Source organism: Heloderma suspectum, chromosome 6 (assembly GCF_057233095.1).
Source record: "Heloderma suspectum isolate Gila_16-S chromosome 6, 16-S_ref, whole genome shotgun sequence".
Taxonomy (NCBI): domain Eukaryota; kingdom Metazoa; phylum Chordata; class Lepidosauria; order Squamata; family Helodermatidae; genus Heloderma; species Heloderma suspectum.
In genome coordinates, this window is record NC_139463.1 from 97,007,405 (window position 1) to 97,079,276 (window position 71,872).

General features: G+C 47.0%; 1 protein-coding gene across 1 annotated transcript; it reads right to left on the reverse strand.

Moving 5' to 3' along the window:
- Positions 1–1,042: 1,042 nt before the first annotated feature.
- Positions 1,043–46,794, reverse strand: ATP2A1 (ATPase sarcoplasmic/endoplasmic reticulum Ca2+ transporting 1). Its single transcript, XM_084808441.1, has 22 exons — positions 46,677–46,794; positions 45,258–45,275; positions 44,180–44,262; positions 41,362–41,466; positions 40,865–41,003; positions 32,917–32,997; positions 32,564–32,649; positions 30,867–31,164; positions 29,319–29,485; positions 29,125–29,213; positions 27,176–27,278; positions 23,379–23,510; positions 22,231–22,356; positions 20,963–21,181; positions 19,211–19,546; positions 15,756–15,976; positions 15,341–15,543; positions 14,787–14,872; positions 14,516–14,649; positions 11,193–11,310; positions 9,223–9,340; positions 1,043–1,639 (listed from the first exon to the last, which is right to left on the reverse strand). The coding sequence occupies exons 1-22, from the start codon at positions 46,792–46,794 to the stop codon at positions 1,611–1,613; spliced, it is 3,009 nt and encodes a 1,002-aa protein (XP_084664567.1). The 3' UTR covers positions 1,043–1,610.
- Positions 46,795–71,872: the final 25,078 nt, after the last annotated feature.

The window sequence follows — 71,872 nt, forward strand, 5'->3', positions numbered from 1 at the left end:
GCGCCCTCCTGCCCATGTTCATTAGCAACTGGTGTACATGGGCATACTGCCTCTGATACTGGAGGTAGCATATAGCCATCAGGACTAGTAGCCATTGATAGCCTTATCCTCCATGAATCATGTATTGCTGCCTTTTCCCACCCAAACCCCTGTCTGCAGTGTCTATAATCCCCTAGATCAGAGAAGACTGTGTGAGTGGAAGAGGAGGTCATCTAATCCAGGCTCCTAATAACAGGCAATCATTTTTCGTACAGTAATAACCCCTAATCTTTCTTCCATCTCTGATATGTGTTCACATGTGCAATGGGAGAATTGGCTGAAAGTGAGACAATAACCTGTGGGACCTATGCCTATATCCTGTTCAAATCAGTGGGGCTTAAATTGGTCGCAGTTCATTGGCTGCAAGTAATCTAAATCTGACTGATTGGTGTATCTCTAGATTGTAGCCAGTCTTCTTACACAGCCCAGTCTAGCAGTCAGCCACATTAGCATTGTGACCATAACACTGTGACCATGGGATTCCATCATGAAAACTAGAGAAATGTCATTGTCTGCCAACCACAGTGACAGGAGCATCAGCTGGGGAGGACTATTACCTTCCTGCCTTCCTTGTGGGCTTCCCACCCAGTGGCATCCAGTAGCCCACTGTGGTAAGTAGGATAGTGGACAAGATGAATGTTTGGTCTGATCCAGCAGGGCTCTTCTGTGGCTATGATCGTATGAACACACAGACTTGCTGACCTTTTCCCTGACTGTGCGTTTGTGCCTATAGACAGCTGTTAACAGGCAGAAGTTCAATAGGCCCAGGTTCCCCATCATGTCATCTCTATGCCATGAAAAATGGCACTGGTTGAATTTCTGTATGTCGTTCAGCCAAAAGGCATAGAGCTGGGGGGGGGGGGTAGCAAAAGGACACACACACACACACACCCCTACACACCTCAGTTCCAGAGAAGCAATTCCTTATAAAAACAGTGTCAGCCTTCCCTCATCCCTTCCATTTTGACCAAATTAATGAAAGAAAAGCTGGAAGCATGCAATACAGTTAGGAGTTTATCCTTTAATATCAATAAATAAGCAGCTAGAAGAATCTCTTAATTTCCTCCAATTTGAGGAGTCTCACTTGTTTGTTTTCCCTAACAAAACGTTTCCTTCAGTTTATGTGTGCATTAAAAAATCCAACCCCTGGCTTGAGGTGGGGTCTAGTCGTGTGAAGAGGGGGTGGGGGGACAAACATAGTCAGTGTGGGCGCTAATGCAGGAAGCAGTATGTGTGTGGTGGGGTAGTGAGTGGCGTACGTCTCTGCAGGGGCAAGGAGATGCAGGTGGCTCAAAATGTACAGAAGCCAAGTAGCTAGTGGTGTTTTGGGGTCGGGTGGGGAAGCAGCTGGCAGGGGACACGGCATGGCAAATGCCAGTGTTGTGGCCCACACTGGTAAGTCCCTGATAAAAGAGGTACAGAGGGTTTGTAGGGGGGAAGAAAGTGGCTATTAAATAAGGGAGGGGCACAGAAGCAGAGGTAGGAGCAGCAGACGGGACAGCAAGACGAGGGTAGTGAGGAGATCTTCACTGTTGGGGATGAAGAGGTTATTTCTGTGGTGACTCAAAGGTTCACATCTTCTTCCTTTCTTCTGAACTCTCTGTAAAAAGGGGAGGGAGAAGGAGAAAACAGAGTGAGGGACAGAGAAATGGAGAGTACACAATTCCACATGGCAGTGAGTTGGGCAACCTACAGCAGGCCCTGGCCAAAATCAGCCACCATGGCTGGCATACAAGCACAGGGAATAATGGGAATAGAGGGCTCTCTTCACTTATCTTCCTTGCCAGAAATCTTAACATAAGGGGCAGAGAGGTCTTCAGCAAGCAGCTGGGCATATGTTTTGCTTAGGAGCCTAACACACCTCTGTGTAGCTGCTTCCCACACCCCCAGGAGGCAGAAATTCAGCAGCTGGCGTGTTCTTCATCACTGCTGGGAAAGCCATGCCCATTGGTCCACTTCATTTTAGAGGACTCGACAACTTTCCACAGCTTTGTGTTAATTTCTCTGAGCTAAATAACAGGAAGTCTCCTTCTTCCTTGCCCTATAATCACAATAAAACATACTGGGTAGAATCCTGATTCAGGAAAGTACTATCACAACCCTTTTATCAGCCTTATGTTTGGATATGACAGGTTTACTATGAAGTAACAGGAGTGAGTATCTGATAGCATATACAGTGAATAAAGGTGTACAGTTTTTGTGGAACTCACTTCCTAGAGAGGTTTGGCTGACTCCCTTGTTTTAAGTTTTAGAGCTTTTCTAGACAAGGCTGTTTAACGTGCTCTTTCTCCTTCTGGTTTCACTGCAGAATTAAAAATGGAGTTCTACGTGGGATTATTTTCCTTTTCTTCCTGGATTTTCCCAGCTCCCCCCACCCCTCGCAAAATTGCTTTTAAAAACCAGAAGTGAAACTGGACAATGTCTAAAGCACCTGTAAACAACCGTGGGGAATGCCAAGCAAACAATAAAAGCCTCATCTAGAAAGCTCTTAGACATGAGGCAAATCAATTTGTTTGCTTTGCTAAGCTTTTAATTTGCCCTGCACTTTTGTCCTCATGTTGTGTTGGTTGTATAATTGTTACTTGTTTGATTGATTGATTGATTTATCCAGTTTTATTATCTCTGTTTGCTGCAGTTTTCTGTTCTTATTGCTTCTATATTTGTTTAATATGTTTGAGTGTATCTTTATATTTGTTACTGTATGGTTGTGTTTTTAGGTTGGTAAAAGGGCGTTGGGGATCCTTTTGGGGGTAGAAAGGTGGAATAGAAATCCTTAAAATAAATAAACAAATAACAACAAAATTTTCCAAGACATTTTGAAGCCCTGAAAAGCACAGGAATTTGTGGAACAATGCAAATCTATATATTATGAGCTTACCTTACTACTTGAAGAAGAACATGGAACACATTGGTCATGATATAGCCAAAGTTAACCACTTTTAGAATGCAGTCTGGATTGCTGAGACTCCCATCTAGCTGCTTTGTGTGATTTAAATGGAGGAATCGTCGGAGGGCTTCAAACTTGGGAGTCCTCTGTCTATTGACAGAGGATTCCCAAGTATGAAGCCCTCCGACGATCCTGCAAGATCTGGGCAGGAGGGGGACAGAGGCGATTTCATCTCCATTCCTCCGTTTAAATCACACAAAGCAGCTAGATGGGTGTCTCAGCCCATCTAGTTGACTTACCTTTGGGAGGTGGGGGGCTTGGCTGGAGAGACCATAGGATTCTGTGTGTGCTGGCCTCTCTCCACCAACCAGGATGCCCCCTTCTCTCCCTCTCTTATGTCTCGAATGATGTCACAGTTGCGACTTTGGAAAAGAAGCTTTTTGCAACCGGGGGGGGGGGAGATGGGGATCTGCCACATCCTATGGCACCCCAGACACTGTCTAGGGTCCATAAGATTGTTGTCTTAGGGAGCAATCCTACATCCCCTCTACAGTGTCTGAGGGACATAGGATATTTTGGTTTCCTAGCTCGGAGGTCAAAAACAGGGCTCCGACCTCATAGCCAGGAAACTGCGCTCCCCGCCCCTTCCCCCTCCCCCTTGTAGCTGGCGTGAAGCGAACCCCACCAGCCACCTCTCCGTGCTTGGAAAGCAGAGTGTGGATACTGGGAAAAGGGGGTGTTCCTGGGGGCAGGGAGGGGAGGAGACCAGGGCGGAAGCCATACAACCTATCCTATGGCCACTCCAGCCTCCTTCCCTTCCCCTCCCCGAAGCCTCTGCTAGGCTGGCAAAAATGCTTAAACACGCCTCCCGCTCTGCATTGGATACTCATAAGCCTCTGAGTTTGGAGGCTTATGAGTACCCAGGGCGGATCTGACAGGATGGCGCCCTTAATGTCCACTGATGTCAAATTGCAAGACTAATTGAAATTAATGAGACATGAGCCCAATCCTTGGCATTTTTACTCAGAAGGGAGGGTTATTGTGCTCAATAGGACTTACTGCTAAGTAAGGATTACAACCCTAGAAACTTAATTTAGGTAGGACTGTACTCATTATGTATAATTTAACACATAAAATAGTATTGTTCCTCCTGCACTGGCATTACAAAAGTTATTTCCTGACATTTAGACAGACCAGGGCCTCATCTACATGTGGCTTTTACTCCAGTTCTACTCCACCCCGAAGTCGATCATGTCAGATGACATACACCGCTCTCCATAGCTAGCCTGGTGTTTCTTGCCCTAAATCCGTTTTTTCCCCAAACTCATTTTGTGTTGGATTTTCTTGTCACAGCAACTTCAGTGCTGTCCGAGAGTCCGTGTGAACTCAGCTGGCTTCAGTGCGGGCTGGTGGAAGCAGCGTTGATTGGCAGAAGGGGAAGTGGCATGGGGCAGGGGCGTGGGGAGAGCAGAGGGGTCAACATGTCTACCCGGAAGTAACTCATTGCCTTCAGTTCCACTTTGCGGAGTACAGGAGCAGCCCTGCTGCTTTGAAACTGCAGTGGTGTGAACATGGGCTCAGTCGCTGCCTCTCACTTTAAATAGTCATTGAGCTTGGGAGAGGGGGGAGCCAGCCCTGCTGTTTTGAAACTGTGCAGCTACAAAGATGCACAGCTAAGAAAGGCTGGATGCCAGGGCAGATGATTTTCATGAACATGTACTCAGAAGCACTTCATTGAGCTCCTGTTTGGGGGTGGGGAAGCCTGTTGATTGGGCAGTTAATATACATCAAAGGCAACATGCTAGTCGCTCTCCCTCCTCGCCGGCTCCACGCTCTCTGCTCTCAGCGCCTCTTGCGCTCCCGCTTATTCTGCTCTGTCTCCGGGAGGCGGCAGCTACCTGCTTGCCTGCCCGCCTCATAAATGTGTGTGTGTCTGTGGAGTTTGTCATGAACGTCTACTCGTAAGCAAGTCCTCCATTGCACTTTGTTGAACACAATAGGGAGGGGGAGCAAGCCTCCACTCATTGGCTGTCTCTCACCTATGCATTTGTTGACATTAATTTCTACTTGCGGCAGGACTCACCCACCCACCCCAACTAATTCGACTTCAGTTCTCATATACACTGCAAAAGCGGAGGAATACAGCACTCCATGTACTGTGGAAAGAGCTAATTCGATTCTGTAAAAATGCGGATTTTGCCCAAATCGCTTCACAAAGCATTTCCATTTAGATTGGCCCTAGGAAAAGATCATCTCTTTCTTGGCATCTCGTATGACACAAGCAACACCTCTGTGAATGGAGGTTAGGCACGTCACAGAAAATTGAAGGCTGACTTTCCTCAAACCCATCAGAAGTGCATTATGTACAAAGGAGAGGGCTTTTTTGGTGATGGCACTATGTCCTTTCGAAAGAGGTGTGCTTGACACCTAAATTATATTCTTCACAGCTCCAGGTTAAGACATTTTCTCAGGCATTTTAATTTGCCTTAGCCTGCTGTATGTTTTTAGTTTCTGTCGCAGTTTATCATTGATGTTATGATTTTATTATATCATAAAACATCAAAGTATGCATTTGCTGTTCACTTCCCTGACATCTCTTGGAAGAAGGGTGGTATACAAATGTTTTAAATAAATTAGGGTGCAATCCTATGATGATAATCATAAGCCCTCAAATTCAGAGGCATACGATCAGCCTATGCAGGGCAGGAGGAGTGGCAGAGGGGACCTTCGCTTCCCTGTCCTCCTGCCCTGCATTTTTTTGCTAGATGGGCTTTTTTGCCGTTCTAGCAAAGGCATTTTGGAAAGGAAGAGAACAAGGCTGGCAGAAGCTCAGGATATCTTGTAGTCTGGCCTCTCCAGTCTCCTCCCCTCCCACCAAAATGCCCCCTTTCCCCCCTCTCCAAGGTCTTGCTCCTGACCTCAGAGGGCAGACAGCACAGTGCCTTCTGTGCCAGCTGCAAGTGAGGGGGGAGATCTCTGATTCCCCCCTCCAAGATAGGAGTGCTCTCTCCAACCTTAGAGCCAGGAATCCAAACTATTCTATGGCCCCTCCGATGCTGTCTAGGGACCATTTAGGGTAGCTCCCTAAATGAACAAATTAAACCTGTGATCCTAAGTTTTTCATTACAGCTCATGGTTCTAATGAACGGTTCCCTTCACTTACTTCATCCTTAATACTTTTAAACTCCTGCTGTGTTGTCAATACAAGAGGAGGGCATGGCTATCAAGGCTGCAGAGAGGGCAACAGATGAGAAAGGAGAGTCTGTGTGCAAGCTTTGCACAAGTTGAAGCCTCTGTACCAGCCCTGGTTAGATACAAGCTGATGCCACATGCCATGATGTGAATAACATTCCTATGCAGGCCAGGTACAGGGCTTGCACAGTACTAAATGAGCTCTCTGTTCCCCTCAGTTGATCTTCTTTCTTTCCTGATTGCTCCCATGTAATGGTGATGAGACTGCTCACCCCCTCTCTATATGTCATACCCAAATTCTATTCAAAGACATACTGCCTATAGCAGTGTTCCCCAACCTGGTGCCCAGCAGATGTGTCTGGCTGCAACTGACTGCAACTCCCATCATTCCCAGCCAGTATGGGCCATGCTCACTGGAGCCCAGCTTGGGGGGGGGATGAGAACTTCTTGGGTGTCTGTGTGGTATTTCTGGGGGGAAATCAGTGGACTGGGAAGGATTAAGCACCCCCACTAATTGTCCTGCAAATATCCACCCCCTGCATTAGTATTACAAGTAAAATACAGGATTGGGAACCCATATCATGTCTAGTTTGGCCTGAGTGCAATACGGCCCTAAGCATCTTTCCCCAGAAGCAAATCCTACAGATTCAGTGGGACTTGTTTCCTGGGAAGTATGCACAGGGCTTTTAGCCTGAAAGAAACCAGCAGGAGAAAATGGAGGTCGACAAGACCTTTTGGATGCTCACTCACCTCGTTCCATGCATGACAGCAACTGCACTCACATACACACCCGAAAACACCATCCTTCCCCCACAGTTTGCCTCCCTTGCCCAACCATCCTCACCCTACCTCGGTGTAGAAACTGGCAACAGCCAGGGCAGCAGGTTCAGTGAAGGGGCAGCCCTGAGTTCCATCACCCTGCCGCTGCCCCCTGCCTCTAGCAAATGTGGGGCCAAGCAATTGCTCATACGAGACTGGCCAGGCATGACACAGGACAACCAGCAAAGGGCAATGAAGGCAGCTGGGGCACAGCTAGAGAGACGATGACAAGCAGACTGGGCTGTAAACCTCCCCATTCTATGTACACAACATCAAAGCCAAGAAAATCCTAACTTTGTTTCAAACGCAACAACGTAGGAAGAAACTCAAAATGATGCCAAGGCCAAACAGGCTTCTTTCTAGGTGCACAGAAGGTGAAAAAGCAGCACTTGAGAACTGACCAGGCAAAAGAGGATTGGGTGCTAACAAGCTCCTTCATTGCGCACAATCATGCCAGTAATTGTACAGTTTGGATGCAGAGTTCAGGTTTGAAAACAGAGTGCAACCAATTTGAATTAGAATGCTGACTTTAGAGCTGCAAGGATATTCCTCAGAGCAGTCCTCTTTCTGAGGAGGATTTTCTCTCTCTCGCCCCACCAGCTAAGCAGCTGGGCCTCAGTTTCCTGGACTGTTCCAGCTGCAGCAATGAGGCTGTTCAAGCAAAGAAGAGACCCTTTCTCCAGCTGCCCGCAGATATTGCCAATCCTCCCACATGGACAAACAGACAGTCATGATAGGGTAGCCGGGGGAACAAGCAAGGCATGCGGTCAAGGGTTGTAAGGTACCTGAGAGGCAGGATACAGGAGAATGGAAGGGGAAGGAGTTTATGCTACAGAAGGGAAAGGATAAAAGAAACAGAGTTAATAGACATTGGGAAGAAGGCAGGCAATGAAAGGAAAAGGTGATTAGTCTGGATGGATGGATGGATGGATGGATGGGATGGATGGAAAGGATAGATGGCTGGAAAGGATAGATGGATGGCAACCCATCAAGGAATGAAAAACTACTTAAGGGCACTGGGTATGGAACAAATTCCTGATTCTCTTCCCCTCCCATTCCCATTAACTCACTATACTCAGAAAGTCTGGGTGAGAACCAGAGTCCTAGACAGCTCCCATCTACCCTCCCTGCACCTACTCCAAGCCAGAGGAGCCAACTCCATGCTCAGAACTCAAAGGAGAACCCCAAGATCCAGAGTAGGGAAGTAGGAGAATTTTGTTTTTGCTTGCAAAACATGCAAATATGCCCTGTCCGAAGCTCTAAACACAAGCACGAGCACGTGTCCACATAAAATATTCAGAAATTGTCAGACACATGTTCATGTTCATCTCGTTCCCGATTCCCAGTTCAATTTGTGCAAATGGCCTCTGTATACTGAATTAGCCCCGCTTTAGTCTATGGAGGAAATTTGTGCAAATTTTAGATTTGCGCAAATTTGGGGAGATTTGCGCAAATCTCCCATTCCATCGCTGCTTGATTTGTGCAAATTTCCTGTTCACACAGAGTGAAGAGGAATTGGGCATGAGATGAGCATGTGCGACCAGGCATGGTAACCAGGTGTGGTAACAAATGTGAAAAGAAATTGGGCACAAGATGAGTGGCGAGACAATGTTTGGAGAATCCTGGCAGTCTCGAACATCACTTGTTCTCCCATCACTAATACAGGGCGTCTAGATACCTGTCCTCCCAAAGGAGCATGTCTCTGCTGTTCCCTCTGTTTCACATTCTTAGGGCCTGGCCTGAAATTTCCAAGCACCTGTTTCTGTATAGAACTCCAAGGAAATCACCTGGAGTAGTGGTGCCATCAGGGTGGGACTACAGGGCAGAGGTCCAGGGCCCCTTTCAGCAGAATGAGCAGGAGGGCGCCCTAATGCAGCAGGGTCGGCTTACCATGTTTTGAAATGAAGTAATACACGTTACCCTCTAAAGAGGAGGAGCCCATAAATCATTAAGTCCCTCTGCTCTAAAACTACTGAACTGCAACACTGCCTGAGAGAAGCCCAAGTGACAAAGCTCCTGGAATTTTCCCAACCCTGTATCTAACATGAGCTGCCCTGGATGGGTGCAGATGGAGATAACAGAGGGTAATAGGAAATAACAGGGGAAGACAAGAAAGAACTAGGAGAGAAAAGGTGAGAGGGGAGGGACACTAAATTTCTTCTCCACAGTAATGTTTTTTTCACACATTCCATCTGGGGCTTCTGACTCCAGTGAAGGGGAGAAGGCTTGGAAGGAGGCAAGGACTGGGACCAGCTCAGGGGAGGGAGGGCTTGTAGGAAGCTTACGCTCCAGATAGTTCCGGGCAACAAATTTGAGAATCTCATCCAGAAAGATGACAGGCAAAGATATCTTTATCACCACGAGCCAGTGGTGCAGATCCAAATGTGTCAGTTTGAAGATCATCTGGGAAGAGTAAAAGCAAAGGGAAGAGTCAGTGTTTCTTCCTCCAAAATGTCTGTCTCTGAATACAAGGGGAATCATAGAATAGTAGGGTTGGAAGGGTCCAACCCCCAACACATGTGCCTCTTTCTCCCTCCCCATAACAAAAACATGTACTAAAAACTAAAAATAATAGATTGGAACTGGCAATGTTAGTTGTCTATAGCTCTTAAATTAGTCATGCTTTAAGGGTGCAATCCTATGTATGTTTAGACAGGAAAGTGTCCTACAACTCCCAGTATTCTCCATGGGTGGCTGGGGCGTGCTGGAAGTTGCAGGGCTTTTTTCCGTCTAAACATGCATAGGATTGCGCCCTAAGTTCTGAAGTCCTGTTGATTTTCGTGGGAACCAAGGTTGCAATCCTATACCCATTTTCCTGGGAGTAAGCTGGCAATGTTAGTTGTCTATAGCTCTTAAATTAGTCATGCCTTAAGGGTGTAATCCTATGTATGTTTAGACAGGAAAGTGTCCTACAACTCCCAGTATTCTCCATGGGTGGCTGGGGCGTGCTGGAAGTTGCAGGGCTTTTTTTCCGTCTAAACATGCATAGGATTGCGCCCTAAGTTCTTAAGTCCTGTTGATTTTCGTGGGAACCAAGGTTGCAATCCTATACCCATTTTCCTGGGAGCAAGCCCCACTGAACTCAATGGGACCAATGTCTGAGTACCCATGTAGAGGATTACACTGTAAGTGCAAACTAACTTAGTCCAATGATGAGAGAATGCACACAGGGCTGTGTTTTATGCCACAATTTCTACATCCAGAATGTGTAACTTTGTGTAGAATTCAACTAACTGAGAATCTCAGTTTTCATAAGAAAGAAAGAAGCCTGAAGGCCGTAAAGCAACCTTTGCCAGCCCAGTGTCCTCCAGATGTGTTGGACTGCAATGGGCATGTTGGCAGGGGCCAATGAGAGTTGTCAACATCTGGGGGGCACCTGGAAGCATGTGAGCCTTCTGGAATCTCAGAAGCAGAGAAGCAGCTGAGCATGCTTTCTGGTGGCCAGGGCTTCAGCCCCTTCTAATACCTCCTTGCCTTTCCCCATGAGCAGCAATAAGCAGAGTAGATTATGCATAATAGTAAACACTGCATAATAATTATGCAAAACAAGAGAAATCATGCAAATTGGCCCAATTTGCATACCCTATCCAGGTTGTAGAATCCAGGTTTACTTGGCCGCTGCCCAAGGAAGAGCAGGATTTTTTATTTTTTTGAGTGTGGAGCTCTGAATATACACATCTCCACCAATCAAACTTTAATACCACCCAGTCACTAGGTGATCTGAAGGTTCAATCTGGGAAGCTGACTATATTCAGAGCTGTGTGTCCGCCTTAGGTTCTGCCGTTTTTGTTGTTGTTTATTCGGTCAGTTGCTTCCAACTCTTCGTGACTTCATGGACCAGCCCACGCCAGAGCTTCCTGTCAGCTGTCGCCACCCCCAGCTCCCCCAAGATCGAGTCCGTCACCTCCAGAATATCCATCCATCTTGCCCTTGGTCGGCCCCTCTTCCTTTTGCCTTCCACTTCCCCTAGCATCAGCATCTTCTCCAGAGTATCCTGTCTTCTGGCGTAACCTTCCCCAAACTGGTGCCTTCCAGATGTGTTGAACTGCAACTCCCATCATTCCCATCCAGCATGGCCATCGGCACTAGGCTGTCCTAGTGCAGCCCAAACCCAATGCTTTCCAATAGAGCCTGCTCCCACATTTATCCACCAGTGATCAAGCATTGACAATTGGGTGAAGAGTGATCACGAGGTGCACTGTGAATCAGCACGGGTGGGAACCTGGAACAGAGGCCATCTTGAAACAACACTTACAGGCATGGGGTCAACGTAGAGGATGAAAAAGTGCAGAGACATTGAGAGGCAGATGGATCCCATGAGCCAGATATTCACCCAGGGGGGCATCCGCACCAAGGACTGGTTCTCGGAAAGGCTGTGCAGGACAGAGAAGTGGGGAGTTGAGGTAAAGTTATCATTCAATACAAATAAATAGAGGCAATGCTCCTTAAACATAAGCCAGTTGGCAAGAGATTAATGAGATGGATCTCAGCTCTGCTTGGAAAGCCACAGTCTTAGTGGATAATAGACACAGCTGGGTATATGGTGTGATTCCATGGGAGTACGGGAACAACACAGAATGTGGTCATTTGGCTGCAGAATTCAGCTAACTGGCCATCTCAGCTTTCCTTTAAATCAGGGCTGGGGAACCTTTTTCGGCCTGAAGGCCAGATTGGTTCTGGGCAAGCGTGTCAGGAGTCACAACCCAAACTGGGTGGGGACACCTCACTGCTGGCATATGATCCCACAATGTGATACACACACACACATTCACACATGCATTGCCCCTCCCCTGCTGCTACTGGGCTTTAAAAAATCATCCACTGATACCAATGAAGCCTTTCTGGAAGCCTGGCTACAGCGGGGAAGGGGTGATTTTTTGTGGGGGTGTCACAGTATGGGAAGGCAGGGGTAGCCCTCCCCTCCCCAGCAGCCCTCCCCTCCCCCAATGCCTTCCGTGCTGCAATTAGGTTTTTAAAATGCCTTAACACAGCGTGGGCTGGTTGGAGATAAGGTAGGGAAGTTGACAGGCCAAATGGGGACCTCCTGCAGGCCATGTTAGGCTCACAGGTTGGAGGTTCCTAATCCCTGCTTTAAATCAAAGCCCTTATGGCTGTGAAGATACTCCTGAAAACAGGAGGACCCTGCCTGTTGATATCTCAGAATGTGATTTCCAGTGGTTGGAGGCAGTGAGAGATGCTTCATTATCTTCCTCTTGAGTAGCAAAATGTGAATTAATTATGCAAACGAGTAAATGTTTCAGAATACATTACACAACAGAAGCACATTTGCTGGTTTCTCTTGATTTCACATTTTATACAGATCGCAGAATCCACCTTTTAAAGATGGTATCAGTTGTATTGATAAAATCTGATTGATTTTTGTCTTCCAAAATGTGGTATGCTGTCCTGAGGATCACCAGCGATAAACTATAATACTATTATATTGATATTTCACAAATGATCACCTGAACTGCACATCAAATGATACAGTCTTTATATATTTGTGATAACCGATGTTCTGTAGCAAATAAAACTTAGCTTGGTTTGTATGTACTTTATGCGTTACAAGCCACTTCAGGGGCATTGCCGAGAAGCAGGGTAGAAAACTGAATAAGTAATAACTATTTTCCTGGAATTATCTTGGCACAGAGTTTAAATGTCCCTCACCCCACATAGAGTCCACAGAGCCTGAAAGATCAGAGAAAGGGTAATAGCTAGAGATAAGAATGAAGGTGGGGGTGGGGGGCTTCTCGCGGTATCACCACCTTCGGAGGCCCTTTGGTGGCGATGCAAGAGAGAGTCCTCTCAGCAGCTGCTCCCAGGCTCTGGGACTCCCTGCCAAGAGAGGCGAGGCTGGGCTTCCTCTCTGCTGTCCTTCCACCGGCCGGCAAATACGTTTTTATTCAAGCAGGCCTTTGGCATGTAAACTGGTCTGTTGGTCTAGGGGCCAATCTACATTGCGCCTGCCATTGCAACGGATTCGGTGTCCTGTCGGTTTAAACGCTCTCGCATTAAAACGTGATTATCCACAGTCATTTTCCCTATTGCAGTGCTTCATCGAATGTGCGAGCTCGGTTCACACTCGAGCGCTGTGCTGTTTTCCTGCTCTTAAAGATGGCGGCTCTCATTGGAGGATCAGAAACTCTTCCTATTTCTGCTGATTCCACGCCCACCATGTGGCAGTGGCGCGGGAGAGGCTTGTCATTTTCCACATGTTTTCCTGGCCTTGGGGAAAATTACCAGCTTGTCCCTTGCTGCCGCCGCTGTAGCAGGTGGGGGTGGAGGGAAGAAGGAGGCACCTATCCTCTTCTCCACCTCCACCTGCTGGAGGCCAGGGCGAGAGGCTGTGGGGTGTCTGCCAATGCTCTTTTCCCCGTGCCAGCCCTTGACAGCCGGTGCGAGAAAGAGGGACAGTGGCGGCGGCACCCAGCGCTTGCTTTGGGGGGGGGGGGGGGCTGCTGGCATCTTCGAAGATTCGAAGCTTCACATTGGCCCGGTCAGTAGTTGGATGGGCGACCACCCGGGAATCAGACTTCCTGCACTGAGCAGGGGGTTGTTCTATCCCTTCAAATGAGACTAAGTTTTACCCCCTTCTATCTGCTGCTTCGGCTTTTTTTTTTTTTTTTATGAAGGCGTTATCTTCGAAGAATTGTGGCTTCTCCGCATGTTGTTTTTTTTCTAATTCTGGCATGATCTTTCAAGATTCGAAGATGTGAAGCTTCACATCTTTGAATCTTCAAATCTTCAAAGATCATGCCTGAATTAGAAAAAAAAAAAAAAACATCGCGGAGAAGCCACGATTCTTTGAAGATAACGCCTTAATTTTTTTTTTTTTTAAGCTGAAGTGGCAGATAGAAGGGGGTAAAACTTAGTCTCATTTGAAGGGATAGAACAACCCCCTGCTCAATGCAGGAAGCCTGATTCCCAGGCGGTCACCCATCCAACTACTGACCGGGACCAACCCTGCTTAGCTTCCGAGATCAGACAAGCAGCGCACATCCAGCCTTTGATTTTTGCTGAGGAACATTGAGTGCTGAGGAAGCTATGCGATCAGCAGCCGGAAGACAACATGGGTCTGTTAAGAGCTGTGATTCGACAGGAGGGAAATACAAACACCGCCATATATGGACAGGCAGGGGAGGGGACTACGACCAGATATGGTAGTGAAGGCGGAAAATCAGAGCACATTAAGGGGAAATACCGGGATATCAGGGTATTGAAAGCGGTAGCACAGAAGCGGGAAATTCCGGTTCCAATTTAAGGCGGGTACTGCATGGTGTGAAAGACGGGCGTTGAAACCTCATTGGAAGTGAAAAAAAATGTAAGTGTAGATTGGGCCCTAGGTGCTGTTTTTGTTCTGCTGTTGTTGCATTTTTTAAACTGCGTTTTTAATATATTTGTTTTATTATTGTTTTTATCGAGTTTTTATTTGATTATCTTTTGTGAGACACCCTGAGCACCATTTTCTTGGTGGGTAGGTGGGGTACTAATCAAACCAAATAAACAAAACCACTGAAGGACCTCCATGGCAGTACGGTGTGTGGTCAATGCTGAAGTTGACCCTCACGGCCCCCTTACCTGTTAAGCGCATTGCACATCTCAATGGTGACCAGGACAGACAAAGCCATGGTCATTGGGACGGGAGACTCAAAGATTTCACAGTCCAATCCTTCGAAGTCCAGGTTGTGTTCTGTGCATTGCATGAAATGGGACTGGGGAACAGAAAGGGAGAGGGGGGGGACGCAGGATTAAAACAAGAGTATGGCTTTGCCAGGTGAAGAAATCCCCCACTCCCCATAGAATGCTATTGATCTTGCCCCAACAGCTCCTACAAGACGCCAACACTCACCAACTGGTGGTAGGTCACGCCAGGTCCATCATCAGCATAAATGAACCACCAAGCAGCAGCACCCACGGTGGCAGCTCCGACGTATCCTGTGGGCAGAAGAAAGGGGGAAGGTTGGTGCGAACAAAGGGGAAGGCAAGCAGTCAAGAAAAAGTGTCCCCAAGAGCAGCCTGCAGAGGAACTGGAATGGAGAGGGTTGGGTTGCATGCAGATTGCAAACAGCTGCACTCAGTTATATTCTTAGGCACAAAGACATATGGATTGTTGACTGAGGTTTATGGTACTGGATTAGTAGTACAGGAAGGAGCAGCCCAATTGGTATCATTCTGGCCCACACAGAAGAAAACACTAGGATTTGTCAGGGTTTTCGCCTGGGGCACTGGGAATGACACAGATTTCTGAGTTAAGATTATAGATGGACCATGGGAATGACAGCATGGAATCTGGATCCAAGATAAGCACATCAGGGTAGAGAATAGGGCCCAAGCGTAGGATGTGTGTATACAGGGCCAAGTTCTGGGTTAAGGCCAAGGTGCTGGGGAGAGAGATGCAGTTACCTCCAATGGCCATATAACGGAAGAAGAGCCAGCCGCTGATGAGGGGCTCTTTGGGGCTGCGAGGGGGCTTGTTCATGATGTCCAGGTCAGGGGGGTTAAAGCCCAAGGCGGTGGCTGGAAGCCCATCAGTCACCAGGTTCACCCACAGCAGCTGCACAGGGATCAAGGCTTCAGGGAGACCCAGAGCAGCTGTGAGGAAGATACTGGTGGGGAGAGAAGGCAAATGGTGAGGAGATCAAGGTCCTGTTAAGCAGTAACACGTATACCCCTGTGGCGGGGAGTGGTCTCCCAGCAACTGTCCTTCATCATCCCTTTGCCAGGCCTACTTAGCTTTGCAGCAGGGCCTGCCAAAAGAGAGTGGGGCAGCAGAGGAGCAGGAAGAGGATATCAGGCTGGGGGTGGTGGGGTTCCTTACCAGACGACCTCACCCACATTGGAGGAGATGAGGTAGCGGATAAATTGTTTCATGTTGTTGTAGATGGCCCGGCCCTCTTCAACAGCGGACACAATGGTGGAGAAGTTATCATCTGCCAGTACCATTTCTGAGGCACTCTTGGCCACAGCAGTACCAGAGCCCATGGCAATACCGATCTCAGCCTTCTTCAGGGCTGGGGCATCATTGACACCGTCACCGGTCTACCAGGAGAGAACAAAGGAGACTGATGGGGAATTAACCGAGATACAGAGCAGTGAATATAGCGGTGGGGCTGAGGGGTGGGGGAAGGGTGAAAAGTTCCAAGGCTGAAAGGCCCCTTTCAGGAGGAGCATGTTTGCACAAACAGATGTTTGCCCCATCTCAGAAAGGATATCGTAGAGCTGAAAAGGTACAAGAAAGGCCAAGCAAAGTGATCAGGGGACTGGAGCATCTTTCCTCTGAGGAAAGCCTAAAGCAGAGGTGGGTAACTTGTGGCCCTCCAGCTCTTTTGGCCTACAACTCCCATCATACCCCACCATTAACTATGCTGGCTAGGGCTGATGGGAGTTGCAGTCCAAAACATCTGGAGGGCCACATCCATCCTGGGGCTGGGAAGGGATGAGTGAGAATGGCAGCAGCACTAGCAAGATCACGAGGATTGGCAGGATTTTTTGCCACTCTTGCTGGCCGGCTCTCTAGCCATTCCCAACAACCCATGAAAAAATTGCCCTGCCACATTTGGATGTAACAAAAAGCCACCCTGACAAGCCACCCTAAGCAACCCCACTACACAAGCCATGGATTCTCATGGTGGCTTATATGCACAAAACTACCCATGATGGGAAATCTGCTCCAGGTTCAGACATCACACTAAGCCGTTCTGCAGCCACCCACGATAACAACCCACCTTGGCTTAGCATGAAGTGCAAACCCAGTCAATGTGTAACTCATGGATGGAACTCACGGCTACAAGACGGGGCAATGGCCATTAGATTAGGTGGTGTTAAAAGGGGATCAGGCCCATCTATGGAGAATAGGTCTACAAGGTGTCTAAATGATGGCTAAATGGAACCCCCATGACTAGAGGTGGCACGCCACAGAATACCAGTTGCCACAGCAGGGAATGGCTAGTGCCTCCATGCCCTGCAACCCAGGAACCTAGGAAGGCTGCCTTGTACGGACTCAGAAAATATTTGCATCCGTCTGGGAGCAGACGAGGGAACAAAAGGTGCCTGACAATCCACAAAACCCAGACAGAGCGGATTCTACACGGTCCGTCCATCCCAAATACTGAGTCAGAGCTTTGGTCCATCTAGCCCATTATTGTCGACACTGACTGGCTCTCTGGGGTTTCAGGCAGGATTCTTCCCCACCTGGAGACACCAGGGATTGAACCTGGGAGCTTCTGCATATAAAGCAGGTGCTCTACCACTGAGCAGCTTGCAGGGCACTTGGCTGGCCACTGCAAGATACAGGATTAGACCAAATCTTTTGTCTAATCTAGCAGGACTTTTCTTACATCCAAGTGAGGGAGGAACTGTAGCTGACTTCCCTCAGGACTTTACCCCACGTGGGTATAGTACACTGCTGTAGAGGAGGAAATGCACTCCTAGGTATACCATCATGACGTGTAAAGATTGAGAACATGTCTATTTCTCAGTAGTGAATTCCAGACATATAAGTTCAGTGAAATAGACACATCCATGTCCAATACACACACATGATATGATAGATAGACAGACAGACAGATTGTCAGGGCCCACCTACAGCACTGCGGTGGGCCTTGTAGGTTATAGCCAGGATTTGATTAGAAGTAGCTTGGAAGGTCTTGGGCCTATTCAGCCCCTGGAATGTCAGAGTCTGTGTGAGCTTATCTCTGTCAGTGTTCTCAGTGCAGAGCCAGGGAGAGGCACCCAACTCCCTGTCCACCTGCTGGTCTGGCCTTGGCAGGCAGGGAGGCTGGAAGCTGTCCGTGAGAACGTGACAGAGGTGGGGTGGTGTTTGCAGAAACGTCACCCAGGTTGAAGCATCATTGCTGGAGGGCTGAGCAGTAATGCCTTGTTTAGATAGGGGCCCTGCTGAAAGGCCCTTGTCTGTCAAGGGATCCAGAGGGGCTATCTTACAGTCTTTCCTTTTAAGCTAATGCAAAGGCGAATAGCCTCTGCTAGGAACATCTCATCTTCACTGCCTGAACCCTACTCTGTTTGGATCCATCATCGTCTGGGGTTTTGGAGGCACTCTGCACATGGACTCTCCCTTAATTGGAACTTTGGATTGCTAAAGACTTGCCATGAAAAGTACTGTGAGGTTTTTCATAGACTTCAACTCTGGTTTGCTGTGGATTGTGTGTCTCTGTCTGTTGACAGCTCAGCGTACTGGCAGGCTGGGTTTGATCTACGACTTTTGGACTTTCCTCTGCCTGGACGCAAGCGGTGTGGAGTTACCAATGTGAAAGCAGTGGCCCAGAACTCCCTGCATGTCTGGGTTTACCTTTCCCTTGATCTTAATAGGCCTTGACCAAGTAGCCTGGAGTTATCAACAAAAGATTCAAAGTTGGACTCTATGGGTGAGGTTTTGTTAGGCCTTTCAAGAATTTATCCCTTGATTGCCTGAGGGGTCATTCCAGGAATCATTCCTATTCCTTGGCTTTCCACACGGAGCTTTTATCCTGTGATTGAGATTGCTCCTTCGTGGAAGTTTGTGGGCTCTTTACATGATGCTGTGACCCTCCAGGGCATCTTCTGCACTAAATGCCCTTTGTTCATTTTTAAATAGATCGCAGATAATGAACTATCCAATTAACCCATTGCGTTCTTCTTGAGTTCCCTCCATGAAAAGAGGAAAAGCAGCAAGAAGAGGAGCGAAATCAATGAAAGATAATGGAAGACTCAGATATGGGGAGAAGGAGGGGGAAAGGGATGGGGGGAAAGGAAGCACGTGAAAAAGGGAGTCGTTATGATCCTGCATTTAAAATGGAAGCAGAAAACCCCATTTTAAATGCAGGATTTTAGGCTGGTGTAGAGATGCCCCTTATCTGGGGTTTGGAACCCCATGTAAGGATTGCCTGGGCTAGGTACACCAGGAATCCAGAGTCCCTTCCCTTGTGTTCAGAACCAAGGAGATGGCAATGGGGAAACCACATTGATGAAGATCTCAGTCACCGTAGTAGTGTTTAGCTTTGGACTGTTCTGGAATTACATAGACCCTATAGCTACTGACCATCAGTATATGATTTCTGAAGAGTGTTACCATTAAGCTTTTGCTGTGGGATTCCCTGCAATAAAGAAATCTCACTGATTTGGGCGTCCGGTGTCAGATTGCCTGAGCATGTGCGCTGGGGGGATTGGGAAACCTGACACAGATAGATATGCTTTTTTCATGTGTCATAGGACAGTATTGCCACCAGCCCTTCCCAACCATTCTCCTGTTTCCACCATCACCACCCATCTATTCACCATGGCTGTGATCTCATCGAAGCTCTGCAAGAACTCCACAATCTTGGACTTGTGCGTCGGCTCCACACGAGCAAAGCAGCAGGCCCTCTTGCAGGCTTCCCGCTGCTCAGATGAGGGCAAGTCGTCAAACTCACGGCCAGTGTAGGCCCTGCCGGTTACTTCCGTGTCCTCACTGAAGATGCCGATGCGACGGCAGATGGCAATGGCCGTGCCCTTGTTGTCACCCGTGATCATGATGACGCGGATGCCGGCTTCACGGCACAGCTCAATGGAGCCCGACACCTCTTTGCGGGGTGGGTCCAACATGCCTACACAGCCCACGAAGGTCAGGTCCGTCTGTGGAGGGGAAGCATGGGTCAGAACAGTTGTGCAAATCAGCCTACAAAAGGCAGTGGTGTAGTGGAGGCAGGGCTCGCAGGGACGCAGCCCCGGCACTTTTTCATGAGCAGGGACTCTGATGTCATCTGCCACCCTCCTCAGAATTCCCTCCTCCCTCTGAACTTAGCTGCAGTCCTCACTGTAGCTGTGGGGGGAATGAATTTTCCAAGCAACACTATATTGTTCCATGTTGGAATGCAAAGTCTTTGGGATGCCTTGGTCTGGAATGGGCAATTAAGACCTATTTGCTTCACCAAAGACGTGCTCCTGGTGGAGATGAAAACTCCTAGAACTGGTTTGCTGATATGGATTGACACAGCTGCCTGAAATTTTTGGACTGCCCTTGGAGACTGTCACAGTGAGCTCCTGTATTTCCAAATTTACCACTACACCACTGTGTGTGTGTGTGTGTGTGTGTGTGTGTAGTTCAATCCAGCTGGGTCTGTGGACATTTCTGTTGGAGGGGGAGATATAATGAAGGAGCTTAGGGAAGTCTAATGGATAATGTTGGGGCACTAAGGGAGTGTGCAAGGGAGCTGTGTAAATGAGAAGGGATCTGTCCATGAGGGCTGAGTTGAGAGGGTGAAGCTTCCATAGAGTATCATATTTTGAAAACCTAAAATGTTTGTGTTTGAGTGAGTGAGTGAGTGAGTGAGTGAAACCCTTGCATTTTTTCCTCAGACGTCCAGTTAAAACACCAATGCCTTACTCTCAGCTGCGCTGTTTTTGGATCCCAGTTGAAGGCTGTATATCTTACGAGGTTGTGTACTCTTAGAAGGGGCGTGGCTGTGAGGGGGCGTGGCTGTCACGAAGGGACCCTGCACTTCTGAATTTTCCACTACACTACTGACAAAAGGTACTGGCCCACACAAACTTTTAAAACACAGCCTAAGCATGACATATGAATGAAAGTCATTGGAGTCATTTCAACAGCCACAATGTTTTAAAAAACAAAAAAAACTCTTTCAGACACAGTTTGCATGTCGTAAAACAACCCTGTTTCAGTCCAAAAACGCTTCCAGGGCAGATTATAAGGATTTCTATTAAGACAAGACCCTGCCCTCAGGCTTACAATCTAAAAGACATGACACAAAAGGAAAAGGGACTGGGAGGGAGGAGAAGGAAGAAAGCAAATGCATCTCTGTTGATGTTTTGGACCAGGTTAATCCTCCCAGTGCTATGAATTTCTTCCTGGGAGGCAGCAGGTGCAGCCTCCCAGTGGCCCTTGGTTCTCCGGCAGGTAGATGAGGCCAGAGTCTACCATCCCAGGGATCTTCTGGTGCTTAAGCTAGATGCTCTTGGCTATGGCCCCCTGATTTAATCCCCCACCACATCCTCCCTGTCTCTCCCCATGGGATTTGCCCTCAGCGTTACCTCATATTCAACAAATTTGGTGCAATCTTCAAGAAACATGTCTTCTCTCTTTGGGGGGGTGTCACGGGTGGCCAGCGCCAAGCAACGGAGGGTGTCTCGTCCTGTGCCCCACTCCTTGATGACTCCCATGATATGGTCCTTGACATTGGGGGTGAGAGGAACGCGGGTGGTGCCCACACGGATATAGTTGCAACGGTCAACCACACCCTCGGGGGCACCCTGCGCATGAGGAAGAACAAGAAAAGGGTAGAGTGACTTGAGGGTAAAAGGGAGTTCTGGGTGGCAGCCGGTGCGTCTGTATCACTATTTGGACCCAGGTACTAAAAACTGAGGTTGGAAGTTCTAGAAACTGTTTTGGGGGGTAGAAATAGCAGAAGGGGTAATACAGAGGCCCTCCATTGTAATAATCTAATCCTCACTGTCTCATGTGTGACTGCAAGAGAAGCTCACATGAATGAATGTTCTTCCATAAACAACACTCCCAAATCCTGTAGATAGAAAACTAGCTGTCAGCGAAAAGGGTTCTAGCCTAAATGTCTCTCTGACATGCTTGCTTTCTACGTGCAGGGTTTGGGGGGAAGGGGTATGAAGGAACATTCATATTAACCCACACCTGCAGTTCAACATAGTACAGCCCAGACAAACGTTGACCACTTCATGTACAACTTTGTTCAGGGGTATTGCTAGGCCTGGGCCTGGGGGGACCCAGCCCCAAATCTATTTCCCAGGGCCCCAGGTCTGTTCCACAGAGCTGAATGTCCACCGGTGTCAATGGAGAGGGGTTTTTCCTCAGCTTAAATGCCATGCAGGGGGCAATTTTCAAGGGTGACTGCAGCTGGGGTGGGAAGGGTTAACTTTCCCACTCCCACCTGCTGCAACCCCTAGCTCCGCCCCACCCACCTCCTTAAAAAAAAAAAAACACCAACCAAAAAAACTTCCCAGGCATGACAATTAAGCTGAGGGGGGAAAGTTTTTCCAGTGGGTTTGGGATATTCTGGGTCAGGGTGCAAATTATGTGAAGAATTGCTTTTATTTGAGATTATTTGGGTCAGAAATTAATTGGCTGGCTTTTGTGACATTTAGATTAATCCTAGTAATTACTTCTAAATTTGCATATATAAATATAAATTAGCATATGCAGACTTTATGCAGATTTGCACTGTATGGACCCTTGAATCTTTTAAGTGCAGAGCAACACCTCTGTGTGCATTCCCTAGTTGCTGTGGAGACCAGCTGCAGCCTGGGGTGGGCGAGGTGGCATCGCTGACCTTGATGAACATCTTGTTGCCGACAGCAGCCCGGGAAGCTTTTGCTGGGGAGCAGAAGACAGACATGGACTTCCTGTCACGGGAGAACTCCAGGGTGAATTCCTTCTTCATGAGTTGTTTGATCACCTGGGAAAAGGGAAGAAGGAGAAGGGGAAAAGGGGTTTAAACCCACTCCCTATTGCCCGCCAGGAGGAGGCCCACAGAAGACCCACTGACCTATCTTACAGGATTGTTGTCACAGAATCATAGAATCATAGAATAGTAGGGTTGGAAGGGGCCTACAAGGCCATCGAGTCCAACCCCCTGCTCAGTGCAGGAATCCAAGTCAGAAAAGTTGTCAAGAAGATTTGTGAAAGAATATGAATACTCAGAAGTGCTGCATCAAGGGGTGCAGGACCTCTTTCAGACCGAGGGGCAAATTCCATTTCAGAGAAGCTCTTGGGGGCCACGTTGCAGTGGTGGGTGGGGCCAAAGGCAAACGGGGTGGGGCCAAACATACCAAAAGAGTCCCAGCATATTTTAGCTTAAAGCTCTTACTGCCAGGAACTGAGCCTTAGGAGAGGCACTTTTCTGTTTAAACATGCATAGGATTGCACCTGAAGAGACCCAAGGATATACCCAGAGTGGGGTGGGGACTCTTGTTGGTCAACATGAAACAGCAAAACCCTTAACCCAAATACCTGAATATGTTAACATATTAAATAATTGTACTACTATAAAATGAAAGGACAACAACAATGATCATGGTAAATAAATAAATGTCAAATGCCTCTATATCATCACAGTTCCTGTGTGTTTATTGTCCTGAACAGCATACGCTGGAAATAGATTTAGTTCTTACTAAGATATTGGATAGAATCCTGCATTCATGGTTTTCTTAAGGAAGAGACAATGGCTGTCTGTCTGTCTCACATATATACTGAGAATTCAGGGAGTGGAGGCCCTATAGCTTCCCCTCCATTGTGGCTATGGCTTCAATCCTATGCATGCTTAGACAAAAAAAAGTCCTACTGCTCCCAGCATAAGGCTCTCTCGGCTGGGTCTCTTCACCCATTTATCTGTATATAACTGTAGGACAGGTGCCTGGACAGAGTGGTGGAGCAATACAGGGCCCTGAAGAAAGGCAGTTCTGGGGAGCCAGTACTTACAGCATTGCAGGCATTGGCGCGCTCCACCTTGGAAAGGTTGCGTACGTCTGTGTTGAAGACATTCATCTTTTCAACCAAGCACGTAAGGGCAGTTTCAGTGGCTTCACCCACTTTCTCATATACACCTTTGGACTGGAAAAGGCGACAAGGAACAAGGGAAGAGAAGAAGTTGTGAGTTACACATGACGGATCAGGCATGCTCAACAGCTGCAGGGAGTATGATGGGAGATTCATCCTTACAAAGGGGTCAAGAATAGTTTACTTACTTATTTATTATTATTATTATTATTATTATTATTATTATTATTAACATTTATATACTACTTTATCTGCTAAAAAGCCATAAAGGAGGTGTGCAAAAATTTAAAGCAATAAAACTGTAAAACAATAACAGCAAGAACATTATGGCACAATCCTATGCCTGTTTAGACAGAAAAGAGTCCTACAATTCCCAGCATTCCCCTAGCCTGCCCATACTGGCTGGGGCATACTGGGAAATGTAGGATTGTTTTTCTGTCTAAACATACATAGGATTGTGGCCTAAAACAGTAAAAACATTAAAGCAACACATTTTAGAAGGCTAAATTGAAAAGATGCCTCTTTACACCCTTTTCAAAGGCCAAGAGAGTGGGGACCGATCATAGTTCTTGAGGGAGTGCATTCCATAGTTGGAGGCAATACAGGAGAAAGGCCTTTCACACGTGCCAACAAATGGGCCTCTGAGGGTAATGGTGCCCTCAAAAGGGTGTCTCCTGCAGATTTTAGAACTTCGGCAGGTTCATAGCGAGACAGGTGGTCCTTTAGCTAGCCAGGTCCTAAACTGTTCAGGGCTTTCAACAGTCCTGATACTGTGCTGCCTTGCTGCTACATTTTGCACCAATTGAAGCTTTCGGACACTCTTCCGGGGTAGCCCCTGTAGAGTGCTTTGCAATAGTCTAAATGTAATGTAGCCGGGGCATGGATAAATGTTGCCAGCCAGGCCGATTCGGCAAGGGTCGCAGCTGGCACACCAAGCATAACTGTCAGTGGAGGCTGGTGGCTCCGATGTCAGCTGGGTGGTGAATCCACTCCAGGTTTCAGTCAGAACTCTTAAGGAGCTATCCAAGGTGCAGAGCCACCTTGGATAGTTCCTTTAGAGTTCTGACTGGTTCTGATTGAAACCCGGAGCGGATTCGCCATCCTACTGACATCAACGCCACCAGCCTCCACTGGTAAATCTGCAAACACACTCTGTGCCACCGCCACTACCTGAAGATCCGGGGGCAGCATGGGATCAAGAAGCAGCCCAGAGCTATGGCCCTGATCCTTCACGAGGAGCGCAACCCTTTCCAGAGCAGGCTGAATCCCAATCCCCAAGTCAGGCTTTGCTTTCCACTGACCGACAACACCTCTATCTTGTCTGGGTTCCACCTCAGCTTGTTCACCTTCACCCAGCCCATTACTGAATCCAGGCAACGTTCAGGGGGTTTGACTGCTTCCTTGGTGTTAGGTCACAAAGAACAATAGAGCTGGGTGCCATCAGCATATTGGTGGCACCTTACTCCAAAGATCCAAATGACCTCTCCTAGTAGTTCCATGTAAATATTAAATAACATGGAGGACAAGATAGAACTCTGTGGGGCACCAAAGGCCATGGAGTTGAACAGTAATCCCCAACACCACCTTCTTGACACAGCCTGACAAAAAGGACCAGAGCCACTGCAAACCAGCATCCGCAAGGCCCAGCTCTGCCAGATGGTCCAGAAGAATACTATGATCAATGGCACTGAAAGCCCCTGAGAGGTCCAAGAGGATGAATAGGATCACACTCCCCCTATCCAGTTGCTGGAATAGGTGATCTACCAAGGCAACCAAAGCAGTCTCAGCCCTATATCCCAACTGAAAGCCTGATTGAAATGGGTTCAGATAATCAGTTTCATGAAGATGGAGTTGCAACCTTTTCGATCACCTTAGCCAAGAACGGGACATTTGAGACTGGCCTATAGTTAGGCTGATCTCCTGGGTCAAGGGAAGTTTTCTTAATAAAGGTTTTTATTACTGCCTCTTTTTAAACAACCCCCTTCTGCAAAGAAGCTTAATCACTTCCCTTATGCATGGCATCAATCCCACCTTGGCCAGTTTAAACAGCCAAAAACGACAAGGGTCAAGAACACAGGTGGTGACCCTCACCACTCCGATACCCTGTTCACATCCTTGAGATCCACAGGCTGAAAAGACTCCAAAACAACTGGACCAGCAGTTGCTGATGTTACATTACTCTGACCAGTCCCAATATTGTAGTCCAAGCCAAGCTAAATCTGAGCAACTTTATCCGCAAAGAACGTGGTAAGTTGTCCACTGCGAGCCATCGACTACTCCAGCTCCCCCTCTCCAGCATGCTGGCAAAGGAGGCATCATCACACAGTATGGAAAAGCATCACCAGTCTATTCTGTGCTGACACGATGGTGCTAGAAATGTGAATTATTGGCTCCTCCATTGGCAGCCGTTCTACCTGGCTGCATCTGAAGGAGGGGTGAGACACAGAAGTCCCCTCTGTCAGCTCTGAAGAAGAGCCAAACCAAAATGACCTCTCGCATTTCACCACCCCATTGGAAAGGGAGGCATTTTGAAGGAGGCAAATTTCAAGAGCCCCACCCCTACCCCCAAATGATTGGTGAAGAGCCAGGACAGAGACATCTGCCAGCGGCCATCTTTAATTCCCTGTAATGCTAATGCCCCTGCAGCCAGGCTATCTCATGGCAGAGTTTCATTCTTGGGCATTCTGGGGCGGGGGGAAGAATGGCGGGGCCCACAGTCAGCCACCTCTTTCCCCCCATATTGCCCCTCAATGGTACATTGTGATGTAGCATCGTGCCAGTGGTATTGTGGGAGATTAAAGATAGCAGCTGACAGCAGTGAGGGACTTGAGGAGTGCCTGTGTGTTTTCCGCCCCCCTGCCCTCAAAATTGGATTACATCTTCCAAAATACAATAGAAAGGGGATAATTTCATACACACCCCTTTCACTGTGGACTTCCCTACATTTAAACTGATGCAACAGCCATTCCCTCTGTTCAAGTGTTCCCAGGGAACTGTAGTTTAGTGAGGGAGGCTAAGGGTCTCTGGAATTCACTCGGGATGAAGGCTTGCCTGGTGCTGAATGGTATGTCTTTTCTGTGCCAGGTGAAGACCTTTTCATTTGCTCAGGCCTTTTAAGATCCTTTAGATCAGTGTTAAAGCTTTTAGTCAGCTGTTCTGTCTTTATGATAACTTAGTTGCTGCTAGTTTTATTATTGTAACGATTAGTAGGTTTTTAAAATTCAGTTGTGTTTTGCTGTTTGAAATTGTATAAACATCTCCGGAAGGCTGAGCAGCAGCTAATTAAAATCTCATAATACATTACTAAATAAATAAGGACACAATTACAGTTATGTTTTTGACAGAAAAAGGCCTACAACTCCCAGCATCCCCCAGCCAGCCATGGGACTTTTTCCTGTCTAAACATGCATAGGATTGTGCCCTAAGGGTGCAGTCCTATGCATGTTTAGACAGAAAAAAGCCAACAACTCTCAGCATGCCCCAGCCAGCCATGGCTAGCTGGGGGATGCTGTGAGTTGTAGGCCTTTTTTTCTGACTAAACATGCATAGTATTGTGTCTTAAATCTCTTAACAGAGAGTTCCCGCTGCCCTCACCACACTACAATTCCTAAGGTTCTTTGAGGGAAACCATGACAATAAATAATAAATAAAAGGTCTACTGACTTCAATTAAAGATAAATGATGGCAGGTAGGCTAGGAAACCAGAGAGAAGCACTCACCTCATTGAAATCCAGAGAGGAGTCATTGCAGAGGGCACAGATAGTAGCCAGTTCAACGAGCCCATCATACTGTCCAGCTCTGACGTGCTTGTCATTCCTCAGACTGCATTTGCAAAAGAGCAAGCGAGGGTGGGGTGGGGGTGGGAGAAGGTAAGTCCCATTTAGGTAGGAAAATTACAGCAGAAAAACAAATGCCGGAGAGGTGGAATTAGGGTTCCTGGTGTCACGGCAAGTCACTAACCCTTTGACCCTTTGGTTTTAGGTTTGTGGTTAAGGTGCTGGTAATGGTTGTAAGATATGGGGGGCGCACTCCATCCTCTTCCTCCTGTTGTTCAGGTTTATGTTTAAAGGGAGTGTCAGGGAGGACGCCATGCCATCTTCAAAAGGTTGCAGGAGGATTAGGACTGGAGAAAACGGAGAGCAGGAACAAAGGCTTTCTTCACATGGAGCTTTTATCCTACGATTGAGATTGCTCCTTCACAGAAGTTTGTGGGCTCTTTACATGACGCCGTGACCCTCCAGGGCGTCTCCTGCACTAAATGCCCTTTGTTCTGATTTTAAATAAATTGCAGATAATGAGCTATCGAATTACCCCATTGTGTTCCGCTTGAGTTTCCTCCGTGAAAAGAGGAAAAGCGGCATGAAGAGGAGCGAGATCAATGAAAGAGAATGGAAGACTCAGATAGGGGGAGAAGGAGGAGGAAAGGGGAGGCGGGAAAGGAAGCAGTTGAAAAAGGAAGTCCTTGTGATCCTGCATTTAAAACGGAAGCAGAAAGCCCCGCTTTAAATGCAGGATTTTAGGCTGGTGTAGAGATGCCCACAGACTAAGCACTATTCAGGCATTTGTTTCTCCATGTGATTGTTGTCATGTGGGGAGGAAGCAGGGATGAGCATGCTCACCTTCCCCCTCCATCAATCTCCATGAATTGGAGGGTGGCTATCTGCAGTGGGGAGACTGTTCTATTCATGTGGGCTCACCATGCTATAGCCAGCCCTGGAAAACTCATGGAGGGAGACAGGGACGGAGTCTGGTGCATTCATCCCTGCCTCCTTTCCACACAATGTGAACTGCATGGAGAAACAAACTCCCGAACAGGGCTGCAGGGAGAGATGTCATTCAGCTTGATGGCTTGGCCCCAGGATTAACAGAGAGACAAGACGCTTTTGCCTTGGGTACAAACTATTCAGAGGTCTGAGGATATTCAGGCAACCTGGGGATGCAAGAAGCATCGCCCACATTTCCCTCTCAAATCGACAGGGTGATGGCAACACTAGGAGTTTAATGTAAGAAAATGGGAGATGCTACATTTCTCCAGTGTGAGGTGAAGGTTAGGAATTCGAAATAAGTTTAAGGGAGTTTTAATATTAGCTAGACTTTGTTCGCTTGATTTGTATCCTGCCATTCCGCCCAAGGGCTGAGCGCTGAATGCCTCTTTCTAAGGTGCTCTCCCATCCACATCCTGGGCTGCCCGCAGACCTGCTTAGCTTCAGAAATGGAAATCGGGCATCTCCAGACTGTTCTCTGTGCCCATTATGGTGGAGGCAAGAGAAAGGAGAGTGCAGGAGTAGGCAAGTTGTGGTCCTCCTACCAGTTCTAGCCAGCATAGCCAAGGCTAAAGGATCACAGGAGTTGTAAACGTAAACTTCTGGAGGGCCACAAGTTGCCTAACCCTGCTCTGGACAAACACATTGGGCTTTAAAGGTTAAAAAAGGTGTTCACCCAGTTTGTGAATGAGTGGGAGTGAGTTGTGGGAATGAGTTGTGAATGAATGGGAGCAAGCAAGCATGATGGCTCCTGCCCACTCGCCCGCTCACAATGCACTAAACAACCAAGATAGGGAGTGTTGTTGTGTCATCTGAACTGGGTCTGTATCTCATTTCTTCCTCAGGGTGTAGGATTAGGATAACCGGATGGGGTTAGTGTTGGAGCTTATTTTGAGGTTACTCACACTTCTCCTTCAGGGGCATAGGTGGAGCCAGTGATAGAGAACTCATTCAGAGAGCAGATATCTCCCTCCACTTTGTCAACGACGAACATCTACAAGAAAAGGGGAAGGAAGAAAGACAGGAGGCAGCGTCAAGGTGACCAACATGGGCAATGGGCAACCGGAGACAAAAGTGCCGCCATCAAGCTTCAACGCACCTTGCAAACAGACATTTGGTTGGTGGTGAGGGTGCCGGTCTTGTCTGAGCAGATGACGGAAGTGCAACCCAAGGTCTCCACGGAGGGCAGGCTTCTGACAATGGCATTCTTCTTGGCCATACGGCGGGTGCCCAGGGCTAGGCAGGTGGTGATGACAGCAGGAAGGCCTGAGGAGGAGGAGGGGAAAGATTAGCTTGTGGAATGAGTGATGCATTCAGGCAGGTGCCATCAATTTACTAGCTTTGATTTCAGATCATCCTAAACCACCTTCATTCCCTTTGGCTCTTGCTACGCACAATGCCACCTCTTGTCTGGATTTCACTGGGAAATTTGCCTTTCCTAGCTTCAGGTTTATCATAATGGAAACCAGGGTTTTAACTGATAAATGTGATGGAAGGCTGTAGCTCAGTACGAGAGGAAACACTTTAAATCCGGAACATTCTAGTTGCAATCTCTGGGATCTCCAGTGAAAGCACCTCAGATAGGAGGGATGAGAAAGACCTTAGACAGTTGTTTGTGTTGACAGAGTGAGACACTGATCACTTACAGCTTTATGGCAGAATGAGCCAAAGTCTAATTCAGGGATGGGGGGAACCAGTAGCCCTTTAATTGTTTTTGGACTCCAACTCCCATCAGCCCCAGCCAGCTGATGGGCTGGTATGATGGAGTTGTAATCCAACAACATTTGGAGGGCTACAGGTTCTCCACCTGTGAACTACCAGGAGACCCTTCTTCTAAATTCTATATTTCCCACTAACTGCTGCCAGTCAGAGTAGGCAACACTGGGCTGGATGGACCATAGTCTAAGACAACAATGGCCAATCCTGGAGAGGCTGAAAGTGCTGGAGAGGCAGGCAGGAAGCAGGGTAGACCTGGATCTATGCCATAGCTAGGCCCACGGGCTTTCCGGCTCCTGTCCATGAGTGTCACAGACTTCCGTTCCTGAGTCACTTGTACCACAGGCTGGCCATCCATAATCTAACTCTGTAAGGCAGCTCCTTATATCATGTTTGCATATACAAGAAGAAATGTACATTAATTATCTGGTGGGAAATTATATCACGTTATAAGAGAGAGATTCATTCAACTTTTGTTTTACTGAAGATATGCCACAGCTATTTGGCACTGGGAATCTGCACATTGTGTAACACAGGAATAGCTTTAAGGGTGCAATCCTATCTAAGTTTAGGCAGAAAAAGGTCCTACAACTCCCAGCATCCCCCAGCCAGCCATGCTGAGAATGTTTAGAACTGCTTATTTAATGCTCTATTCTTCAATGTGCAGGTGATTTTTTAAAATAATGTTTGTAATTTTATGCTATTGTTTTCTTCTAACTCCTTTAGTTTTTGTAAAATATCTGAACAATTTTTCACAGTTAAGTACACAAGATAGTGAACAAAACATTTTTTAAAAACACCAACTGCAGACAGAAAAATGAAAACATAAATATATGATGACAGTAAAATCTATTTTTTAAAAAAGCAATTGTCTGGCACTCATTCATCCCAAGACAGGTGGATGTGGGAACCCGGAATAGCCTCGGCTGACCTTCTGGGATGGCAGCCACGGCGAGGGCGACAGCAATCTTGAAGTAGTAGATGGCGCCACGGATCCAAGAGCCGCCATGGACGGGGTCGTTGAAATGCCCGATGTTGATGAGCCAGACAGCCACGCAGATGAGGGAAATGACCTTGGACAGCTGCTCGCCAAACTCATCCAGCTTCTGCTGCAGGGGTGTCTTCTCTTGTTCAGTGGCTACCATCTCATCACGGATCTTGCCAATCTCGGTGCTCACACCTGTGGCGATAACGATGCCTATGGCCTTGCCTGCACCGATGTTGGTACCCTGCAGGCAGGTGGGGCCGGGGGGAGAAGAAGGAACCATAACAAATAAGGAGATGAAGGGGATGCTCTACTAATATGTTGGAGGAAATAACATCATGGGGGGAAATGGGAGCTATTTCAGCCAAAGGTGGCTTTCAGCAGGTCTGTGTGTCATTCCACAGTTCTGCACAAGAACATAATTTACATCCTGGGAATCTCCGCTTTCACTTTTTTTTAAAAAAGCAAGGTTTCTAGTCCTTATGGCTGCCGAGGGTCCTTCAAACAGACTTGTTTACTCTGGCCTTCCCTTGATTATGTTTTATTGGACTGTTCTGCTCTGTAGCTGCAGTTATGTTGTAGGTTTTTAGTAATGGTTTATTGCTGGTGTTCATTGTTTTATGAATGTTTGCTGCCTTATTATTGTATCTGGGTTTTTAAAAAAATTGTATGAATTTTAATGTTGTACGCTGCCTTGGAAGGGCTTCTGCTTTGAAAGGTGGCCTAGAAATATTTTTAAAATAAATAAATGCATAAATAAATATGCTAGAAGCCTATACCATTTGTATACCATGTTCGCTGTCATGACTCCCCTACCACCAAAACAGTCTTTGGAACTGAAGTTTGGCAGAGTGCTGAGAATTTTGTTAGAGATCCATCTGCCACCTCCACCCCACCCCACCTGTCACAGAATTGCAACTCCCAAGATTGGGGTGGGGCTTCAGTGCGCGCAGGCATAGGAGAAGCAGAATAACTTCATTCAAAACAAGCAGATCTATGCCATAGATTTAATCGGCATAATGATACAGCTCGCAAGAATTTGGGTTGCTTTGGGCCTGCTATGTCTCCCCAGTAATATGTAGCTGAAAAAAACAAACGCCTGACAGACCGTCACATTAGCATTTCCACCTCATGTTCCCAGCTGCTGCTTGACGGAGCATGGAAATGTTAACATAGTGATATTATTGTTCTATTATCCTTTTCTTACTTTGTTGTACCTTGTGGCTTTATATTTTGTGCGCCACCTTGGAAGGGTTTTGCCCTAAAAGACAGCTTATCAATCGTTTAAATAAATAATAAATAAATATCACATTGTGCTTCCCCCCACATTACATATTACTGGGGAGACACATGGAATCCACAGGCCTGCACTCTTCCCTCCTCCGCATATCTCCCCAGTAACCTGTTAGCTGGAATAAAGTGTGATGTAATCTCATCATATTAGCATTTCCTCTCCCCAGCTCTGCTTTGTCGGCTGCTGCTTGAGGGGGCAGGGAAACATTAGCATGGTGATGTCACATCTTTTCCCCCAGCCCTGTCAAATACACATGACTAGGGAGATGCGGTTCAGTGGTGCCCGTGAGCCTCCCTGCAATGTGGGCTTGTGTGGGCAGGCTTAGATTTTTCAGCCCTGTCGCACTCACGGAGAACAGCATGTTCTTCTTGTCCTGGTTCACAGCACGGGGATCTGGGATGGGATCAGTGTGTTTGATCACGGAGACGGACTCACCTGGAGGGGGGCAATAAAGGGGCAGTAATCATCTGGTCTATTCACGGAGGGGCTACAATGGACTGAGTGGGCACAGGCAGGGCATGCTTGTACGAATCACACCCACTGGACGTAATCACCCGCAGACATGTGCCTGTCCTTTTAGATTGTTAGCCAATGGGCAGGACCTTTGCTAATTTTACATGACATATATTATATACTGCCTAATTCATTAAGTGCTAATAATAATAATAATAATAATAATAATAATAATTCAGTTCACCGTACCTGTCAGAATGGACTGGTCCACGCGTAGAGTGGTGGATTTGATGGAAATGATGCGGATATCAGCTGGCACTTTGTCACCAACTAAGGAGAGAGAATGAGATAATGCTCATGAGTTTTACTTACAGATCAGTAATTGCTGACTTCTTTATTTATTTTTTCCAGCTGCCAATAACCACTTCCTGTCTGTTGAAGGGGAAATGCGGGGTGCACATTTTATCATAAGCAAAGAAATCCAATCTGTAAGGCTGCTGGGCCACTGGCATGAAAGAGTGCGGCAAGAAGCACATTAAGCAGTGAAAGGTACCCATGAGCCCAAATAAAATCCCCATCTCACAGAGGGAGCTGCTCCCTGCCTCGTGCCTAACAGCCTTTGCTGGGGATAATTCAGCTGCACCTCCCTTATGTATGATTGAGCTATTCAATCAGCCCGGATGCAGAGATGCAGCCGAACAACCTGCCATTGGAAGAGGATATGCCTTGCACCTCTGCATGAGTCACTGCTCTGGGAAAGTCTCTTTTCAGTCAGTAGGCATTGCTCAAAACAGTGATTCACCCAGACACACACAAGGGGTGAGCTCCTCTGCAGGCCGATAGTTCTTACTCTTACTCCCTAGAAGAAATCCAAAATCCACAGTTGGGCAATACCTTTATAGGGAGGGCACTGATCTGGGAGAGAGGAAGCAGACCATAAATGGAATGGCTCAGCCTCACTTCACATCTGTACCTGGACCACCAGTAAGGCAACCCCATCAAGGTAGTGCCAGATGTTTCCCTCCCAACATATGGACTAGCCACCCCTCCATCAGAACTGTCTGCAGCAAGAATACTGAAGGGGCCAGAGAAGGGAAGGGAGCACTGTAAACACAGCATAGACATGGAGTGACCTACCCTCCATGCCAAGTGGGGCTAGGCTAGAAAAAACCCCATCTGCGGTGGCCACAGGAGGGCGGTAGAGGATACTGTTAAATCCAGGTCACTCACTCGGGGGTGCTTCCAGATGGACAGCTCCTAGTGTTATCAGTCAAAAGGCATCATGCAGCTATTCTGTCTTCCCCTTCATAACGGATTTTTTTGTGGAAAGAAAGAAGACAGAAGAAGAAATGGGAAAACACAGGAGAGGTGCAAATGGAAGACACTGTGGCCTGCACCCCCTGTAAAATGCTGTGAATGAAGCGGGGGAATTGCACAGTAAAAGCCATCATCACCACAATGGATGAAAAGGAAAGGAAGAATAAATACAGGCTTGGTTGTTTAAAGACTAGCAACAGAGGAGGGGGTGGGATTAAGAGAGTTGAAGGTAGCTTGAATGAGGAATCATGACTCAATAGGATGGGGCTCCTGCACCTTTAAGAGTTGTATAGAAGAGGGAATTTCAGTAGTTGTAGATGGCATGACAAGCTAAGCAACCTAGGAAAAGGAAGGAAAGGTTCCTCCTGTGCAAGCACTGGGTCATTACTGACCCCTAGAGGGACGCCGCTTATGCTGGCGTTTTCATGGCAGACTATAGCAGGGTGGTTTGCCATTGCCTTCCCCAGATGCAACCTAACCTTTCCCATAATATCCTAGTTTCATATGTGCAATTTTAAAGAGCATATCTTCTGGTTGAAACACATACACTCCTTGCAAAAGGAAGCATTCCTTCCACATTACAAATAAATGCTGTATTTATCATGTATTTTTTTAGAAAGACTTGTGAAAGTTCAACCATGAACTTTGAAATTTCGAAGTCCCCAGTTGGTAAAACCAAAAATCTGTGTAATTTCTCACTCAGTTTGAGATCACTTAGGTTAAGCCGTTAAAGCAATGGACTTCTTTTTGCTGACATTTTTATGTCACTGTTGGCTTCCCCTACCCCACATTAACTGATTTGGTGTTACAGAGGTTTATAAATACGTATCATAATATATATTTATTTATTATCACATTTTTATCTTGCCATTCCTTCAAGTAGCACAGAGCAGCATATATGATCCCCCCCCCCTTTTCTTCACAATGACCCTGTGAAGTAGACTAGGCAGAGATATGGTGACTAGCCCAAGGTCATCCATTCATTCATTCCTTATATTTCTATTCAGCCCTATAGCCAGAGCTCTCTGTGTGGTTCACAAAAATTAATCCAGTGAGCTTGAGTTTGAGTGGGGCTCTGAACCCCAACCTCTGTGGTCCTAGTCTGACACTCCAACCACACTGTCTGTCATTCCTTTAGGAAACTTGTATTGGAGTGACAATGTAAATGCCAGAAGCAAATGCAATTGTTTAAAAATGAATCAATTAAAATTAGAGTCAGTTTACTGCATCTATTGTTAATCATTTTTAAAATGTGGCTACTCAAAATCAGTTTCCTCCAATATGTTTCTATTCCACTATGCTGTATGCATCCTGATTCAGAGCAATCTGGATGATGGATTATGCACAACAGAGTGTAATTTTTTCACAGGATGCTTAGATTTGTGGAAATCTTTCCCAGGGAAACAGCAATTCAGGTTTGGTTTGGGGCTTATTTTTATTCATTTATTATTAACATTTATGTACTGCCTTATTTGCTAAAAAGCCATCAAGGCAGTGAACAACAATTAAAAAAAACACACACACAACTTAATACAACTGTTCCTGTTCAGAAAAAAAGTTTAACCCTGATCTGTTTCTTCCACTTCTCTCTGCTGAGCTCCAAAGAAGAGTCCTCCCTACACCTATCACACATCACACCTAAGGACTGGGGAGAAATCCATCCAGTTCGCATTTTAATGCTAATGTGAATTTACCTAATTTTGCACTTTTGAACCACTATGCGAACTAAAACTCATCCTTCAAAATTCACACTTCTCTGAATTTTGCAGTGGAGTTCTCCCATCAAAAAATGCATACAAAAAAAGCATATATTAGAGGTAATAACATTCAAAAATGCATTCTGTTAGGAAAAGTGCTTGCAACAAATGTGTATATTAGGCAAAAATGCATACAAAATGCATATATTAGGAGAAATGTGCACAAAAATGCTTATGAACCTTCATGCAAACTTTTTTAAAAAATCTCTACATTCAGAAGAAACCAAACTTCAGACTGGAGAAATTCCCAAAGTTTGAGAGGAACCAGACTTAAGACTGGAAAAATGAGAAACTGAGAGAAAACAACATTGACAGATTCCTCCATCCCTACTCACACTCCATGGAAATTTGCCTCCTCTCTCTCTATTCCCTGCTAAATCAAGTCGCATCTACCCAAAAGGGCTCAGCTAGGCTGTGTCCCTATGCCCAACATCTCTCTTTCTCTCTCTGCACCCCCAAGCCCCCACCATGAATTCTCCCATGACCAAATTATTTTTTTTTTTATGAGGTAGCATATAGCTAAATATGAACTTGAGCATGGAGGACAGGAAGGCCTGGCGTGCTATGGTCCATGGGGTCACGAAGAGTCGGACACGACTTAATGACTGAACAACAAATATAGCTAAAACCCATTCCAAAGTACTTGATGAGCCTCCCTCAGGTTATCCAGTGCACCCAATTACACCCAGAGCATTCATAAGGAGCCTAAACAGAGAAGCATTGCTTGGGGGGTGCAAGACAAAGGGGTCTCCTCAGAGATGCCTGGTTTGGGGGATTTGCCTGGGACTGAGGTGCCCTCAGGACTGAAGAGTGCAAGCTGGGGGAGGCAGGGGCAAGATTTTTCTCCTCTGCCTTAGCTCCTAGCAACACTCTAGAGACAGCACCCCCATCCGGCTTTCCCCTTTGACTGCCCCCCGCCTTGTCCATTTCACAGAGCACGGTAACCCTAGATGTCCCCATGCACCCCAGCTCGCTTTTCCACCCGCGCATTAAGTGTCTCTCTTGCTCCCTCCTTGCCTGCCTCATCACATTCCCGAGGCATCACCAGCTGCCTGCCACTGTCCATACAAGGCGAAGCGGTGGCTGGGCACCATCCGTCACCCTGTTGCTTTCTCTCCTTCAAGGAGATGGAGAGGTCATGAGTTCCCCTGATGGGGAGGGGAATGCAAGGCCTGGCCAGACTGGGGGGAGGGGGGAGAGGGAGAGAGAGAGGTGGCAGAGACCATGTTGCTCCATCCCCAAAGGTGATGCGAAAGCCACTTGGCCAGCAGCATTAAAACACACACACACATCAGATGAGCCACTCATCGTGGGCAACAAGGTGCATAGATCCTTTATCAGAATTAATTCCTGGATAAATGCCCCACCACAGGAGTGCAAGGCCCTTGGCTTCTTTTCAATGCATATTATTTACCTGTGGCATCCCACCCTCCATCCCCACTCCCCACTGGATACTGTCATCCCTGCCAACAGGAGGCCAGAGGCAAAGATGGGCAGGACTCCTCTACATTTACGAGGGAATTTGTCCAGGGCTGGCTTGTCACACTGGGATGAGAAAAGTTGCACCTGAGGGAATTCCCTCTTCTGTGCAACTCTTAAAGACACAAGCACTTCACCTTCTTCCCTCACATCTGGTCACCCAAAGCATGTGGCTTTTAACAAGGAGGAGATAAAACCATGGGTGGTAGGTGGGTCTGGTAATGAGCTTCTAACTGCCCTAGCTAGGAATGGAGCCTCCACGTTATGAGCCTGTTTATCTCTCTGAGTATCGGATGCTGGAGACCAACAAAAGGGGATGGCTGTCACCTGAATGCCCTGCTTATGAGCTTCCCTGCCTGGGGCATCTGGCCGGCCGCTGTCAGAGCCTGGCTAAGGGCGCAATCCTATGCATGTTTAATAAGTTCTACAACTCCCAGAATTCCCCAGGCAGCGCTGGGAGGTGTAGGACTTTCTTCTGTCTAAACATGCATAGGATTGTGCCCTAAATGGCTCTTTGGCTTACATTTTCCTACTATTTTAAAGGCGGCATCTTCTCTAGTGCAGATTTGTTGATCCACAATTATGGTAGGAAAGCATTTTATAAAGACATTTAATAAATAATAAGCTAAGGCTGTGAGGGGCAACATTAAGAAGCATGACCAAGTGAGTGTGCATTAAGTGTGACACACACACGCAGACTTTCTACTCCTATGCTCCCAAATTGAGGGAAGCACTCATCAGGACTTTCTGGACTTTATCTTTGAATTGATTCAATGGATAAAGGGTGTGTACACACACACACACACACACACACACACACACACATTAATATATATCTGAGAGGGGTATTTTTCCTCTCCATTGCCTCAAATAGGACAAAAGCAGGGACCTCACAAAACCTCCCTTAAAAGAAAAACAGGAGCAGGCCTGCTGTGTGTAAAGTGGCCATGTGTCTTCCTCTACAGAGGTCATTCCTCTATTTGAAGGGCTGTCAGAAGACAGTCCCTCTATTTGAAGGCATCCTTTATCTGAACACCTGTTCAAGTCTGGTTTAAAGATAAAGAACTATAAGCAGGGAGAGACAGGGGCCTTGGCGTTTCCTTTCAGCAGTTAGCACCTGGACAGCAGACTGAGCAGGCAGGTACACAGGCCACCACCTAGTCACCATCTTCCTCAGTAGAGTGAGATGTATTGTTTTTCAATTTAAAATATGGAGATTATTGCAAATGTTATGCCAATTGGTGTCCTTTGTTCTCGTTTTAATGATACCTTTCCTCTTTTTTCAGCAGTGGGTAAGCGTCCACCCTACTGTGGGGACAGAGACACCAGAAACCTCACAGGGCTTCAGGGAACATCTGATTTCTCTCTCTCTTTCTCTCTCTCTCTCTCACACATGCACGCACGCACGGCAGGGTAGGAGACATGCTGAAGGAGGCTGCCCAATCCTGTGGAGGGGGCTGCAGCAGGATAGTGTGTGTGGGTGCCCTTTATATTTTGGAAACACTTGTGCAACTGGCTGTGTGAGTAAAAGATCTTTGAATTAAATTAATTCAGAGAGAAGGGAGGGGACATTTTGGCTTCCGGCCCAGCTTTGAGGACAGCTGCTACCCAGTAAGTGCAGCTGAAGGGGATTCCTCAGGGCTCTGTTTTCACTGCCTTGCCTCCAGCCTGCGCCTTCCATGGGGACTGTCTGTTCCCAAACATCCCTTCCCTCTCTCGCTCTGCCTCCACTCTAGGGTCAAGACAGGCCAGCCCCAAGGAGTAAACAAGCGACATGATGGAGGGACAGGCATGGCTGGGGGTGGACCATGGAGCTTTTGCTGAAGCAGCATCTCCAGTAGCCCCCCGCCCCCCTGTGGGCTTGGGGTTGAAGGAGGGCGCTCTCTGACCCCACAGGGAACTGGTGATGCTCCCCTCAGATTGTGGGTAATTGTTGCTCCAAGCCCAGCATCACACAATTGGGCTGGTTTCTATAGTGCAGCCTTCCCCAACCTGCCGCTCCCCTGGATGTGTTGGACTACAACTCCCAGCATCCCCAGCCATCACATGGTGGCTGGGGATGCTGGGAATTGTGGGCCAACACATCTGAGGGGCGCCGGGTTGGGGAAGGCTGCTCTAGAGACTCAGAAAATGGTGGGGGGATGCCTAGATAGGGGAGTCTCTACCTTGCATAACAGGAGAGACTGGCAGAAGCAGACCCCTAAGTATGGGAATGGAAGGAGAAACAGCTGGTAAGCGCTCCCTGGAATTTGCTGCAATTGACTGTCCCAGGAAAAACCTAGAGCGGGTAACCCATCAATGACTTTTCTAATAATGAGGATTTCATTATGGACACTGTTAAAAAAGACAGTATTTCAGTATTTTGAAACTCGCTCCATTCCTTGCCTCTGGTTGACATTCACCCAGTTTATCTTATCAACTCCAAACAATGGGGAGAGGCCTCCTGCTGTCTCCCCAGACAGAAGCTCAATCCTGAGATCTCCCTGTAACTGCCTCTCCTGGTAAGAAGAGGCCTCCTTACTCCCCTTGCTCATTTCAGCCGGAGGGAGTAATTCCTTGCCACGGTTGACAGTGACTCATATCTCTAACAGTGGTGATCCTCTACTCAAGGCTACACATCCTTTATACCCAAAATGACTGATACGATCATGCCAGTCCGTCACTGTTCAGTCTTCATGCCCTCACTGTTCCAACGGAGCACAACCCACACATACCACGTTCACGTCAACAATGGCTTCAGCTTAACAAATGAACCCTCAACTGGCTTTTAAGTCCCACAGTGGAGGAGATGCAGGAGCAGGACTATTAACTCCTCTTAACAGCCCAGCATGGGCCTCTGCTCCTGATTTGTTTATCTCTGGGAACTCTGCCAGAGTAGGGCTCATACTATCTTCTTCCCAAAACGCCTTTGTCATTCGTAGAGAAGTTGACCTCTCTCTAGAAAGCACAGCAGAAGAGAGCTCTGGGATATCCTCCTCTGACTTAATTGACTATGATCCTACTTGGTCCATAAAGACCAAGAAGGTCCATAAAGACCAAGTATATCAGTGAACCACAGAGAAGCCAGGTGTGCTCTCCTGGATGGCCCCTACAGGAATACCTAAGGCTGTTGACCTCTGCTCATTTGAATGCAGCCATTTTGAACATCACCCCTGATGGCATTGGTCATCCTTTAGTGACATCCAGGGTGTTGCTAGATTTGAGGCCCAGGCCCGTAGGGCACAAATCGATATAAAATCTGCATGTGCTAATATCTATCTATTTGTCTGTCTGTCTGTCTGTCTATCTACAAATTTAGAAATAATTACTTGGATTTATTTAAATTTTATAGGAGGGAAATCATCTCAAATCAAACAAATGCCTCAGTTAATTTGCAACCTTGCGCTGGAAGCAAGAGATACTTGGGGCTCTGTGGAATAGATCCAGGACCCTGGGAAATAACATTTGTGGCTGGGGCCTCATGGGCCCAGGCCTAGCAAAGTCCCTGGTGACATTGTTTCTCATGGTTTAAGTTAGTTGGGGGCTTGTGCTGTGGGTCACTTAGGACACAGTCCTATACATCTTTAGACAGAAAAACGTCCTACAACTCCCAGCATTCCCCAGCTAGCAACTCCTTTAATCCTTTGCTCTGGCCCAGCACTCACCTGCCACCTCTGTAATGTCACCAGGAACCATGTCCCTGGCCTTTATTCTCTGCACAGACTTCCTGTCCGACCGGTACACCTTGCCCATTTCAGGCTCATACTCCTTCAGAGCCTCAATGGCGTTCTCAGCATTCCTTTCCTGCAAGTAGAAGGGCCACAGCCACAGTTAAGACCCTCTGGCAACACTCTGGGCCACCCAGGGAAGGATGTTCTCCCATCACCATGCCATTACTTTTTCCCAAAAGCAAGTAAGCACAGCCAATCAGGCTGCATGGGGAGACATTAAACATCTGTGTTTCTTACCCTATTTTCCTAGATCCCCTGCATGTCCCATACCCCCACTTCCTGCTTAAAGGGTTTCCCTTCCTTGCAATATGGCAATAATAATGCTGGCCTACCTCACAGGGTTGCTGCAATGATAGCCATCAGTAATAATGCATGTGAAGCACGATATAAATGCTGCTTCTATGTATTTGTTAGTGAGTTTCTTTGTTTACCTGCCATACTCCAACAATGGCATTGGCAATCAGGATCAACAAGATGACAAATGGCTCCACAAAAGCTGTGACGGTCTCCTCACCTTCCTCAAACCAGGCCAGCACCTGCCAAGAGAAGAGATGCATGTGGAGTCAGAATTTGGTGGCCGTGGGGGGACATCTTCTGCCTCCCTCTCGCTCAGACATCATTCTCGCTCATTTCCTGGTCAGGGATCCTGGCTTGGCCTTCCTCCCTCTCTCATCCTTCTGTGATCGCGTTTGCCTTTTGACTCTTCTGGACATTTGGAATCTGGAGACAGCTGAACCCAGCCTGCCTGTGCTTTGCATGTGTACAAGATGAAGCTTGCAAGCTGATCCCACGAAACCTGAGAGCACCGGTGCAAAGGGCTCCTGGTTGTCTAAGTGTGCGTGTGCGAGCATCTGGACATTGTCTAATTGTGCGGGCAGGTGTAAGTGTGCAACTATTATGTTTCAGTGGTGAAAGGAAGGCACGCGTCCCGCACAAATGAAATGTGAGTCTGTGCAAGGTTCCATGCTGCCCCCTGCTGGAGGGAGCTGCATGTGCATGTGTGTGTGTTAGAAACACAACATGGGCATTGTAACCATTTCCAAATGGAAATCTGTGCATCTGATAAAGTGGGCTATAGTCGGCAAAGGCTTATGCAGAATAAATTTGTTAGTCTTTAAGATGCCACAAGACTCTTTGTTGTTTTAACATCAGTACTGGGGCGTGTGTGCTTGCAGGGGCAGTGCGGGATGCAAGATGCATGTCATTCTCTACTGTTCCTGTGTCCTGGATTTACCATGAGACAATAGTTGCTGGACAGATGGTATTTAGTCAGTGCTACAAAGGTGTTTTGTAATGCTGAGCTGAAAAACTCCAAACTAATTCTGAGATCTCCATACTTAAGCTAACCAAAGAATCTATCAGATTTTCTTCCAGTCATTTCCAGTTCAGAATTCACTGTTTGTGATCCAAAAGAAGCCCATTGTGTTGTTTCTTTAAATAACCATAGTATTGGAAACCAAGATGTCTCATATTGCCAGTGACCAGGAATGTGAATGTTCCTAAGTTGGCTTGTGTTTTAATTAAGTTTCTGGACAGTAAAAGCTTGACATCGAGCCATAGAAAAGAAGAAATAAACACTAGAGCTGGATCCTTCAAATCAACCGGAAGGAGTGTGTGTGCATGTGTGTGAAAGAAAGATCACATCCTCTTCTCTCTCCAGTTTACCACCGGCATCTACATGCATTGCAAAAGCTCTTCTGCAGGGAGTAATCCAGTCTCTGGAAGAGACTTCTCTTTCTCCCAATCTAGAAGCCCCATAATGCTCTGGAGACTGACACGAGAGGGGGAATGAGGACATGGCTAGTTGCCAGACCAGAACAAACCTGGTTCTCCTTGGCTGAGAAGACCCAAGGATTCCTGGGTTTTCCAAGAAGGAGGTGTAGGGCCCAGGCTACATGAGAACCAGGCCATTAACAGTGACCTTTACAGCCACCTCTTGTTGCTGAGCTAGGCCATGTGCTCCTGGAGGATTTAGTATCACACTCCAAGGAGGCTTCATCTCAAGTGTCAAGAAACTAGGCAGCAGGGCTGGGTGAGGGGAGGGAAGCCAAAGAGGATTTGGGCAGGGGCGGCGGGGGGCTCTCCTATTAACCTGAGGGAACTCCTTCTCCACACAGGAACATGAAGGCCAGGTGAACCCGTTATCCTGTTGCTGGGTTTAGTTTATTTCTTTCTTAGGGTGGATAGAGAAGTGCATAATTTGAGCAATGGGCTTGCTGAAGAAGTACACTCCATACACTGTGTTAAGACAACTTTCTCTAGATATACAAGCTACTCTCTGGGATCAAACTCAGGGAAAACTGGTTCTGTGAACTTACAGCAGAAGCTGGCAGTGCACAGCACTGATTTGCTGAAAATCAGTGATAATGCTAACCCCTCCACTCCAGAGCAGTTATTTAAACCGTTTCTGCTTAATAATAATAAGGAGGAGGAGGAGGAGGAGGAGGAGGAGACAGGACAAGTGTACGTTTAATTAAATAAATGTACATGTCACACTTCAAAATGTTTAAATAAAGGGAGGATAGCCTGCCTCAAGCACAGAGAGATAAGACAGACCAGCGAATCATTGTTCAGTTCACTGGTCAGTACATCCGTCAAATGCATTGTTTAGGCTATGGGAAACTAGGTTTGAGCTATGGGACAAACACACACACCCCTCTGCAATGTCCTGATTTGAATGCACATCTGTAAGTACCCTTAAGTTTAAATGGGCAGTGGTGAGGAAAAATACACTCTCCAGATGCTCAGAGGCACTCTCTTCTGTAATATTACTTCCCATGTATTGGGTGCCCTGTCATTGACAATGTTCCAAAGCTAAGCCCTGACTCAAATTAGGCCCTCTTTAACGCCTCCAATTATAGATGATAGGGCTTAGCAATGTGTATTACTACTACTACAGTCACATGCGCACACACACACACACACACACACCCTGGTGGTCAGACCTTACCATTATAGACTGAGTCTTCACAAAGCTAGGATCAACCCAGCTTACTGCCAAACAGAGCTTCCCAATACAGGCCAGTACAAAATCAGTCTTCCCCACCAACTATCGGTGCAGTTGTATAGACCAGCCATTGAGCCAACAGGCACCCCGTGGGTCTCTTGCCTATGATGTAGCTCCGTGTGTCAGCTTCCTCCGTGCACTCCCAAATTGCTTGCCTCTCCTCATCTCCTGTGCTGAGAGACCCTCCTCAGCCCTGCATCGATAACCCAGTTTCCCTCAACCATGAGGCCATGGCCACTTACGAAGGAGATGCAGGCCGCGAGTAGAAGGATTCGCACGAGCAAGTCTTCAAATTGTTCCACCACCAGCTCCCATATGGATTTGCCTGACAAGAAAGGGTGGCAGTTCAGAGGGGGGAATGAGTGAGGGGGAAGAACTCAGACTGCACCCCCTCCCCAGTTTCTGAGGAGAGCAGTAGGCTTGGGAGGAAGAGCAGGGGCAGGGGCACCCAAAATGTCCTACATTTGCCACCCAAAACATAGATTCTGGGATAGGTTTTTGAGCAGGGCCTAACCACGTAAGCCTGGGAGAACCACAGTTCTCGGTGATGCTTCTTTGAGCGCCTAACTACATGCTAGCAACAAGCAATTTCAGGAAGGGAACTGGGAGCAGAGGAGTGGTGTAGCGTGCTTAACCTTTCCCCACATCCCTGCTCCCCCTCTCCAAACTGCCCCCGAGCTCATTTTTTCCTCCTAAAGGGCCCCAAAGGCATGTTTGCCTCTCCAAGGAGTTGCTCCCAAGTGTCCAGACATCCTCTGCTGCTGGCTCAGCAACACCTCAAAGAGCTGGTTGATACCTAACCCTCTCCTCTCAATGCACCACTATGGTCTCTGTACAGGGTTGCCAGCTGTCCTGAAGCTCAGGAGGACTGGGAACCTGGGACTTAAGGGATGCTTGGCAGGCCAGGGAAATTGAGCCTGGTAGGATGAGGGTGAGGCCTACTTGGGCCTGGTAGGGGCACAGGATGGCACCTGGCTGTGCCCGGTGCCTCGGGGGGAACCAGGTTGAAATGGTTGAGGCAAATCAAATCATAGAATAGTAGGGTTGGAAGGAGCCTACAAGACCATCGAGTCCAACCCCCAGTGTCTGAGCCTCTCAGGCTAAGCAGAAAATAGCCTGCCCCCTTGATTCTAGCCCCTCATCCTGAGATTTTACTCCTTGCCTCAGAGAGCCTGATAAGAAGGCTTAACCTGGAAACCTGGCATCCATAGTCTGTTGTTTTACAAAGTCAGCAGAGATAATTTTTGCCTAGGATAGATCAGAGTACAGAGGGGGGTTCCTAGGACCTAACAGCTCTCCACACCTGTATTAGGGACTCACCTTCTTCAGCTGGGAGTTCTGTGGGGTTTGGAGACAGCGCATTGAGAGAGAGAGAGAGAGAGAGAGAGAGAGAAGGGTTAGGGTCATGGTCATTATGACTATGTTGTCAGGCAAAGTGGGAGACAGAGAAGGAGTCTAGTTTAGAGGCTTGGTGATTATATTTACCATGGCTTCTCATATGGAGCTCAAAGTAGCTCAAAGTTAATATCTGAAGAACCAGAACTGAGGCAAAGGGTCAAGCTTAGGGTTATAAGGTTCACTGTGTAGTGTATATGGGGCACAGCTGCAGACTGTGAGGAGGCCCTATGGTGAACTTAAGGTTATGGGATAAGGTTTTGAAAGAACCTACTGGGCCCAAGCGACTGTTGCAGAATTAAGTTTAGGGTAGGAGGCCCTTGTTGGCAGGGCTCCTGAGGCAGACAGGGCAATGTGAATGGGTGCGTGTTACAGACAGTTGCACACTCATATCTATACAATACAAAGTGGCATAGGCACACGCTAACAATCCCATCTCTTCACATTCTTGCCATATTCCTACTGGGGAGTCCAGCACTGGTGTCCTCCCCCATTTCCTTTCCTAAGAATGAGACTTGGGTTCCAGAGGGCAGCATGCATGGGAAAACACAGGGGGAAATACATCGCCCATGCTGATCCATTGCCTGCACCTTAGGCAGGATGCTACTACTCCCCACAATAAGCCTCCTCCATATTGATCCCCCCAATACACCACTGCCACCAGGTCATTGCACTTTGTTGCTAAGCCCAAGTTCTTCAAGGACATCCCACACTCAGATCTACCCTGCATCCAGCCAGCCTCCCCTTTAGCGGCTGTGGAATATCAACACCTCCCTCTCCCCCCACCTCCCGGCTGCTCCTACAAGTTGCCCATCAGCAATTTTGATATCTGGTTCATACCAAAGGGAATTACTGGGTTATTCTTAGCAAACGCAGCAGCTGCCCTGTCCCCAGCCTGCTACCTCCTCCCAGCCTTGCAATCTTCAGAGTTCCCTCTCTGGCTTTTTGTCTGCCTTCATCCTTGTTAAGCTTCCATTGCCAGCTTCAGATTCTGATCAGACTCTGTCTCTCTGTAGATCCATCCTTCCTTCCTTCCTTCCTTCCTTCCTTCCTTCCTTCCTTCCTTCTAGTACCTCTGTACCAATTCTTCTTTGACAAGTATTGAATCCCATCCATCTCCTCTCCTTGTATCCATCCTTGCTTAGGGTCTAGAATCAATGCATTTACATCCTTCCACCTGTCCAGCTGTTGCTTGATTATCCTTGCTTTCCTTCGGTTCTCATATCCATCTTTCCATGGCCATCCATCCATCTCACTTGCTCCCTCCCTCCCTTTGCCCTTCTCTGCATCCTGGCACCTGGCCACATGGGTACCAAGATGGCTATGATTTAAATAGGCACTCACCATTGTGTCCATATTTTTCTAGATTCCTCTTCACCTGCTCAGGAGAGAGGCCTGCGTGCTCACTCACTCCAAAGTAAGCCAGGCACTCCTCTGCCGTTTTGGCATGGGCGTTTTCCATTTTTGCCCCACCACAGCTGCCCCGTTTCTGTGTTTAAAGCTGCTCCCTTTGTCCTTTGGCTTGGCCTGCTTCTGCTGCTCCCTGGCTGTATGGTCAACGGAGTGTCACTCGTGCCCCCTTTGAGTTCTTCCTCCTCCTCAGCAGACCATGGTCCTTGGCACACAGTATCCAACGATGGAAGGAAAGCCCACACGCCCCGTCCTTGTACAGAAGCCTTCACCGAGCTCTGAGGCTGGCACACGTCCTTATGAGGCAGCTCAGGGCCCAGATCCTTGGACATTGTCAGTGGGTCCCCATTGGGTGACTGGCGCTGACATCACCTCAGCCACCAACTCGCATATGGCCTTCTGCGGAGAGAAGGTATTTTTGCTGACTTGAGAGGGAGAAGCCAGGAGGATGGTTGGCTTGGGGGGTGGGGGGAGGGAGTAGGGAAGAGGAGGACGGGTGTCCACAGACCCATGTGTCACTCAAATGCTTGCCTGTTCCTTGCAAGAGATCTCACCCTAGCCTCCCCCTCCTGCCTGTAGCAGATTTAGGGTTTATTTCTGTCACTTGTCGGCTATAATGAAGATACACAGAGAACTGGGTTGCCCTTATTGCCATATATGCTACCAAATCAATCTGTTTGTCATGTCTTTCCCATTTACACAGACTTTTGATATTCTATAATAAACCACCACTGTGTATCTATGTTGTATGTGTATAATAATCTTTATTTCATTTTATTTTCTGTGTCAGACCAATCGTCCATCCTTCCCTGCCTGCAGTCTCTGACAGTGCCAACCAGGTGACCCAGGGATATTCACACGCTGGACATGCCCCATGAATTGTCTTCAGCATCTAGTCCTCTGAGATGTATTGCCTCAAAAAATGGTTGCTGTCCTTCTGGCTATTGTGGCTGGTAGTCACAGATCCACCACAGATGTATCTTATTGTTTTAATAAACCATGTATTGTAGAGGTCATCACAATGCCCAGTGGCAATTGCCTCCTTGATGTTAATTATTAATTATACATTTTATGAAGATATTGTTGTTTGTCTTAAGCTTGCTTTCATTTTCATTGGATGACCTCAACATAATTTTTAAAATTTAAAACATTAATCTGTCTGTCTGTCTGTCTGTCTGTCTGTCTTCCTTTCTTTCTTTCACCATTAAAATGTGGCAAGACACCTGAGTAAATTCAGCTCAGTAGCGTGTTCTGCTCCCTCACATATAGCGACATTCCATATTATTTCAAATGCATGCATGTCTTACATTGTTTTTACAACATTATGTCATGCTTTCTGACATGTATAATGTTTTTAATGCTTTTACTGTCACTGGGTGACAGTCACTGAGTGCAGACACAGTGGATTGGATCCAGACTTAGTCATACTTAGAGCAGACCCATTGAATAAGTTAGACTAAGGCTGCAATCCTTACACAGTTACCTGGGAGTTAATGGGACTTGCGAGTAGATATGCATAGGATTGCACTGTAAGTTAACTAAATTACAATGCAATCGTACAAACGACTACTTCTATGTAAGTCCCATGGACTTCACTGGGACTTACTCCTAGGTAAGTGTGTATAAGAATGCAGCCTTACTAACAAGTCCCATTGATTCCAATGAGTCTACTCTAAATATGACTGTTTGGATCCAACCCTTTGAGATGTTTTTCTTCCCACTCACAGAGCAATCCTATACAAGTCTAGTTAGAAGTAAGCCTTTTGGGTTCAGGGGTCTACAGCAGAGGTGCGCAGAAGGTAGAGCTGTAGATTTTTGGGACTTCAAATCCCAGAAGCCCCTGCCAGCATAGCCAATAGTCAGGAATGCTGGGACTTGTAGTTCAAAACATCTGGAGGGCACCAGGTTGGGGTTGGCTGCCCTAAAGTTTTAAAAGAATCTTGTTTTCCCTGCCCTACCCCCAAATCTCAGTTTGTGTGTGTGGGGGCGAAGAGGGCAGGTAATTTTCTCCGTTTGGAAGGAACTTGGAAGCGTTTCAGCCACCCTCTGGGACTTAAGTGAGGGGAAGGGTGGAGAGTTTAAGGCCCAGTGCTGCAGCATTTTTTTTTTTAAAGAAAAACACTGAAAAACTCTTTTAAAAAAGTAGAACAATAAATAAACAAAGCTGAGTTCAGGAATGCTGGGAGTTGAAGTCCGAAACATCTGGAGATCTACCTTCTGCCCACCCCTGGTCTACAGTGTAGACTCTACACCAGCCTTCCCCAACCTGGTGCCCTCCAGAAGTGTTGGACTACAATTTCCAGCATACTTCAGCCAGCATGGCTGGTTCGGGTATGTTGAGAGTTGTAGTCCAACACCTCTGGAGGGCACTATGTTGGGGAAGCCTGCTCTACATTGACTGGAAGCTGTTCTCTGTAGTGACAAATGTGTATGTGTATGGGGGGGGGGCTTCCCAAAATTTTACTCTGGAACTTTCTACAATTTTTGCTCTCCTCTTCCTTGTGCAGTTCTTTCGGCCCATCTCCCTTCTCTGTCAGTGCGTTACTAGAGACAACCACGTTAGTGAAATGATCACTGGTTGAAGCTTTCATCTTGTGGTAGCCAACACACACACACACACACACACACACACTGCCCAGAATAGATTATCAATTCATCTCCCAGGAGCATGAGACTTAATCTGAAACAAAGCACCTTCTGCGAGTGAGATTTTCACCTTTAGTTGTGTTGATAACAAGTGGTCTGAATCCACTGTTGGACTGGTTAAATATAGCAAATAATGTGTTACTTGTGCAAATAATGTGCAAATAATGTCTGGTAGTTCTGTGAACCGAGAACTACCGGAAGTACAAGCTGGGTTTCGAAGAGGCAGAGGAACTAGAGATCAAATCACCAACATTCGCTGCATCATGGAGAAAGCAAGAGAATTCCAGAAAAACGTCTATTTCTGCTTCATTGACTACGCTAAAGCCTTTGATTGTGTGGATCACAACAAACTCTGGCAAATTCTTAAAGTGATGGGAGTACCAGACTCCTGAGAAACCTGTACGAGGGTCAAGAAGCAACAGTAAGAACCAGACATGGAACAACCGATTGGTTCAAAATTGGGAAAGGAGTACGACAAGGCTGCATATTGTCACCCTGCTTATTTAACTTATATGCAGAGTACATCATGAGAAATGCCGGGTTGGATGAATCAGAGGTCGGAATTAAGATTGCTGGGAGAATTATCAACAACCTCCGATATGCAGACGATACCACCCTAATGGCAGAAAGTGAAGAGGATCTCAAGAGCCTCTTGTTGAGGGTGAAAGAGGAGAGTGCAAAAGCTGGTTTGAAACTCAACATTAAAAAAACTAAGATCATGGCATCTGGCCCCATTACTTCCTGGCATATAGAAGGGGAAGAAATGGAAGCAGTGACAGATTTTACTTTCTTGGGCTCCAAGATCACTGCAGATGGTGACTGTAGCCATGAAATTAAAAGACGCTTGCTCCTTGGGAGGAAAGCTATGGCAAACCTAGGCAGCATAGTAAGAAGCAGAGACATCACCTTGCCGACAAAGGTCCGTCTAATCAAAGGTATGGTTTTCCCAGTAGTAATGTATGGCTGTGAGAGCTGGACTATAAGGAAGGCTGAGCGCTGAAGAATTGATGCTTTCGAACTGTGGTGCTGGAGAAGACTCTTACGAGTCCCCTGGACTGCAAGGAGGTCAAATCAGTCCATACTAAAGGAAATCAACCCTGAGTGCTCATTGGAAGGACAGATACTGAAGCTGAAGCTGAAATATTTTGGCCGCCTAATGCGAAGAGAAAACTCCCTGGAAAAGGCCCTGATGCTGGGAAAGACTGAAGGCAAAAGGAGAAGGGGACGGCAGAGGATGAGATGGCTAGATCGCATCACCGATGCAATGAATATGAACTTGAGCACACTCCGGGAGAGAGCGGAGGACAGGAAGGCCTGGCGTGCTATGGTCCATGGGGTCATGAAGAGTCGGACACGACTGAACGACAACAACAATGTGTTACTAAGATCTCAAATGAAACATTAAAAAGTAGAAACTAGTTGGAAACTCCAAATGACTTGAATTAACGTTTTAAGAGTATTTTTTTACTTGTTTTCAGGGATGTGTGTGGGTATGTTTCCATGCTCCACTCTTGACCAAGAAACTGGTCCTTAAGAAAACTGGAACAAGGCGCAGCTTCCTTGGCCAGCGCTTGGACATGGAAACCCACCTTCCAAGACCCATACAGACTGTTAGACAACTCTCTGAAAATGTTTATATAGGGTTTTATGTGAGATACTTGCCAGTGAAATGTTATGCCGAGGCTTTGTGATGTGGATGGTGTCTTAGGAGTAGGGGTGTGAGTGGTCATACATCCCCCATTACAGAGGACAATACTCTATTTGAATGGCTGTCCAGTCCGAGATAACCATAAGAAGATTAAGTCGCCCATCAATAGGTAGTACCTAGACAGCAAACTGAGCAGGAGCACAGGTCACCTCCTGGTAACAATCTCCCCCATTATAGTGAGATGTATCGTATTTCTATTTGAATTTAGTAATTGTTTCTAAATTTGCATATATATATATATAAATATAAATATATAGTATACATATATATATAATTTGCATATGCAGATTTATGCAAATCACCGTCCTTTTATTGTGATGCATTTCCTCTTTTTTGGAATGCGTAAATAGCCATTCTAGGGGGTGGCAGGGGCAGGATGGCAGGTGCTTGAATGGTTTGAGGAAGAGGCTGGGATCCAAATCCTCAGTTATGGCTTAATCGCTGGGGGAGCAACTGGGAAGCAGAGGGTGGGGGATATGAACTAGATTCCTTGAGCAGTGCAAACATATTTTTTTTCACCTCATCCCCCACTGCCCCAGTATCTGACATTTGTGTGGAAGTGACAGCTTCTTTCCAAGAAGTACCTGAACACAAGGGTGAGAGACAGAAGGAGCTTCATCCACTCATCAAGTAAAGAGGTGATGAATGTGTCTGGATTTCTAAGGACTTGGTCGGGGTGGCTGGCAGAAGAGGCGCACGAGAGGGGCATCTCAGGCTGTCTAATCCAGCAGGGAGGAGGCAGAATAAGAGGGGAGCTGAAACTTCATAACATAAACCAGGTGTGGTGGTGGTGTTTTTAAACCAGTGTTACCCAGGGAAAGGTTTCCCCACCAAGCCTGACAGAATCATTGCGCAGCACCTGTTCCATGTTCTTGGTGAGCTCTGAAGCACGATTCTTTTCCTCAGGGACAACCCTGGAGCCAAGAGCAGGAAGCTGACTATGCTGGCTGAACTGCAGCACTTGACTGTGCACTTATCCAGAGACAAGGAATCTACACCAATCCCATGCCAAAAGCAAGAGGAATACATATATTCAAAGGGACAATATATCCAAAGGGATTATTATTATTATTATTATTGGTAATAATAATAATAATAATAATAATATTTCTATCATGCTTTTACAGTGACATCCTAAGCATGTTTACTCAGAAGTAAATCCCATCGAGATCCATGGAATGTACTCTAATGCAAGCCTGGGACTGCAGCTTTAGAGTCTCTTAGCCATCATCCTCATCACTTACCCAGATGCCCATCCAGAAGTAAAAGAGGTATTGGAGAGAGTTGTAGCTGTCACAACGGGACTTATCAACAGGGCCTCCATCATCCGTGGTCTGATCTACACATGCAGCAGGACTGGACAGCTATGAGGTGGCAGAGCTCCAAAGTGGTAGAGCAGACTGTATCATTTAAGACTGCAGGTGGAGAATTACATTGTCGAATGCTCCCCTGTGGAAAAAATGTCCTTGCAGGTAGAAAAGGAATACAATAGGAAGAGGGTTCAAACAGCACCTTTGGGCACTTCCAGAGAAAGGGTGTAATGTGCAATCGCCCTGCCTCATTCACGTAATTGTATAAGGGGACCAGACATTGTTGTCTTCTGTTTGTAACCTTCCTGTTTTTTCTCACTGCTTCTTCCATCTTTTTTTCTTACCAGGAAAAAATCTGTTAAGGAGAAACAGATGGGATAGCTGCACAATGCCTTTTGGTGCTGGGAGCACTCTTTCTCCCTGATGTGCTAGGGTTTTAACATTTATTTACGGGAAGAATTTACATGGGGGTGCATTCAGTGCCAGAAGCCAGAATCCTTGGGTAGATGCTGGGCTCACATCACCCTGGGCATCTCTACACCAGCCTAAAATCCTGCATTTAAAATGGAGCTTTCTGCTTCCATTTTAAATGCAGGATCACAATGACTCCCTTTTTCACGTGCTTCCTTTCCCCCTCCTTCTCCCTGTATCTGAGTCGTCCATATCTTTCATTGATCTCTCTCCTCTTCTTGCTGCTTTTCCTCTTTTCATGGAGGGAACTCAAGCGGAACACAATGGGGTAATTTGATAGCTCATTTTCTGCGATCGATTTAAAAACGGAACAAAGGGCATTTAGTGCAGGAGACGCCTTGGAGGTTAACGGCGTCTTGTAAAGAGCCTGCAAACGTCAGTGAGGCAGCAATCTCAATTGCAAGATAAAAGCTCCGTGTGAAGAAAGCCCCTGTAGGGACGCATTACTGACACCGACCCTTGGCCCTCTGTTAGAACTGGCAGTGCCGGCTCCAGGTTTTTGAGGGTCCTTGTTCACAACACCCTCAATGGGCCCCCTCCCTCAGTGCATCTACCTGCTCACCACCATTGTCACCAGAGGCTATTTCTCCTCTTTCTCATTATTGCTACCACTTGATTGGCTGACAGGCAGAGAGCCAACGAGCAGGTAGGCAGTGGCATCTGCTGGTCCTCCTTCTTACCACCACCATTGTCTGGGCCAGACTGAGAGGCAGGTAACAATCAAGTTACAATGATGAAGGGGCAGAGCAACTCCTGGGGGCTCTTGTCAGTGAATCCTTGCTAAGGTTTGGGTCCTCGGCAGGTGCCCAACCACACTTCCCTTTGACACCAGTCCTGAGAACCAGCACTCCAATCGGTACCTGGCAGCTGCCATTTTAATTTCCTGCACTGTCCCCTGATGTTAACATCACTCTAGGGCATTGTGAGAAATTACAACTGCATCTGCTCACCACCCATCAGAGAGCTGCTGTCACTGATACCCAACAGGCGGCCCACTAGCAGAGTAAGAGGCCCACTTTGGGGAGGGCACCTTTCCAATGGTCCCCAGAAACATAGAGCCTATCCTGTCCCCCACCTGCAGTCTGAAGTGGTCCAGTCCATGGGAAAAATGGGCATCCACAAAACTGGTGTGAGGGAGCCCCTTCTGGCTGTCAGCTCCATGCACCCGGAATGGTTGAAACTGGGCAGTTGATGGTGGCTTGTTGCCTCAAGAGCTTTTCTTTTAGCCCCACCATCTGAGCCTTTCTTTGCTACTGCCTCTGCACCCAAAAGACATGTGATTCCTCAGGACTCTCCCCAAAGGGAACATTAAATCCTCTGGCCCACAGACACCAAATCCTTGCATGTGCAGTGGTTTGGGGGCAGCAGAGATGAAGATTGGGTTACTTGACGGCTGCCGTAGTGACATTCTTGGCTTTAACCTGAGGCTGACCCCTCACCACATGCCTTGCCCTTCTGCTAACAATCAGCTCAGCTCCCAGATCCCCTGTGGCCCTGAACACCCCAGATCTCATCTTCCTGCACAAACACGCAGCGTTGCAACAGGCCCAGGTCAAAGGCCTGTGCGCCCTGTTGTTTCAATTTGTTTTAAATGGTTGGAACCTGCGTTTTGATGAAACGTCTCCAAGGCGCTTAGAAGACCCTGACCTGGTTCACACAACATTATAAGCCACGGTGGGTTGTGAGCCTTGTTTGTGTCAGCCTGGCTTATAGTGATGCTCAAACCTTGCACGGAGGCTTCAGCATGGTTTGTTAACCATGCACAAGCCACCTTGACAATCAATGGCTTTTTGTTGAGCGAGTTTGCACATCACGCTAAGCCACCCTGAGAATAAGCCATAGTGGGTGGGTGGGGCTTGTCCATTACTTCCAACAGACATTGGCTGGTTGTGATGTGCGGACCCAGGACAATGGCTTGTCCCAAGCAGCTACAGAGCTGCCAGGCAAGAGCAGTGAAAAACATGGCCACTTCTCACCAGGCTGCTACTGCTGCTTCCCTCCTTCCTTGTCAGTGGCGTCAGCTCCTCCACCGATACAAAAATTACACTTTGGGATGTTACTCATTTGCAAACTTTTTAAAAAATTATTTTTTGATGCTTTGGAAGTATGCATATGGATTTGGGGTTTTTTAATGAATATTTTTTCTGTTGTTTGCAACTGTGCAATTGCTTATATTCGCCTGTCTGCAATTTACTTTCTTCAGCGGTACAGATCAATATGCCTTCTAGATATGCATAAATCCCACTTGTCAATGTCATCCTCTCACTGTATTATGTCTTTATTTGCCAGTTTCCTCCCCCTATTTGCCAGTTTCCTCCCTCACTTCAATGCTTCCTTTCACCTTGAGTTCCAGAAGCAGCAGCTGAACAGGACAGAGCTATTGGTGCAATAACTGTGGCAGTATGGGCTTACTTACTGTGAAAATGAGTAGGGTTTTTTTTTCTGTCATTCCCAGGTGCGCTTGCACACTTGTGAGCAACAGAAAGAAAGAAACATGAACCCATTTCCATACTTCCAAAGCACTGAAAAATAAAAAATAAAAAGGTTGCGAATGGAAAAATTGCACAGAAAAGGAGTAAGAAGTGGGGCGGGAATCTGGAAAAGATTCCCTCCATAGGGAGTAGGATACAAGAGGGGTTATGCCACAAAGGCCCATGGGATACATGCCTGGAGCGGGCTGGAGGACTATGGGGTAACAAGCCACAGCAAGCTGCAGAGCGTTCCATTATCTATCAGGAGTAACATGGGTTGGTGAGTGAACAACCAACCTACCATGGTGAATTTTCAGCACAGCTTATTGTGACATGTGAACTGGCCCATTGAAAACTATATTTACACTGCCCTGGGGTGTTATATACACCACCATGGAATCCCTTGGGGATGAAGGGCGGTTTATACATTTTAGAGATAAAATAAATGAATATCAAATCAATTAAGTTGCTTTCAGACAATGCTTTTATGGCGCATTTCTCTACTTTACTCATGGAATTTTACAGAGGGGTCCAGATATTGTCACCTGGACCCCCTGCAACCCTCCCATGTTTTCCCACTGCTTCTTCCATCTTTATCCTTTATTAATTAGCAGAAAACCGATTAAAGAAAAAAGATGGAATTGCTGCCTAGTGTCTTCTGATTAGTAGCACTAGGAGCCTTCCATTAAGAAGCACCCTAAAAATGTACCAGATTAAAAAAAAAACCACAAACACATCCTATGAACAGCCTTCCCCAACCTGGTGCCTTCCAGATTTGTTGGACTAAAACTCCCATCTTCTCCAACCAGTGCCCATCACTACTGGCCAATGTCCATGCCAGCAGGGGATGATGAGAGTTGTAATCCAACACATGTAGAAGGTGCCAGGTTGGGGAAAGCTGCTATAAATACTCATTAGCAGCAAGATTGATCAGTGCAGCAGAAACAAGGAAAAGGCGTGAATCAGGGCAGTTCAAGAGCACTCCAGAAGAGATCCTGACATTAAGAGCCAATGAAGAGGGTGTGAGGCAAACTTCCATAGAGAATGCTCTGTCCTGCATCACTGTCTATCATACCTCAAGTGATGGAGGCATATGACACAGGGCCTCCAAGGAAGATGAAGGTCCCTGTGTGCCTCTGAATACAGCAGTGCTAGGGAAGAGCACCAAGGGAGAGTGCTATTGCCCTCAGGACTTGTAGGCTTCCCAAAGACATCTGGTTGGCCACTGGGGGGAACAGGATGCTGGACTAGATAGATAGGCCTTTGGCCTGATCAGAGTGAGGCAGCTGCCTCAACTGGCAGATTCTGGGAGGTGGCAGCAAGGTGTTGGAGGAGAGATCTGTGGGCCCTGCAGCCTGGCCTGCACCCCCCGAAGGCAGGCTAGCCTTCGGGTATGATGCAGAATGCCGTCTCATTTTCAGTGTTGAACAAAGATTCAACTTCCAGTCTAGCCAACTTTTGTACATGGCATGGGAGAGGGAGCCATCTTGTCTTTCTCCTCAGGCAGCAAAATGTCTTGGGCTGGCCCTGGGTCTGATCCAGCAGGGCTCTAGGAGCAGGCAATCCTTGTGGTTAGATTATTCTCCATCTGGTAGGAGCTGGCAAGGTAGGGACTTTTGGTGGACTACGCTTGCACAGTGGGAAGGGAAAGAGCAGGGCTAGATTAATAGTGATGCTAAAGATGCTGTGGAGTAGGGTTTATAAGGGGTTCATCACACGGAGCTTTTATCCTGCTATTGAGATGGCGCTCTCTTGGATGTTTGTGGGCTCTTTGGATGATGCCATTACCCTCCAGGGTGTCTCCCACCATTTCTTCCAGCCTATCTTGTGTTTTCCCCAAACGCAAAAAAATTGGCATGTTTCCCAGCCCACAGAACAGGAGCATCATGACCTCCCTGTGAAATTCTCCAATAGCGGAAGAAACCGCTGTGTCTACCTGCTGTGGGCGTTTGTTTTCAGGTGTTGGGGGCACGGTCAGGATGAGATCTGACAGGAGCGAGGGCAAGAATCGCCTGCAGATTGTGTCTCCTGCCCTGCCAATTGCGTCTCCCGCCTCTGCATTTCTCAATTGGAGGGAAAAGACCCCACCAAGCTCAGAAGCAACATCCTCTGTTGTTTCAGAGCACCCTATTAAGTTCAATGGGGCCTACTCCCAAGTAAGTGTGCCGAGGGTTGCAGACTTACAGGGTGATCATATGTCTATTCAGAAGTAAGTCCCATTGAGTTCAATGGAGTTTACTCCCACGTAAGTGTGCCAAGGGTTGCAGACTTACAGCACAATCTTACATTTTATGTCTACTCAGAAGTAAGTCAGAGGTTTCCTGGGGGCTGCGAGAAAACAGTACAGCAGAAGTTAAGCTATGGAAACAAGACTCCCCTGCCCCTGCTCCTTTGCCAGGGAGGGAGGGAGGCACTCCCTCAGTTCAAAGCACGTGGCTGCCTGGCTGCCATGTAAAGAAGCCCTTCCTAATCCCACAAAGAAACCGAAAGCAGGAAACTCCAGAAAGGATGTGGGTTTTTTGCGGGTTTTTTGCTTAATGTAGAAACACCCTAAGCCAGAGAGTCTGGACCCTTTTCTGGATCCATGAGCCTCATCTGACCTCATTTGTATTCATAGAGACGTACACATGCAATACCCAATCACGGGTTCAGCTCTGTCCCGTCCCACCTGAGGGTGCTTCCAGGTGGAGGTGTCCTAGTGCTAATAGTGAGAAGGTATTGTGAACCTATTTTGTTCTGCTCCACGCCCCCCCCCCCCAATGGATTGAGAAAAAGGATGGAAGAAGCAGTGAGAATACACAGGAGGGCTACAAATGGAAGACAATGATGTCTGGAGCCTCTATAAAATTCTGTAAATGAGGCAGGGCGATGGTGGGATAAAAACCTTGTCTCAGTCACAGCACCCCAAATCTTGGAATCTTCTGTGACGCAAAGAACATACAGCTCTTCATACTGGTCAGGTGAACAATATTGTAAATTCGGCCTCCAGATGGGAACTTGGCCATTTCTTATCTGTCTTATGACAAGGGCAGAAGCACCATGTTCTAAAGGGCTGGGAATTTCCAAGGAACACTGTGCCAGGAGCGAGCTGGGCACTTTCCACACTGGGAAACACCAGACAGTTAAAACCACATCTGAGGAGTCTCATTTGGCCTGGGGCTCTCTTAAATACTTAGCAGCATCATTAATCTGGTCCTGATTTTAAATCCCTTCCCAGATCTCCCCCATCCCATCTTCTTCTTGTTGCGTGTGAGAACTAAGAATACACACATGTACAGTGACATGCAATTGTTACGTCTGTGGCAGCGGGAAGCACAGGAATCACATGGAACCAGATCTGTTTCACAGACTACTGCCTCCAAATAAGGGCAAGTGGAAGCCTGAGGACATCCGTGTGTAGCAGCCTCCCCCAACCTGGTGCCCTCCAGATGTTTTGGACGACAGCTCTCAGAATTCCTGACCATTAGCCATGCTGGGTGGGGCTGATTGGAGCTGAGGCCCAAAACATCTGGAGAGCACCAGGTTAGGGGGGCTAGTGTGTAGGAAATTTGGTGGCAGCACTTCACGTCTGAGCCAGCCTTATTTATTTTTATTTATTTATTTATTACATTTATATCCCGCCTTTTTTCCTCCAAGGAACTCAAGGTGGCATACATAATCCTCTCCTCCTCCATTTTATCCTCACAACAACAACCCTGTGAGGTAGGTTGGGCCTTCTCGGATATTCACGTATATAGAGCAGGGCAAAAATGACATATACATGTGGGCATGCTAGGAGCCATTTTCTGACCAGAGGGGTGAGGCGTAGTCAGCAGCAATGGTTTTTGAAGGTCCGAGGGCAAGATGCCCTCAATGGGCCCCTCCCTCGGTGAGCCTGCCTGCCTTCGCACCACCACCATGGTCGCCAGCTGCTGTTGCTCCTCCTCCTCTTTCTCATCACTGCTGCCGCTCGCGTGACAGGCAGAGAGCAAGTCGGCCACGGCGTCTGCTGCTGCTCCTCCTCTGCACCAGTGCCGCTGCCTGGGCCAGAGTGAGAGGCAGGTGAACAGGCAGGCTGCAATGGTGAAGAGGAGCGAGTCCGGGGGGCTCTTGTCACCAGCCCTCTGCTGAGGTTCTAATGCTGAGGGGCTGGCATTCTCTGACGCCAGCCCCGGTAGCCGGGTCTGCATGGCAAGCCCCACCCTGCACTGCTGATGTGTGCCATGATCACTCATCCTCTCTGCCACACATCCAGCCAGTGCAGAAAAGGGATCTAGTGGGTAGTGTTGTACTCTCGTAGAGCTCCTGCAGGCATAGAGCTCCTCTTGGAATGGGCCATGTTCCCCCTCACATGGAGGAGCTCTATGCATGTACACTATGGCTTCAAAAGCTAATAGACACAGCTCAGAAAGAGGAAAAAGATTTGGATGCATACAAAAGGACAAAAATAAGCTATAGTGTGACAAAGGGTCAGAAGTATTGCGACTGCTAAAACCTGTCAATAAAGTGTGAGCACATGATGGTGCATAGTGGTGACAGATGGCACAAGTAGTTAGTGAGGTTGTTCCATGGTAATATCAGATGAAAATACCAGATGGCTTTACATTTAGATGTAACAGAAGACACTTTCAGCCTATTTCGGATCAGAAAGAGAATGGAGAAACAGAGGCTCCTCCAACGCATGCTCATGATCAGTCAGGAGCCTGTAGAATAGATCCTACAACTGAACAGACTACAGCATAAGCACCACAATATTAATCAATGTGGAGTGCAATGAGAGTGTAAAGAGCTCCACCAATGCTAAATCTTAAAAATAAATAAAGGGAACAATGCTCACATCATTATATAGTTTTATGCTATTTTAATAATTTACTACTAGTTTTTTTCAGATGATCTGAAATTTCTGGAACTCTTTACTTGAAATGGGAGATGCTGGGAAAGTCCATTGTCCCTTTCAGAAAGCCAGTTCATGTTACCCCACAGAGCTGGTTCCAGTCAGCATTAGCCAGCAAGTTTAGAGAAGATTGGCTCCTCGGATAACACCAGGTTGATCTCAAGATTCCCTCTCGTTTAAACAGTCTGAGGGTGCAACTAGAAGAAACAGCAGGGAAATCTGTGACTGAATTGCCTACTTTTTTTATTTTTTATGGCATGGGCAGGGGGGAGGATTTGAATTAGAACCTCAGCACTTGAAGAGGGGGCTAACATTTTCCCCACACTGTTTTCCTGCTTGCAATTATCCTCCAAGCTGGTATTTGCCCATGGGACAAATGGAACCTTTGCTGGCAAGGGGAAGAAGGTTCAACTGGGAAAATGGCACAGGAAGGAAAGAGGTTTTAGTTGTTGATTTAAAACCTGCCTCCAGCACTGCTGCCCTAATCTGAATTGGGGTGTGTGTGTGTGTGGAATACAGCTGCTGCACAGCGGGAGATTTGAGCATGGGATTCGCAACCAGAACGTAACACACATGAGCCCCATTCACAGCACTGCCAGCAGGTGTGACATCTCTGACAAGACAGAAGTGCCTTCCCCAGGGGCTGTCCCCAGGACTCAAGGCCAGAAAAATTCACAGGAAACCATCGTCCAGGGTTCAAATAGGGGCAGCCAGCTCAAGGTGGGCTGTGGTGGTAGTGGGCTAAGGGTTTCTAGGAGAGGCAAAAGTGATGCTGGCTTAGCCCTGTATTTGACTCACAGACACACACACAAACACACCTTCACCCTGGCCTGTGCACATCATCCAGGGTCAATGCATTGTCTTGGAACTATTCATCAACTTCTCACACTTGTTTCATGGCCATGCTACATTTTCACCCATGGGCCATCACTGCTGCAGATTTCTCTGCCTTTTTCCAAGGGCTGTCACTCAGCGGGTGTCATGAACAGCCTAGCAGTTGCTTCCAGACTACCTGCATAATAGATGGGGTTGGATTCTGGGTTTAGGCTGTGGATTAGTCCCCAAAGTGTTTGGAGCATGAAATTTTAGTCACTAAGACAATGAGCCAGGTTGCATGATCGGAGGGTGGTTGACAAGCCACTTTGGCTTATTAACTGCCCTGCAATCATGCGAACCAGGTCATTAACTGTCAGGATATTAATTAAAAGGATATTAAAAGTTGTCCCCAACCAGTCGTGTCCGACTCTAGGGTGCGGTGCTCATCCCCATTTCTAAGCCGAAGAGCCAGCGCTGTCCGAAGACGCTTCCGTGGTCATGTGGCCGGCAGGACTGAACACCGAGGTGCACGGAACACTGTTACCTTTCCCGCCGAGGCGGTACCTATTTATCTACTTGCAATTTCTTGCTTTTGAACTGCTAGGTTGGCAGGAGCTGGGACTGAAGACGGGAGCTCACTCCGTCACGCAGCACTCGGGTCTCGAACTGCTGTCCTGCTGACCTTCCGGTCTGCAATTCAGCGTCTTAACCACTAAGCAGTGTTCCAAATGCATTTTGTATCTAACAAATCCACATTGGTAGCCTATCACCATGATTTCACTTTCCTTTCAAAGCACCTGTAAATTAAATATTTCATGATTTATTGTGAAAACAACCAAGGGTGCTTCCAGATGAGGTTGTTATTGTGCAATCATGCCACTTTGTTCACAGAATTTTATGGGGGTAGGGGGCATATGGTGATGTCTTCCATTTGTAACCCTGCCATGTTTTCCCACCGTTTCTTCCATCTTTTTTCTTTTCTAAGAAATCCATTAAGGAGTAAAAGACAGAATAGCTGCTCATCTTTTGACTGGCAGGGCTAGGAGCTGTCCATCTGCTGGTATCGTATTGTATTTTATACTGTATTGTATTATTTTACATATTTGTATTAGATTTTAGATTTTTAACTATTTATATGGCATTTTAGTCTTTTATCTGTTTGTAATCTGCCCAGAGAACATTGGTTATTGGGTGGATTTAAAATCTAAGAAAGAAAGAGCGAGCAAATGTATTAGCTATGCCCCACAAAAAGCCCATCTCATGAAATGGGTTCTTCCCCACAAAAAATGTATACTTCTGTGATGAGTTTGTTTTTCCTGAAAGTGTAACACAGCTATCCTTTTGGCATGATTTATAATAACTTCTATACTCCCATAGCTCTTCTTCCTTCTGCTCCATCTTTGCTTGGTACCATGCCAGTCCTCTATGAATTCTGAAATATACCACAGAGATTTGCCCAGCTGTTTCCTTTGGGATCCCTTGGTTATATGCTATTATGCCCTGCTGACTTGAACTCATTCAGATATTCTGTGTATTTGTTAATGTGTTCCTTTGTTATCTTGACCCATGTTCCCATCTATCCTGCATATCCTGCCAATACTGCTGCATTATTCCATCATCATTTGCTTTCTTTGCAAAGTGACAGCAATTAAAATAGAGGGATGGGCACTACCCAACATCAAGAGCAATGGAACAGCAAAGTCAATCAGTGTTAGAAAACACTTAGTCATACTTAGACTCACTGAAATCAATGGGATTTAAGTTATACATGACTAACAGAGTCTACTCAAAGTACGACCAAGACTGGATCCAACCCAATAGGTGTTAACATTTCCCAGAATTCCCAAGGTTTTTCTACACAGCATTTACTGAGCTCTAGTCATTCCCTACTCATGATTGTTTACAGGTTCTTTAGACCATGATGTCACCCTCCTGTTTCACTTTTGTTTTTAAACAGCACTTTTGGTGATTTTTTTTTTAGAGCAGGGAAAATGCAGCATTTAATTGTGAAAGTGAAAAAAAGCACATTTCCTCTTGTGTATTTGCTCTGTTCCACTATCCACAGTGATACCTAGAGGTTATGTAGCAGAAAATGAAATGCTCCCTGTGTAGTGCTCAGATTTCAATTCTGCAAGAAAACTGAAAGTAGATGCAGTGGATTAACAGCTGATTAACAGCCTTGTGTAAAAAAGCTCTTGGTATATGGGAGAGTAATTAAAATGTAATTAAAAATGGCACCTCCACCTGTAATGTGAGGTGGTACAATCCACCCTACCACCTCACGATTGTACCATTTGTTGTGTTCAGCCAAATCTGGAGTAAGCAGCTTTTGTATAACTGGTTACAATTTCCTCTGGGGAAGAACACAGATATTTGGAATTTGGAAAGATTTTAAGCCCTATTTTTCAATAAATAATGTTATAGCACTGATTGGCTATATCCAATGCTACTGAGAAGTCCAATTTTCTCTGAATTTTTTCTCAGTAACTGTTCTTCAGACTGGAGGAGCCGTTCCTGAGTTTCCTTTGTCTTCCTTCTTCCTCCATTGCCCTTAAAGAGTCTTATTTATTTATTTATTTATTACATTTCTATACCACCCAATAGCCGAAGCTCTCTGGGCGGTCCACAACAATTACAACCATAAAATACAACATAAGATACAATATAAACATTAAAAAATTTAAAACTACAGTCTAAAATAAAAGTAAAGATCAGAATAAAACCTAGCATCAATGCAAAGATTTAAAATCAAAGATTTTAAATCCTTCTTATGGCTGAAATTTATGTAGTATTGTTGTTCCCACACACTTAATAAAATGTTATATCATGATGGGATCATCCACATTCCCCTTTATTTCCAGAACTAGTTTTTTTAGAAGCATGAGATGATGCAAGAGGCATTTAGGGTCTTGTTCATAGATCTACATAAAAAAAAAATATTACAGGTCTCATCAATGGCATTGCTTCAGACAGTGAAGCCATGAGTACAAAATGTTATGTTGGCATTGGCCTTTATTCCCCCCCCCCTCAAATCTTTTATAAATTAACCTCAGTCATTAGATGACAGCCCTTACAGGGCTTCTAAAAAAAATGTTCATGCTCAGACTTTGGAGTCCCACCATTGAGGGATAGCCCTAAAAATGCTTCTCATGATATCATGGTACAGACTTGGTGCACAGGTGATAGGCAAGAGGCTGCTGTCAGCTAATCTTAAAAGTCACAATGGAAGCTAAGCATCTCTAGCAATATGTTCAGCATATGGTAAGAAATTATATATCTGGAATAGCTGTATTGCTATTTATCACTATTGGGAATCTACATTCATCTTTCCTTGTTTTAAGGTATGTTGTTCACTGGGCAAATAGGTGTGAAATGAAGGCTGGGATTAGAATACAGGCTGCTGATGTCACAAAACCACCGATATCTTCCTTAAACTGGGGAATGCAATGTTATTTCCATATGCAGTTCCTATAGAAAGGAGCATGGGGGGAGGGGGGCTCCCAGGCAAAAGGCAGAGTCCCCAAATGCAGTCTATTATCTCCCCCTTCAGGTTTAGTGGGAGTCTCTCCTGCCAGTTCCAACAAAGTCATTCGGCAGGAGAAAGTGGACAGGCTTGTAGAACATTACTATATAAGCTGCTTATCATTTATACAGGAGGGTTTTTTTAGTATTACTTCACATACAATATCTTAAGACAGCATCTTGATCCTGGCAACAACCCTGTAATGTAGGCCTATGTTGCAGTTGCAGCAGGGGAGGGGGCTGATGCTAAGGTCACCAAATGAGTTTGTGTGGTGGAAGTGAGTTTTGAATCAGGGACTCCCAGGCTGCCCTTTTAGCCGTGACACGACACCAGCTCTGAGCAATTTATGGGAAAAGGCAATCCAAATATTTAAATAGGGTGGCCGTGTTCTACAGAGGACAGTCCTCTGTTTGAAGGTGTCCTCCTTTTGATGCGCTGTCCAGTCTAAGCCTGGTTTAAATCAAAGAACCATAAGGAGGGAGAGGCCTGGGCCTTGAAGTGGCTCATCAAAAGTCAGCACCTGGACAGCAGACTGTGCAAGGCCACCTAGGGCACAATCCTATGGGTTGCACCCTGGGTATTCAAAAGCCCGGAACGCAGAGGCTTATGGGAAGTGCCTTGCACCTGCTTCTCTGCATTTTAGGTGATTTTTCCTGTCTATCAGAGGCTTCGGGGAGGGGGAGGGAAGGAGGCTGGGGAGGCCATAGGAAAGATGGTTGGAATGCTGCGCCAGTTTCTTCCCCTCCCCCGGGAACTCCCCTTCTCACCACGCACTCCGTTTTACGAGTGCGGAGAGGCAGCCAGCACAGTCTTCTCAGCGTCAGCTATGAGGCAGAGTGGGCGGGGAGACTGGTTTCCTGGCTCCGAGTTTGGGGCCCTGTCTCTGAGCCCAGAGCCAGGAAACCAAAAAATCCTATGTCCTGCAGATGCTGTCTAGGGGACATAGGATTGCTTCCCTAGTCAGTCTCTCCACTATGGTGAGATGTCTTGCACTTCTATTTAAATAATAGTTATTTCTAAATGTGCACCTTCACAAATACATTTGCATATGGAAATGCTATACAAATTGGTGCCCTATTTGGGGGATGATGTGTTTCCTCTTTTTCTGGAAATGCATACATGGCCTCCCTATGACCTGGTTTGTACATAAGGCCAATTTATGGTGCTGCCTCCTGCAAGTTCATTGCTTCCACTTCCGATCAGATTGTTGCAGGGTTAAACAACCCAGAGTTTAAAACAGCAAGAAACCATGGGTTGCTGATCAAAGCTGATTCAAAGCAGATGTGGCAAGTGCTCAGGAGTCAGTGTGCTTGTTCCCTCGCTCGCGGCCCCAACAACCCAAGGTTTAAACAACCATGGGTTGTTGTTATATGGAAACTAGGCCTAAATGAAAGTGCACCCAACTGATCAGTTAAAACTAGCACTTAGAATGGTATCCAGGAGGTGGAAAGGGAACCTGAGAAAATTGCTAGAGCGCCGGTGATGTGTGCACTTGCAGATGTACATATGACTGTGATGGCAGGAGGATACATTAACGGTTTCTCTGCTCCTGGTGCAAAGGGAAGGCTTTAGCACCCGAAGCAGTTCCGAGGCCTCTGGTGGAAGAGACAGTCCTGCAGTCCAGAATTTCTGCCTCCAGTCCCAGTCTGGCTGACCTCCTCTCCCAGAAGTGGGAACAGAACCCGCTGGCTACAACTGTCTAACGCACAGAGGCAGGGCCTCTGAGGCTGGGTCATTCGGAACAGGAACGAGCAGGGAGTCTGTTTGCAGAGGGCTCAGGGTCAAGTTATGCAACAAGCCAGCCTGGGAAACCCGTGAATTTTATGTGCTGCAAAGAGAGGGTGTTGAGTTCCCTGGGCCCAATAATGAGCCCAGCAGCTGCATCCCGCCTGGGTCCGGTTACCACTGCAACCTTTCAGGATTGGCAAAGTCAGCGGCTACAAGAGAGAATGAAAAGGGTGGGAGAAGAGGGAAGGGAGGATTGGAAAAAGGGGGGCTCTGGAAGGGAGATGGGGGGTTTGGGGCTTGCATTCAGGAGGGTTTGAAAGCAGGATGCATTGGTAAACAAGGCTAACCAACAATGGGAGCAATATATAGCTGCTCTGTCAACACCCATATTTTTCTGAATCTCTAAGGATGTGAGAAGTAATGAAAGGAAAATGGGAAAGAGGGATGAGATGTAGGGACAAGACCCATCAGTTCTGGCTTCTAGCATCTGTGTCCCTTCTCCCTGAGGGAGAAGGGGCACTCTTTCCAGCTCCCAGCCCCAGACTAAAGCTGCTTCCTCTCTTGGGAGGTTTTCTGCATGTGAGACTAAAAAGGTGCATTTGCGCTTCCATCTCTCCATTTTTGCTCAGGGGCAAATGCTGCGAATGTAGGACAGGAAGCAGGAGAAGAGAGCGGGTTCTAGCTAGCATCAGCATTGCATTTGAACAATATATGTGAAAACCAATTTAAACATTGCGCATGAGGAAAATCAACAGGCAGCAGGCTTCATTCTATCACAGCAGGGAGTGCACAGGCCTTGACCTGTGACTAGCATTGATTATTGCATGCACACCTTCCTACAAGCCTGTGGGGCTCCGGCCGGTTGCATGGCCTGGGTTCCCCACTATGTCCTTGCTTCACCTTGCGGTGCCAGGAGCTGCAGCTGGTGAGGTCAGTTACCCCACCCCATCCTCGACTTATCACCCTTCCTCAGGGCCTCTCTGCAGAGGGATGGGGTTACCTCAGGCTAAATCGCCAATCCCACAGGCGACTGTGGAACCAACCTCAGCTGAGCAAGGCCTGTGAATGGTGGGATTGAGACCTCACTGTCACTGGAGACCTGGCATGCTCTTGCAGGGCATGTGGTCCCTTATGTCAGAGGAGATCCTAAAGTCCTGTAGATCAGGGCTGGGCAGAAGATAGGTTGGGATCTACTCGTACGATGTGCTGTAGGTCTGCAGGGGTTGATTTGCAGGAGATCAGCAAGAGTTTCTGACCATCAATTGTTTAACAGCAGCAGCACCAAAAAGGGCAGCGGGTGTGTTTCCTTCTTCTCAATTAAGCTGTTAGAATGACAAGTGGGAGCTGCAACAAAGCGTTGCAGTGTATAGTTGCCCCTGTTCAGTGTTCCAGCCAGTCAGTCGTGCCCTCTTCCATACTGCTCCATTCTATTCCACTTCCCACCCAGTCTGGGGGTTTTCCCCCCACAGCGGTCAGCCAACATTCCATGGCTGCATCACATTGGATTGTTTGGGTTTGTTTTCCCCCTTATTCCCCTTCCCACTAAGGATTTATGTACTTCTACAAACCTTAGGGTTTCCCAAGCTTGCAGCTATCTTCCTCTTGTGCATAGAGATAGTACTGTTTTGGCTACACAAGCAGTGGCACTCACATCGGAAATAGAGGGAATGAACTGTAGTAACTCAGGCACACATTTCTGCTTGTATACGGAGCTCATACCAGCCCATGACTGATGGGGGTACAGGAAGTAATGAGCCCCATTGCTTGAACAACCAATTTGCACCTGGCTCAAGTCCCTATTTTGTGCCTGGCTCTGTTTGGAGGACCTCAAGGTTCTAGTTCAAGTAGATAGAATGAAGGAAACATGGGACCCCTTTAGCCCAGGGGGAGACAACCTGGGGCCTCCCAGAAGTCCCAGTGAGAATGATCAATGGTTGAGAATTCTGGGAGCTATAGTCTAGAACATCTGGAGGGTACCAGGTTGCTTACCCCCTGCTTTAGCCCAAGCTGTAAGATAATTTGGAAAGATGTCACTGCATTTTCTCTGTCTCTCTCTTTCTCTGGGCATCTCTACACCAGCCTAAAATCCTGCATTTAAAACGGAACAAAGGGCATTTAGCGCAGGAGATGCCCTGGAGGGTTACTGGGCTCCTTCACACTGACCTTTTATCCTGCAATTGAGTTTGCTCCTTCACGGAAGTTTGCAGGCTCCTTGCATGACACAGTGATCATTCAAGGCATCTCCTGAACTAAATGCCCTTTGTTTCATTTTTAAATAGATCACAGATAATGAGCTATCAAATTACCCCGTTGTGTTCAACTTCAGTTCTCTCCATGAAAAGAGGAAAAGGGAAAAGCGGCAAGTGATCCTGCATTTAAAACAGAAGCAGAAAGCCCTGTTTTAAATGCAGGATTTTAGGCTGGTGTAGAGATGCTCCATGTGAAGAAAGCCATCTCTCTCTCTCTCTCTCTCTCTCTCTCTCTCTCTCACACACACACACACACACTCACACACACAACTGCTGCACCATTTTGCCCTCCACCCTCGCTTGTAGCCTGTCCTGCTGGCCCAACTAGGGAATATGATGAACAGCATCAGTTATGAGCTGCCTCCTTTTGATGGATTAAGAAGCTCCTTTGCATCCAAATATCGAACAGCTGTCTAATATTTCACAAAGCCATCCCACCGCCTAAGCAGCTCTGAGGTCCTTGAGACAGGAGGAAAGTCTCATGAGAGCCCGTGTAGTGTGTGTAATGATAGAGAGTTGGACCAGGACCAGGGAAACCTGGGATCACAGCCCTGCTCGGCTTTGAATTGCATAGCGTGATCTTGGGTGGGTTACTCTCCCTCTCAGCCTAAACAACATCACAGTGTACTTGTAGGGGATAAAATGGGGTCACCTCCCTGATCTCCTTGGAAGGAAGAGCAGGATACAGGAAAATATTTAACTTTCTAAGAAATCTTTCTTTCTTTCTTTCTTTCTTTCTTTCTTTCTTTCTGCAAAGTCTTAAAAAAAAAACCCAAACAAACAAATCAAAGCATGCATGCGCCCCCCATTCAGATGGTACAAAACATGCTCCCCCTACCCTGCCCTGAAAAATCAGCTCTTGAATTTGTGGATCAGAGACTCAGCAGTTAAAGCCTTCAAGTGATCACACGCTCACATAGATACAAGACATACATAGATACATAGATACTCAGCAGTTAAAACCTTCAAGTGATCACACGCTCACATAGATACAAGAACACAAGAATAACTGAGGTAGATCTTCCTTTCAAAGGACCCATCGAGCCAACTGGCTCATTTCCACCACCTTTTGCACATGTTGCGGGTGGGACGGGGGAGTTTCCCAGATCCTGTTGTTGCAAGATCCCAAAGCCCTGAAAAGAAGTCGCTCAGTGCTTCATTTGAGAAAAACGATCTGGAAGGCACACCCTCTGCCTGATAAGCCCTCATCCCAGATAGGTAGAGACTGGTTGTGGGCACTTCTTGAGACTGGAGAACAGCTTCTGCACATGCTCAGCGACACTTTTGTCTTTAAAACTGACACCACAGGTTCCAGGGGTCTGGGTTTGCTGAACCAGGTCTCAAATTAAGCCCTGGATTTGCTCCAACATAATTCTCAGGCTTAAGGCAAGAGGATTTATAACGCCTTTCCTTAATACCTGGCTTGCAGGCCAGATCAGGGCCTCTGAGGCTCTCCATTCAGCCCTGCCAAGTCTGCTTCAAGTGCACATGCAACAGTAGCATAGGAGATACATCAGGCAGTAAGTGGGAGCAACAGGTAAAGTTGCTATAGTCCTTCCTGGCAGAAATTCAACTGGTGCAGTTTTTCCATGCCACAGAGATGTAGTGTTGAGGGAAGCTGCAGCTGCTATTCATAGTGCAGAACACCTGTCTGAAGTAAAGGTGGCAACAGCCCTAGCAGCAGGTGCATGGGATAGGTGACAGCGGCCGGGAACCCTTCATTGGCAATGGAATTGAATCACTGCTGCTTAAGTACATTTTATGTATGTATGTATGTATTATTAACATTTACATACCACCTTGTTTGCTAAAAAGCCATCAAGGTGGTGATTTACATCCTGCCCTTCCTCCAAAGCAGTCTAAAGCAACATAAATTGCCCTCCCTCTTCCCAGTCCTTTATCCTCATAGCAACCCTGTGAGGTAGGTTAGGCTGAGAGATAGTGACTAGCCCACGATCACCCAATGAGCTTCATGAATCCCCCACCCCCCAGAGGTGAAATTGTGCTGGGATGTTTTTCCTCTCGCTTTTCTTGGGGAGAGCCAACGGACTAAGGCCTCTTCCTCCCCCCCCCTTTCCACATTCAGTGGTCATTCACCTAGGGTTGAAAACCAAACCATTCACTAGGGTTGTACCTAAAGATGGCCTGGAGTGGAGCCTTCTGGGTCAAGGGGTGGAGCAATGAACAGGTCTGGTGCCATAGCCAAGGAGGCAGAGCCCAACATTTTGGAAGGTCCAGGCAGGCTCGGCAGGCCAGCTGTACCATTAAGCAAAGTGAACGGCTGCCTCAGACAGCTGACTTGGAGTGTCACAAAAGCACCAAAATAACATAACTTGGGTACTATGTACCTTGACTCTGGGTGGGTTAGGGTGTCATTTGTTACTTCAGCTTAAGGGAACAAATGGCTGTGGACACAGGGTGGAGCTTAGCCGTTTTTGGCACATCCAGGGGTGGAGCTTGATGCCAAAGCTGTTTACCTGTGACTGCCTTCCCAAAACAAGGGCTCTCCAGATGTGTTGGACTGGCCATTGCAGTCCAACACATCTGGAGGACAGCAGGTGGGGAAAGCTGACCTATATTATATATAGGTTGAAGGGATGGGTGTTGAATCTAGCACTCCCTTGCTTTTCTGGCATCTGGCCTGAAAGCAAACATAATAATAATTTTAAAAAATCATCAGTCAGACCTTCTGTTTGTCTTGTGTGATCCATCTCACAAACCTGTCAATCCTCTCTGCTACTTCCATGATGCGAGCCAATGTGGAACACTGAGCAGTGCAGCCTTCTCCAACCAGGTGCCCTCCAGATGCAACTCGCATCATCATCATCATCTGTTACATTTCTATACCTCCCCATAGCTTCATCATGGCTGGGGCTGGTGGGAGTTGTAGGGCACCATGTTAGGGAAGGCAGAGTTAAGGCACAACCCTATGCAAGTTTAGACTGGAAAAAATGGCCTACAACTCCCAGCATGCTGGGAGTTGTAGGCCTTTTTTCTGTATAAATGTGCATAGGATTGCACCCTTAATGTGTTGAAGAAGTACTGGGGAGACAGAGGTTCAAATCCCTGTTCAGCCATAGGAGGTTACTGTGGCCAGTCTCCCCTCGCACAAATCACTCTCTCAGTCTAACCTCCTTCACAGGGTTGTTGTGTGAGGAGATAATGCTGGGAAAACCTATGCATGCCGCCTTGAGCTATTTAAAGGTTATGCAAATGGAATTAATGAAATATTTCTCCTCTTTCATAAGGTTTCCCAGCCCTCTAAGCTATTCTATACATGAATTACACATTGCAAGGAGAAAGACTTCCTTTGCTCTTTTGTCTTGAACAGAACA

What these genes read in the sequence shown, in the direction of transcription:
- ATP2A1 (XM_084808441.1), bottom strand. Translation starts at nt 46,794, where the DNA reads ATGGAAAACGCCCATGCCAAAACGGCAGAGGAGTGCCTGGCTTACTTT. An exon ending in CCATTGTTGGAGTATGGCAG is followed by an intron (nt 41,004 to 41,361) that starts GTAAACAAAGAA and finishes TTCTACTTGCAG; the next exon opens with GAAAGGAATGCTGAGAACGC. An exon ending in CCTCTCTGGATTTCAATGAG is followed by an intron (nt 23,511 to 27,175) that starts GTGAGTGCTTCT and finishes CGCCTTTTCCAG; the next exon opens with TCCAAAGGTGTATATGAGAA.